The following is a 72089-nucleotide window of genomic DNA, read 5'->3' on the forward strand; positions in this document are numbered from 1 at the left end:
CGCGAAGTGCTCTATCACCTCGTAACCGGCTTCGCCACTTTTCAGGTTGTTTAGGAGCCTCTAAAGTCCCCAAAATTAAGTTTAAACATTTTATTGCACCCCTCCAAGACGAAAACTTTAATATCTTCAAAACTAGCTGTGACCTTGCGACGCAACTTTACCGGAATGCTTATCTAGCCAACCAGAAGCTTCAGGGAGAGTTTCGCACCATTTCGTGCTCAAATGAAAACTTACTATAAATAGTAACCTCACATAAATGCAAGGTTGAGACACCATTTTTCCCAACAAATCTCCCACTTGTCGAACACCTTGCATGAGCGGAAGGGAATGTCAACACAATGAATCAATTGCTAGGGGCCATAAGGCCCATAGACTCTGAACACCATCTGAACTTCTCTATGCTCACAGCCTTAGTTAAAGCATCTGCAACATTCATCAAAGTTTCCACCTTAACCAGCTTCACCCTACCATCTTCGACCATATCTCTAACAAAATGATACTGAACATCAATATGTTTGGTCCGGGCATGAAATGTCGGGTTCTTAGCTAGGCTAATTGCACTCTGACTGTCATAGTAAATTGTCACTGTACCTTGTTTTATTCCAATATCCGAACACAGTCTCTTAAGCCATATGGCCTTTTTACAAGCATGAGTAGCTGCCATATACTCTGCTTCAGTAGTGGATAAAGCAACCACAGCCTGTCGCTTACTCATCCAACGAATTGCACCACCAAACAAAGTAAACACATAAGCACTGGTGGATCTTCTGCTATCAATATCACCTGCCCAATCTGAATCCACATAACCATGGATATCAAGGGAAGTCATGTCTCCAACTCAATTACCATGATAACACAAAGAATACTCTGAAGTACCCTTCAAATATCTAAAGACTCTTTTGACTGCATCCCAATGAACTCTACCAGGATTAGACATATATCTAGAAAGTACTCCCACTGCTTGGGCAATATCTGGTCTAGTACAGACCATAGCATACATCAAGCTCCCAACCGCACTCTGGTAAGGCACTCTGCTCATGTCTTCCATCTCCAATGGGGATGTAGGACAATCTGAAATAGATAGTTTCATTCCAACTGTAAAAGGAACACTCAATGGTCTACAATTTTGCATGTTGAACTTCTGTAACACTGAATTCACATACTTACTCTGGCCTAGCTATAGCTTTCTGTTCACCCTATCTCTTCTAATTTCCATCCCAAGAATGTGCTTTGCTGCACCAAGATCTTTCATTTCAAATTTAGCAGCGAGCTGAGACTTCAGTTCTGAAATCATACCTTTCCCTTTACCAATGAATAACATATCATCAACATACAATGCAATGAATAAGAAATGATCACCATAAGATTTATAATAAAGACAGTGATCTGATTTAGAATGTTCAAATCCCAAACTCAACACATATGTATCAAATTTCTGGTACCACATCTTAGGACTTTGTTTGAGGCCATACAAAGATTTCTTCAATTTACAGACCAAATTACTTTTGCCTTTCACCACATAGTGCTCCGGTTGTGTCATATAAATATCTTCCTCCAAATCACCATGAAGGAAAGCAGTTTTCACATCCATTTTCTCAACCTCTAAATCATAAGCAGTAGCAATAGAAAGCAAAAATCTAATGGACGTCATTTTTGCAACAGGAGAAAATATCTCACCGTAATCAACACCCTCAACCTGAGAGTAGCCTTTTGCAACCAACCTTGTTTTATACTTCTCAATGCTTCCATCTGAACCAATCTTTTTCTTGAACACCCATTTACAACCAACAGGTTTCCGTCCTTCAGGCAATGGTACAAGATCTCATGTATCATTCTTTTTCAAAGCTGCCATTTCTTCCTCCATAGCAATCTTCCAGGATTCTGCATCATTCATACCTAATGCCTCTTCTACAGATTTCGGTTCATCCACACTAGTATTCAGAGCAAAAATACATCTCCAATCATTAGGTGAATACCTTTGAGGTGGTTGTCTATGTCTTGTAGACCTTCGAACAAGCTGATTTGGAGGTTCTTCCTCCTCTTCTGAAGATTCAGAGCTAGACGAGCTCTCCTCAAATTCTTGCCTAACTAGGGGTCTCGATTCAACTCTTTCAGGTGTAGAAGGAAGTTGAATCACATCTTCTTTTTTAGTCTGTTCTGCCTGCAATGTAATAGAAGGAGACTTAATTTCTCTAAAAATAACACTTCTACTGTGAATTACCTTTTGTGCAACAGGGTCCCAAAGCTTGTATCCTTTCACACATCCCAAAGATCTCAATCTATTAGCAGATCTTCCATCTTCAGCTTCCATATCTCAAAATTACTTCCGTTAAATTTTTCCACCTCTATTCTCCCTGACGAACTCGCCATCTGAATATTCCTGCAACAAGATCAAAAAATGTCTTCTGCACAAGCTCTCACTCAAATCTGGATTAGTTCAAAAAACCCAACTGCCCACAATTGAAACCAAAGGTGATCAGGCTATGATACCACTTGTAAGGAAGTTAAGTACCGGAAACAACTTCCTATGCTAACCTTGAGAGGAGGGTAATGCAAAACTTTTTCAGATCATTACAACAGTTACAGAAAATAGAAATAGATATAATAGCAATCATACCACAACACAGTGATTTACGTGGGGAAAACCCTTTCGGGAGAAAAACCCCACCCTCCAAAAGCAGCTCAATATTTTATTCAGCAATCAAAAATAGATTACAACATACTTGCAGAGCAAGCTCTTCGCAGGAGTAGCACTAATCAGAGATTCAGAGGCAACTCAATAGCCATGAGACTCTTACACACAACCTCTATCTCACACACCTCATAAATAGGAGATACAATACAAGAAACCGTCAAACGGTATTACAAAACCATGGGCTAAAACCACCCAATAAGGTGTAGCCGACCTTATCTCCCTTCTATGAGATGTTAAAGAACACATCAACATGTGTCGCTCCCTTTTTACAGCTCATTTATGTATTCGATACAAATTATTTTTCCTATTTCAAGAGTACAAACTTTCGGAGGCCATAACTTGAGAACCGGGTGTCCGATTGACGAACCGTTTGAAGCGCCGGAAAGCTCGCGAAGTGCTCTATCACCTCGTAACCGTCTTCGCCGGTTATGGCCACTTTTCAGGGCGTTTCGGAGCCTCTAAAGTCCCCAAAATTAAGTTTAAACATTTTATTGCACCCCTCCAAGATGAAAACTTTAATATCTTCAAAACTAGCTGTGACCTTGCGACGCAACTTTACCGGAATGCTTATCTAGCCAACCAGAAGCTTCAGGGAGAGTTTCGCACCATTTCGTGCTCAAATAAAAACTTACTATAAATAGTAACCTCGCATAAATGCAAGGTTGAGACACCATTTTTCCCAACAAATCTCCCACTTGTCGAACACCTTGCATGAGCGGAAGGGAATGTCAACACAATGAATCAATTGCTAGGGGCCATAAGGCCCATAGACTCTGAACACCATCTGAACTTCTCTGTGCTCACAGCCTTAGTTAAAGCATCTGCAACATTCATCAAAGTTTCCACCTTAACCAGCTTCACCCTACCATCTTCGACCATATCTCTAACAAAATGATACTGAACATCAATATGTTTGGTCCGGGCATGAAATGTCGGGTTCTTAGCTACGCTAATTGCACTCTGACTGTCACAGTAAATTGTCACTGTACCTTGTTTTATTCCAATATCCGAACACAGTCTCTTAAGCCAAATGGCCTCTTTACAAGCATGAGTAGCTGCCATATACTCTACTTCAGTAGTGGATAAAGCAACCACAGCCTGTCGCTTACTCATCCAACGAATTGCACCACCAAACAAAGTAAACACATAAGCACTGGTGGATCTTCTGCTATCAATATCACCTGCCTAATCTGAATCCACATAACCATGGATATAGACGGAAGTCATGTCTCCAACTGAATTAGCATGATAACACAAAGAATACTCTGAAGTACCCTTCAAATATCTAAAGACTCTTTTGACTGCATCCCAATGAACTCTACTAGGATTAGACATATATCTAGAAAGTACTCCCACTGCTGGGGCAATATCTGGTCTAGTACAGACCAAAGCATACATCAAGCTTCCAACCGCACTCTGGTAAGGCACTCTGCTCATGTCTTCCATCTCCAATGGGGATGTAGGACAATCTGAAACAGATAGTTTCATTCCAACTGTAAAAGAAACACTCAATGGTCTACAATTCTGCATGTTGAACCTCTGTAACACTGAATTCACATACTTACTCTAGCCTAGCTATAGCTTTCTGTTCACCCTATCTCTTCTAATTTCCATCCCAAGAATGTGTTTTGCTCGACCAAGATCTTTCATTTCAAATTTAGCAGCGAGCTGAGACTTCAGTTCTGAAATCATACCTTTCCCTTTACCAATGAATAACATATCATCAACATACAATGCAATGAATAAGAAATGATCACCATAAGATTTATAATAAAGACAGTGATCTGATTTAGAACGTTCGAATCCCAAACTCAACACATATGTATCAAATTTCTGGTACCACATCCTAGGACTTTGTTTGAGGCCATACAAAGATTTCTTCAATTTACAGACCAAATTACTTTTGCCTTTCACCACATAGTGCTCCGGCTGTGTCATATAAATATCTTCCTCCAAATCACCATGAAGGAAAGCAGTTTTCACATCCATTTCCTCAACCTCTAAATAATAAGCAGTAGCAATAGAAAACAAAAATCTAATGGACGTCATTTTTGCAACAGGAGAAAATATCTCACCGTAATCAACACCCTCAACTTGAGAGTAGCCTTTTGCAACCAACCTTGCTTTATACTTCTCAACGCTTCCATCTAAACCAATCTTTTTCTTGAACACCCATTTACAACCAACAGGTTTTTGTTCTTCAGGCAATGGTACAAGATCCCATGTATCATTCTTTTTCAAAGCTGCCATTTCTTCCTCCATAGCAATCTTTCAGGATTCTGCATCATTCATACCTAATGCCTCTTCTACAGATTTCGGTTCATCCACACTAGTATTCAGAGCAAAAATACATCTCCAATCATTAGGTGAATACCTTTCAGGTGGTTGTCTATGTCTTGTAGACCTTCGAACAAGCTGAGTTGGAGGTTCTTCCTCCTCTTCTGAAGATTCAGAGCTAGACGAGCTCTCCTCAAATTCTTGCTTACCTAGGGGTCTCGATTCAACTCTTTCAGGTGTAGAAGGAAGTTGAATCACAGCTTCTTTTTTAGTCTGTTCTGCCTGCAATGTAATAGAAGGAAACTTAATTTCTCTAAAAATAACACTTCTACTGTGAATTACCTTTTGTGCAACAGGGTCCCAAAGCTTGTATCCTTTCACACATCCCAAAGATCTCGATCTATTAGCAGATCTTCCATCTTCAGCTTCCACATCTTAAAATTACTTCCGTTAAATTTCTCCACCTCTATTCTCCCTGACGAACTCGCCATCTGAATATTCCTGCAACAAGATCAAAAAGTGTCTTCTGCACAAGCTCCCACTCAAATCTGGGTTAGTTCAAAAAACCCAACTGCCCAAAATTGAAACCAAAGGTGATCAGGCTCTGATACCACTTGTAAGGAAGTTAAGTAGCGGAAACAACTTCCTATGCTAACCTTGAGAGGAGGGTAATGCAAAACTTTTTCAGATCATTACAACAGTTACAGAAAATAGAAATAGATATAATAGCAATCATACCACAACACAGTGATTTACGTGGGGAAAACCCTTTCGGGAGAAAAACCCCACCCTCCAAAAGCAGCTCAATATTTTATTCAGCAATCAAAAACAGATTACAACATACTTGCAGAGCAAGCTCTTCGTAGGAGTAGCACTAATCAGAGATTCAGAGGCAACTCAATAGCCATGAGACTCTTACACACAACCTCTATCTCACACACCTCATAAATAGGAGATACAATACAAGAAACCGTCAAACGGTATTACAAAACCATGGGCTAAAACCACCCAATAAGGTGTAGCCGACCTTATCTCCCTTCTATGACATGTTAAAGCACACATCAACATCTGTCGCTCCCTTTTTAAAGCTCATTTATGTATTCGATACAAATTATTTTTCCTATTTCAAGAGTACAAACTTCCGGAGGCCATAACTTGAGAACCGGGTGTCCGATTGACGAACCGTTTGAAGCGCCGGAAAGCTCGCGAAGTGCTCTATCACCTCGTAACCGGCTTCGCCGGTTACGGCCACTTTTCAGGGCGTTTCGGAGCCTCTAAAGTCCCCAAAATTAAGTTTAAACATTTTATTGCACCCCTCCAAGACGAAAACTTTAATATCTTCAAAACTAGCTGTGACCTTGCGACGCAACTTTACCGGAATGCTTATCTAGCCAACCAGAAGCTTCAAGGAGAGTTTCGAACCATTTCGTGCTCAAATGAAAACTTACTATAAATAGTAACCTCGCATAAATGCAAGGTTGAGACACCATTTTTCCCAACAAATCTCCCACTTGTCGAACACCTTGCATGAGCGGAAGGGAATGTCAACACAATGAATCAATTACTAGGGGCCATAAGGCCCATAGACTCTGAACACCATCTGAACTTCTCTGTGCTCACAGCCTTAGTTAAAGCATCTAGAACATTCATCAAAGTTTCCACCTTAACCAGCTTCACCCTACCATCTTCGACCATATCTCTAACAAAATGATACTGAACATCAATATGTTTGGTCCGGGCATGAAATGTCGGGTTCTTAGCTAGGCTTATTGCACTCTGACTGTCACAGTAAATTGTCACTGTACCTTGTTTTATTCCAATATCCGAACACAGTCTCTTAAGCCATATGGCCTCTTTACAAGCATGAGTAGCTGCCATATACTCTGCTTCAGTAGTGGATAAAGCAACCACAGCCTGTCGCTTACTCATCCAACGAATTGCACCACCAAACAAAGTAAACACATAAGCACTGGTGGATCTTCTGCTATCAATATCACCTGCCCAATCTGAATCCACATAACCATGGATATCAAGGGAAGTCATGTCTCCAACTGAATTAGCATGATAACACAAAGAATACTCTGAAGTACCCTTCAAATATCTAAAGACTCTTTTGACTGCATCCCAATGAACTCTACCAGGATTAGACATATATCTAGAAAGTACTCCCACTGCTTGGGCAATATCTGGTCTAGTACAGACCATAGCATACATCAAGCTTCCAACCGCACTCTGGTAAGGCACTCTGCTCATGTCTTCCATCTCCAATGGGGATGTAGGACAATCTGAAACAGATAGTTTCATTCCAACTATAAAAGGAACACTCAATGGTCTACAATTCTGCATGTTGAACCTCTGTAACACTGAATTCACATACTTACTATGGCCTAGCTATAGCTTTCTGTTCACCCTATCTCTTCTAATTTCCATCCCAAGAATGTGTTTTGCTGCACCAAGATCTTTCATTTCAAATTTAGCAGCGAGCTGAGACTTCAGTTCTGAAATCATACCTTTCCCTTTACCAATGAATAACATATCATCAACATACAATGCAATGAATAAGAAATGATCACCATAAGATTTATAATAAAGACAGTGATCTGATTTAGAATGTTCAAATCCCAAACTCAACACATATGTATCAAATTTCTGGTACCACATCTTAGGACTTTTTTTGAGGCCATACAAAGATTTATTCAATTTACAGACCAAATTACTTTTGCCTTTTACCACATAGTGCTCCGGTTGTGTCATATAAATATCTTCCTCCAAATCACCATGAAGGAAAGCAGTTTTCACATCCATTTGCTCAACCTCTAAATCATAAGCAGTAGCAATAGAAAGCAAAAATCTAATGGACGTCATTTTTGCAACAGGATAAAATATCTCACCGTAATCAACACCCTCAACCTGAGAGTAGGCTTTTGCAACCAACCTTGCTTTATACTTCTCAATGCTTCCATCTGAACCAATCTTTTTCTTGAACACCCATTTACAACCAACAGGTTTCCGTCCTTCAGGCAATGGTACAAGATCTCATGTATCATTCTTTTTCAAAGCTGCCATTTCTTCCTCCATAGCAATCTTCCAGGATTCTGCATCATTCATACCTAATGCCTCTTCTACAGATTTCGGTTCATCCACACTAGTATTCAGAGCAAAAAATACATCTCCAATCATTAGGTGAATACCTTTCAGGTGGTTGTCTATGTCTTGTAAACCTTCGAACAAGCTGAGTTGGAGGTTCTTCCTCCTCTTCTGAAGATTCAGAGCTAGACGAGCTCTCCTCAAATTGTTGCCTACCTAGGGGTCTCGATTCAACTCTTTCAGGTTTAGAAGGAAGTTAAATCACATCTTCTTTTTTAGTCTGTTCTGGCTGCAATGTAATAGAAGGAGACTTAATTTCTCTAAAAATAACACTTCTACTGTGAATTACCTTTTGTGCAATAGGGTCCCAAAGCTTGTATCCTTTTACACATCCCAAAGATCTTGATCTATTAGCAGATCTTCCATCTTCAGCTTCCACATCTCAAAATTACTTCCGTTAAATTTCTCCACCTCTATTCTCCCTGACGAAGTCGCCATCTGAATATTCTTGCAACAAGATCAAAAAGTGTCTTCTGCACAAGCTCCCACTCAAATCTGGATTAGTTCAAAAAACCCCACTGCCCACAATTGAAACCAAAGGTGATCAGGCTCTGATACCACTTGTAAGGAAGTTAAGTAGCGGAAACAACTTCCTATGCTAACCTTGAGAGGAGGGTAATGCAAAAATTTTTCAGATCATTACAACAGTTATAGAAAATAGAAATAGATATAATAGCAATCATACCACAACACAGTGATTTACGTGGGGAAAACCCTTTCGGGAGAAAAACCCCACCCTCCAAAAGCAGCTCAATATTTTATTCAGCAATCAAAAACAGATTACAACATACTTGCAGAGCAAGCTCTTCGCAGGAGTAGCACTAATCAGAGATTCAGAGGCAACTCAATAGCCATGAGACTCTTACACACAACCTCTATCTCACACACCTCATAAATAGGAGATACAATACAAGAAACCGTCAAACGGTATTACAAAACCATGGGCTAAAACCACCCAATAAGGTGTAGCCGACCTTATCTCCCTTCTATGACATGTTAAAGCACACATCAACATGTGTCGCTCCCTTTTTACAGCTCATTTATGTATTCGATACAAATTATTTTTCCTATTTCAAGAGTACAAACTTTCGGAGGCCATAACTTGAGAACCGGGTGTCCGATTGACGAACCGTTTGAAGCGCCGGAAAGCTCGCGAAGTGCTCTATCACCTCGTAATCGGCTTCGCCGGTTACGGCCACTTTTCAGGGCGTTTCGGAGCCTCTAAAGTCCCCAAAATTAAGTTTAAACATTTTATTGCACCCCTCCAAGACGAAAACTTTAATATCTTCAAAACTAGCTGTGACCTTGCGACGCAACTTTACCGGAATGCTTATCTAGCCAACCAGAAGCTTCAGGGAGAGTTTCGCACCATTTCGTGCTCAAATGAAAACTTACTATAAATAGTAACCTCGCATAAATGCAAGGTTGAGACACCATTTTTCCCAACAAATCTCCCACTTGTCGAACACCTTGCATGAGCGGAAGGGAATGTCAACACAATGAATCAATTACTAGGGGCCATAAGGCCCATAAACTCTGAACACCATCTGAACTTCTCTGTGCTCACAGCCTTAGTTAAAGGATCTAGAACATTCATCAAAGTTTCCACCTTAACCAGCTTCACCCTACCATCTTCGACCATATCTCTAACAAAATGATACTGAACATCAATATGTTTGGTCCGGGCATGAAATGTCGGGTTCTTAGCTAGGCTTATTGCACTCTGACTGTCACAGTAAATTGTCACTGTACCTTGTTTTATTCCAATATCCGAACACAGTCTCTTAAGCCATATGGCCTCTTTACAAGCATGAGTAGCTGCCATATACTCTGCTTCAGTAGTGGATAAAGCAACCACAGCCTGTCGCTTACTCATCCAACGAATTGCACCACCAAACAAAGTAAACACATAAGCACTGGTGGATCTTCTGCTATCAATATCACCTGCCCAATCTGAATCCACATAACCATGGATATCAAGGGAAGTCATGTCTCCAACTCAATTACCATGATAACACAAAGAATACTCTGAAGTACCCTTCAAATATCTAAAGACTCTTTTGACTGCATCCCAATGAACTCTACCAGGATTAGACATATATCTAGAAAGTACTCCCACTGCTTGGGCAATATCTGGTCTAGTACAGACCATAGCATACATCAAGCTTCCAACCGCACTCTGGTAAGGCACTCTGCTCATGTCTTCCATCTCCAATGGGGATGTAGGACAATCTGAAACAGATAGTTTCATTCCAACTGTAAAAGGAACACTCAATGGTCTACAATTCTGCATGTTGAACCTCTGTAACACTGAATTCACATACTTACTATGGCCTAGCTATAGCTTTCTGTTCACCCTATCTCTTCTAATTTCCATCCCAAGAATGTGTTTTGCTGCACCAAGATCTTTCATTTCAAATTTAGCAGCGAGCTGAGACTTCAGTTCTGAAATCATACCTTTCCCTTTACCAATGAATAACATATCATCAACATACAATGCAATGAATAAGAAATGATCACCATAAGATTTATAATAAAGACAGTGATCTGATTTAGAACGTTCAAATCCCAAACTCAACACATATGTATCAAATTTCTGGTACCACATCTTAGGACTTTTTTTGAGGCCATACAAAGATTTCTTCAATTTACAGACCAAATTACTTTTGCCTTTCACCACATAGTGCTCCGGTTGTGTCATATAAATATCTTCCTCCAAATCACCATGAAGGAAAGCAGTTTTCACATCCATTTGCTCAACCTCTAAATCATAAGCAGTAGCAATAGAAAGCAAAAATCTAATGGACGTCATTTTTGCAACAGGAAAAAATATCTCACCGTAATCAACACCCTCAACCTGAGAGTAGCCTTTTGCAACCAACCTTGCTTTATACTTCTCAATGCTTCCATCTGAACCAATCTTTTTCTTGAACACCCATTTACAACCAACAGGTTTCCGTCCTTCAGGCAATGGTACAAGATCTCATGTATCATTCTTTTTCAAAGCTGCCATTTCTTCCTCCATAGCAATCTTCCAGGATTCTGCATCATTCATACCTAATGCCTCTTCTACAGATTTCGGTTCATCCACACTAGTATTCAGAGCAAAAATACATCTCCAATCATTAGGTGAATACCTTTCAGGTGGTTGTCTATGTCTTGTAGACCTTCGAACAAGCTGAGTTGGAGGTTCTTCCTCCTCTTCTGAAGATTCAGAGCTAGACGAGCTCTCCTCAAATTCTTGCCTACCTAGGGGTCTCGATTCAACTCTTTCAGGTGTAGAAGGAAGTTGAATCACATCTTCTTTTTTAGTCTGTTCTGGCTGCAATGTAATAGAAGGAGACTTAATTTCTCTAAAAATAACACTTCTATTGTGAATTACCTTTTGTGCAATAGGGTCCCAAAGCTTGTATCCTTTTACACATCCCAAAGATCTCGATCTATTAGCAGATCTTCCATCTTCAGCTTCCACATCTCAAAATTACTTCCGTTAAATTTCTCCACCTCTATTCTCCCTGATGAAATCGCCATCTGAATATTCCTGCAACAAGATCAAAAAGTGTCTTCTGCACAAGTGCTCTATCACCTCGTAACCGGCTTCGTCGGTTACGGCCACTTTTCAGGGCGTTTCGGAGCCTCTAAAGTCCCCAAAATTAAGTTTAAACATTTTATTGCACCCCTCCAAGACGAAAACTTTAATATCTTCAAAACTTGCTGTGACCTTGTGACGCAACTTTACCGGAATGCTTATCTAGCCAACCAGAAGCTTCAGGGAGAGTTTCGCACCATTTCGTGCTCAAATAAAAACTTACTATAAATAGTAACCTCGCATAAATGCAAGGTTGAGACACCATTTTTCCCAACAAATCTCCCACTTGTCGAATACCTTGCATGAGCGGAAGGGAATGTCAACACAATGAATCAATTGCTAGGGGCCATAAGGCCCATAGACTCTGAACACCATCTGAACTTCTCTGTGCTCACAGCCTTAGTTAAAGCATCTGTAACATTCATCAAAGTTTCCACCTTAACCAGCTTCACCCTACCATCTTCGACCATATCTCTAACAAAATGATACTGAACATCAATATGTTTGGTCTGGGCATGAAATGTCGGGTTCTTAGCTAGGCTTATTGCACTCTGACTGTCACAGTAAATTGTCACTGTACCTTGTTTTATTCCAATATTCGAACACAGTCTCTTAAGCCATATGGCCTCTTTACAAGCATGAGTAGCTGCCATATACTCTGCTTCAGTAGTGGATAAAGCAACCACAGCCTATCGCTTACTCATCCAACTAATTGCACCACCAAACAAAGTAAACACATAAGCACTGGTGGATCTTCTGCTATCAATATCACCTGCCCAATCTGAATCTACATAACCATGGATATCAAGGGAAGTCATGTCTCCAACTCAATTACCATGATAACACAAAGAATACTCTGAAGTACCCTTCAAATATCTAAAGACTCTTTTGACTGCATCCCAATGAACTCTACCAGGATTAGACATATATCTAGAAAGTACTCCCACTGCTTGGGCAATATCTGGTCTAGTACAGACCATAGCATACATCAAGCTTCCAACCGCACTTTGGTAAGGCACTCTGCTCATGTCTTCCATCTCCAATGGGGATGTAGGACAATCTGAAACAGATAGTTTCATTCCAACTGTAAAAGGAACACTCAATGGTCTACAATTCTGCATGTTGAACCTCTGTAACACTGAATTCACATACTTACTCTGGTTTAGCTATAGCTTTCTGTTCACCCTATCTCTTCTAATTTCCATCCCAAGAATGTGCTTTGCTGCACCAAGATCTTTCATTTCAAATTTAGCAGCGAGCTGAGACTTCAGTTCTGAAATCATACCTTTCCCTTTACCAATGAATAACATATCATCAACATACAATGCAATGAATAAGAAATGATCACCATAAGATTTATAATAAAGACAGTGATCTGATTTAGAACGTTCAAATCCCAAACTCAACACATATGTATCAAATTTCTGGTACCACATCCTAAGACTTTGTTTGAGGACATACAAAGATTTCTTCAATTTACAGACCAAATTACTTTTGCCTTTCACCACATAGTGCTCCAGCTGTGTCATATAAATATCTTCCTCCAAATCACGATGAAGGAAAGCAGTTTTCACATCCATTTGCTCAACCTCTAAATCATAAGCAGTAGCAATAGAAAGCAAAAATCTAATGGACGTCATTTTTGCAACAGGAGAAAATATCTCACCGTAATCAACACCCTCAATCTGAGAGTAGCCTTTTGCAACCAACCTTGCTTTATACTTCTCAATGCTTCCATCTGAACCAATCGTTTTCTTGAATACCCATTTACAACCAACAGGTTTTCGTCCTTCAGGCAATGGTACAAGATCCTATGTATCATTCTTTTTCAAAGCTGCCATTTCTTCCTCCATAGCAATCTTCCAGGATTCTGCATCATTCATACCTAATGCCTCTTCTACAGATTTCGGTTCATCCACACTAGTATTCAGAGCAAAAATACATCTCCAATCATTAGGTGAATACCTTTCAGGTGGTTGTCTATGTCTTGTAGACCTTCGAATAAGCTGAGTTGGAGGTTCTTCCTCCTCTTCTGAAGATTCAGAGCTAGACGAGCTCTCCTCAAATTCTTGCCTACCTAGGGGTCTCGATTCAACTCTTTCAGGTGTAGAAGGAAGTTGAATCACATCTTCTTTTTTAGTCTGTTCTGGCTGCAATGTAATAGAAGGAAACTTAATTTCTCTAAAAATAACACTTCAATTGTGAATTACCTTTTGTGCAACAGGGTCCCAAAGCTTGTATCCTTTCACACATCTCAAAGATCTCGATCTATTAGCAGATCTTCCATCTTCAGCTTCCACATCTTAAAATTACTTTCGTTAAATTTCTCCACCTCTATTCTCCCTTACGAACTTGCCATCTGAATATTCCTGCAACAAGATCAAAAAGTGTCTTCTGCACAAGCTCCCACTCAAATCTGGATTAGTTCAAAAAACCCAACTGCCCACAATTGAAACCAAAGGTGATCAGACTCTGATACCACTTGTAAGGAAGTTAAGTAGCGGAAACAACTTCCTATGCTAACCTTGAGAGGAGGGTAATGCAAAACTTTTTCAGATCATTACAATAGTTACAGAAAATAGAAATAGATATAATAGCAATCATACCACAACACAGTGATTTACGTGGGGAAAACCCTTTCGGGAGAAAAACCCCACCCTCCAAAAGCAGCTCAATATTTTATTCAGCAATCAAAAATAGATTACAACATACTTGCAGAGCAAGCTTTTCGCAGGAGTAGCACTAATCAGAGATTCAGAGGCAACTCAATAGCCATGAGACTCTTACACACAACCTCTATCTCACACACCTCATAAATAGGAGATACAATACAAGAAACCGTCAAACGGTATTACAAAACCATAGGCTAAAACCACCCAATAAGGTGTAGCCGACCTTATCTCCCTTCTATGACATGTTAATGCACACATCAACATGTGTCGCTCCCTTTTTACAGCTCATTTATGTATTCGATACAAATTATTTTTCCTATTTCAAGAGTACAAACTTCCGGAGGCCATAACTTGAGAACCGGGTGTCCGATTGACGAACCGTTTGAAGCGCCAGAAAGCTCGCGAAGTGCTCTATCACCTCATAACCGGCTTCGCCAGTTACGGCCACTTTTCAGGGCGTTTCGGAGCCTCTAAAGTCCCCAAAATTAAGTTTAAACATTTTATTGCACCCCTCCAAGACAAAAATTTTAATATCTTCAAAACTTGCTGTGACCTTGCGACGCAACTTTACCGGAATGCTTATCTAGCCAACCAGAAGCTTCAGGGAGAGTTTCGCACCATTTCGTGCTCAAATGAAAACTTACTATAAATAGTAACCTCGCATAAATGCAAGGTTGAGACACCATTTTTCCCAACAAATCTCCCACTTGTCGAACACCTTGCATGAGCGGAAGGGAATGTCAACACAATGAATCAATTGCTAGGGGCCATAAGGCCCATAGACTCTAAACACCATCTGAACTTTTCTGTGCTCACAGCCTTAGTTAAGGCATCTGCAATATTCACCAAAGTTTCCACCTTAACCAACTTCACCCTACAATCTTCGACCATATCTCTAACAAAATGATACTGAACATCAATATGTTTGGTCCGGGCATGAAATGTTGGGTTCTTAGCTAGGCTTATTGCACTCTGACTGTCACAGTAAATTATCACTATACCTTGTTTTATTCCAATATCCGAACACAGTCTCTTAAGCCAAATGGCCTCTTTACAAGCATGAGTAGCTGCCATATACTCTACTTCAGTAGTGGATAAAGCAACCACAGCCTGTCGCTTACTCATCCAACTAATTGCACCACCAAACAAAGTAAACACATAAGCACTGGTGGATCTTCTGCTATCAATATCACCTGCCCAATCGGAATCCACATAACCATGGATATCAAGGGAAGTCATGTCTCCAACTCAATTACCATGATAACACAAAGAATACTCTGAAGTACCCTTCAAATATCTAAAGACTCTTTTGACTGCATCCCAATGAACTCTACCAGGATTAGACATATATCTAGAAAGTACTCCCATTGCTTGGGCAATATCTGGTCTAGTACAGACCATAGCATACATCAAGCTTCCAACCACACTCTGGTAAGGCACTCTGCTCATGTCTTCCTTCTCCAATGGGGATGTAGGACAATCTGAAATAGATAGTTTCATTCCAACTGTAAAAGGAACACTCAATGGTCTACAATTCTGCATGTTGAACCTCTGTAACACTGAATTCACATACTTACTCTGGCCTAGCTATAGCTTTCTGTTCACCCTATCTCTTCTAATTTCCATCCCAAGAATGTGCTTTGCTGCACCAAGATCTTTCATTTCAAATTTAGCAGCGAGCTGAGACTTCAGTTCTGAAATCATACCTTTCCCTTTACCAATGAATAACATATCATCAACATACAATGCAATGAATAAGAAATGATCACCATAAGATTTATAATAAAGACAGTGATCTGATTTAGAACATTCAAATCCCAAACTCAACACATATGTATCAAATTTCTGGTACCACATCCTAGGACTTTGTTTGAGGCCATACAAAGATTTCTTCAATTTACAGACCAAATTACTTTTGCCTTTCACCACATAGTGCTCCGGCTGTGTCATATAAATATCTTCCTCCAAATCACCATGAAGGAAAACAGTTTTCACATCCATTTGCTCAACCTCTAAATCATAAGCAGTAGCAATAGAAAGCAAAAATCTAATGGACGTCATTTTTGCAACATGAGAAAATATCTCACCGTAATCAACACCCTCAATCTGAGAGTAGCCTTTTGCAACCAACCTTGCTTTATACTTCTCAATGCTTCCATCTGAACCAATCTTTTTCTTGAACACCCATTTACAACCAACAGGTTTTCATCCTTCAGGCAATGGTACAAGATCCCATGTATCATTCTTTTTCAAAGCTGCCATTTCTTCCTCCATAGCAATCTTCCAGGATTCTGCATCATTCATACCTAATTCCTCTTCTACAGATTTCGGTTCATCTACACTAGTATTCAGAGCAAAAATACATCTCCAATCATTAGGTGAATACCTTTCAGGTGGTTGTCTATGTCTTGTAGACCTTCGAACAAGCTGAGTTGGAGGTTCTTCCTCCTCTTCTGAAGATTTAGATCTAGACGAGCTCTCCTCAAATTCTTGCCTACCTAGGGGTCTCGATTCAACTCTTTGAGGTGTAGAAGGAAGTTGAATCACATCTTCTTTTTTAGTCTGTTCTGGCTGCAATGTAATAGAAGGAGACTTAATTTCTCTAAAAATAACACTTCTACTGTGAATTACCTTTTGTGCAATAGGGTCCCAAAGCTTGTATCCTTTCACACATCCCAAAGATCTCAATCTATTAGCAGATCTTCCATCTTTAGCTTCTACATCTCAAAATTACTTCCGTTAAATTTCTCCACCTCTATTCTCCCTGACGAACTCGCCATCTGAATATTCCTGCAACAAGATCAAAAAGTGTCTTCTGCACAAGCTCCCACTCAAATCTAGATTAGTTCAAAAAACCCAACTGCCCACAATTGAAACCAAAGGTGATCAAGCTCTGATACCACTTGTAAGGAAGTTAAGTAGCGGAAACAACTTCCTATGCTAACCTTGAGAGGAGGGTAATGCAAAACTTTTTCAGATCATTACAACAGTTACAGAAAATAGAAATAGATATAATAGCAATCATACCACAACACAGTGATTTACGTGGGGAAAACCCTTTCGAGAGAAAAACCCCACCCTCCAAAAGTAGCTCAATATTTTATTCAGCAATCAAAAATAGATTACAACATACTTGCAGAGCAAGCTCTTCGCAGGAGTAGCACTAATCAGAGATTCAGAGGCAACTCAATAGCCATGAGACTCTTACACACAACCTCTATCTCACACACCTCATAAATAGGAGATACAATACAAGAAACCGTCAAACAGTATTACAGAACCATGGGCTAAAACCACCCAATAAGGTGTAGCCGACCTTATCTCCCTTCCATGACATGTTAAAGCACACATCAACATGTGTCGCTCCCTTTTTACAGCTCATTTATGTATTCGATACAAATTATTTTTCTTATTTCAAGAGTACAAACTTCCGGAGGCCATAACTTGAGAACCGGGTGTCCGATTGACGAACCGTTTGAAGCGCCGGAAAGCTCGCGAAGTGCTCTATCACTTCGTAACCGGCTTCGCCGGTTACGACCACTTTTTAGGGCGTTTTGGAGCCTCCAAAGTCCCCAAAATTAAGTTTAAACATTTTATTGCACCCCTCCAAGACGAAAACTTTAATATCTTCAAAACTAGCTGTGACCTTGTAACGCAACTTTACCGGAATGCTTATCTAGCCAACCAGAAGCTTCAGGGAGAGTTTCGCACCATTTCGTGCTCAAATGAAAACTTACTATAAATAGTAACCTCGCATAAATGCAAGGTTGAGACACCATTTTTCCCAACAAAGATGATGAGATTAGTATGAATACTATCCTAGCATACTATATTTAGTCTATGATTGAACTAAAATGATAAAGAAAGTAATCTAAGCATGCATATTAGTCTAATTTATGATCTAAAAGAGGCTAAATGATGAGCATATATGAAATGAAATCTTGAAAGAATTTGAGCATAAGTGTGATGCTTCAAATTTGAAAGATGATTGTTTAGAATGGAGGAATGAGAGCTCTATTTATAACACAAACAGGGCAATGGATGGTCAAGATTGAAAGGTTTAATCAAGGGTTGAGTTTGAAAGTTGGGGATCCATGTACACAATTGGCACCCATGAAATGGTGACAAGTGTCAACATAGGATTGGGTTGAGAGAAGAGGTTGGAGGCATTAAAGGCCTGAGAAGACCTCATGGTTATCTAAAGGCTAAGGGTCAAGTCTAAATTAGGTTTATCCACTGGATTAAGAGTTAATCCAAGAATAAACCTTTGTGCAAATGATTAAGAAATAATCATGGTCAAAGCATTAATGGCCTGATGAAACATTTGGGTTGGGTAGAGGTTGAGTCAAAACAAATGTTTTAACCATGTGGGAGGGTTTGAATTAACCATTAATGGTTATTAGAGACTTTGGGGATTAAGTGGTTGAAGGTTGGAAGCCTTCAATGGTTTTCAAAGACTTTAAGGGTTTTGGTGGTTGAAGGTTGAAAACCTTTAATGGTTATCAAAGACTTTGGGCCATTTGAGAAGTGACTTCCCTTTGCTTAGGGATGTGACAAAGTTTAGAGGAGGGTTAGGTTAATTAGAAGCGATTAGAAGATTCTAGAAGGGATTAGGAAGGGGTTTGGGATTTTGTAAGTGGATGGGGGGATAATAGGATTTAATTGAAATAATTTAATTCATTCAATTTGGTTGTAATTAAATAAATTTGATTTATTCAATTTAGGATAACTATTTAATTAAATTTGAATTTAATTAAAAGTGGATAGGGGGGATTTAATTGAATAAAATGATTTATTCATTAAATGGTATAGTGAATTTTATTTAAATAAATTGAGTAATTTACTTAATAAAATAGAAGAATGTGGATAATTTAATTAAATTGGATTTAATTAAAAAGGGGAATGAACATAAAATATTCATTTAGGAATATGGTCATTTTTATACGTCTACATTTTGCCCCTCTTTGAAGTGACGTGTGTGCACATGTTATTTCAAAGAAAATGATGCCTTATCATGATTTATGATCAAATGCAATTTTTGTGTCGTTCTTTTGATTTTCCAGTCGTGCCCCAGATTTGATGTGATGCCCTAGATTCGATATTTGATGGTGATGCCCCCTCGGGAGATGAATCAATTTTTTTTTTGGAAAATTGTTGATTTAAATTGATGAAGTTCATATGATGTGTATGATTTCATGCATGTAAAAAATGTGCAGATTGATTCATCTCTCGATAAGTTACAACTGTTTTGGTATAGGGGAGACCGCGACCATATTACAGGTCCATACGGCTAACCCTAATTTCATTTTCTTCCTATAAAAGGGGAAAGGGGCTTGATTTAAAGTCATTTGTGCTTTGTTGACTTTGAAGAAAAAGAATTTGTTCTGGAGAGAAAATGTCAATTCCCTATCACAGACACCATTTTGAGCGCATTCGGAGGTACCGGAGACCAGTAGCATGTGGACCACCAGTAAGTCAACGTTTTTGACCCCTTTTTGATTTTTTGTTTTGTCGTTTTTAGTCACTTTTAGAATTTCAAAGTTCGGGTGTTTCATTTTAGTGCGTCTAGGGTCAACAGTAGTGCATACGAAGTGTGAAGTAGCGCATCAAGTTTAAATTTAGGGGTTGCGTCCGAAAAATGTAGGCTAGCGCATTAAACTTTTATGTTAGCGCATGCATAGGAAATAGTGCATATAAAGTGTTGGGTAGCGCATCGCATCAACAGGGTAGCACGTAGGTGTGACCTAGCGCATAGGGGTCGTCGGGGTTCGCATAGGGAAGGGGGTTTAGCGCGTAGGACTAATCTAGTGCATAGGGCTAAAAGGGTAGCGCTTTGGGTGAAAATTTTAGCACGTAGAATGGATCAGCGCATAGGTTAGATAGAATAGCGCGTAGGAGAGGTAGCCTAGCGCGTGGGGGTGATTTAGCGCATTGAAGATCTGTTTTAGTGCATTTGAAAAATTTTGCAGTTTTGGCCGAGTTGAAAATTTGTTTTGTTTGTCTGTCGTGTTTTGATGAATTTATCCAAGATGAGTATTTGTATAACTTGTTTTGATGTGCAATTTTCCAAGTTATGTATAGATATCAATCTGTTGTTTTGATTAGAATATGATGTATTTGCGTGGTCTATTTTAAGTTCAATGTGTATGAAAGCCTGAGTTGTTTTACAAGCCGATATGGGTTGGAAACTTGAGTTGTTTTACAAGCTGATATGGGTGGGAAACTTGAGTTGTTTTACAAGTTTATGTGATTTTAGTACTTGAGTTGTTTTACAAGTTTATGTGATTTTGGTACTTGAGTTGTTTTACAAGTTTTGATATGGTTTTTGAAAACTTGAGTTGTTTTACAAGTTGATATGAAATGATAGGATTTGGAACTTTGATTGTAGATGAGCAAATTGTTTCATATTGTTGATGTAAGTTTGATTTTGATATCTTTGTGTTGATGTGGAAACTGATATTGGATATGTTTGGTTTGTTGATAAGAGCGATTGGGTGTTGTTCAGTCGAGGGAGAGATTCCCGAGACCGTGGATGTTGATACCGAGATTGTCACAGGCAGATTTGGACATTATAGAGAGATGTGGATTGACCTCTCTTCTAGATATGCCTCTGTTCACTGTGAACCGGGGGCTTTTGACAGCGTTGGCAGAGAGGTGGCATAGCGACACGAACAGCTTTCATTTTGCCATTGAAGAGATGACAGTGACACCAGAGGATTGCTACTGGATTTTGCGGATTCCTGTGGTAGGGGCACTACTACCATACGAGCAGTCAGAGGAGGGTGGCACAGAGGCACTGCGCCACATTTTTCATGATGATACTGTCTGTGGCTATGAGATCCCCTGGCAGGAGTTTTTGGATCTAGACTACGCACCACTACCTTCTGTACTAGCAGGATTTATTGGGGGATTTCTTTGTCCTGATCGCAGGTCAAAGGGATTTTCAGTGGGATGGGGGTTGGTTTTGGAGCAGATGGTGATGCAAGGGCGGAGATTTTCATGGGGGTCAGCTATGTTGGCTCATTTATACAGGAGTCTTCATGAGGTAGTATACCTCGGGTATGATAGTTTGTCAGCTGGCGTGACCCTATTACAGGTATGGTGTTGAGAGCACATTCCAGCAGTGAGGCCACTGGTAGATAGAGACAGACCTGTAGGTGCTGCATACGCCTATGGATATGGAGGTCTAGTTGTCTAGCGTAAGCTGGGCAAACTAGAGCATTGGAGGAGGGTTTTTGATGATATTGATACGGTCACCTGGAGACCGTATATAGGCTGTGAGGTATGGGCGGATGATGGGCTAGAGATGCCCTTTGTATTTATGATGAGGTATCTGATTGGGAGGACTCCATTCGTCATTGAGCGGTTTGTGGTGACCCGAGTTTTGCGGCAATTCGGGCGCCAGCAGGGGATTCCTCAGGGAGCATGTTTGTATGCATGGCGGCAGTAGGATGTGGTTGATTGGGGGCTGACTATTGATAGTGCCATGGCTATAGAAGAGTTTACAGGGTTGGCGGGACAGATCTGGGACTATGCCCCAGAGATTCAGGACGCAGGAATGACAGATGAGTTCGCCCATTTGTTTGCTGCGCGGGCAATGGCGAGGATCTCAGATTCGAAGGGCCAGTGTTTGACTCGGATGGGGAGGAGGGAGACGAGGGAGATGATGGAGATGATGGGGAGGATGGAGGAGGTAGAGGAACCAGAGGGAGACGGGGAGGTAGAGGTGTGGAGAGAGAAGTATGGCAGGGGAGGATTGGCTATCAGAGCCGGGAGAGAGGGGAGAGTGACGGAGGTGCTAGCTGCAGTGGGGGGTGAGGAGGAGCTAAGTAGACCAACACAGAGGAGGAGGGTAGATATACTCCCACCTCCAGTACCGAGGATAGGGCAAGTGGGAGGGGTGGCTCCAGCATAGGTACCACTGTGGGTTTGAGTGCCAGGTCATGTGGAGGATGCACAGATCCGGACCTTGCAGATTACCGTTTAGCAGCTGCAGGCACAGATTTTGACCTATCAGTGGCAGATTTCTCAGTTGACCACTGAGAGAGATACTAAGATAGAGCGGCGAGGACGAGCAGAGGAGGCGTTGGCGAGTGTGCAGAGAGTAGCGGTGGGTGGTCCATTGAGAGACACGCTTAGAGAGCTGATGCGGAGAGTGCAGGAGGTAGAGTATTATAGGCGGCATTATGAGGCTGCAGTACCCAGAGATCGGCGAGTGGAGAACTTTGCATAGTTGAGATTGAGTCGATCTCAAACCACTGGGACACGAGAGCCGAGGTATGACGGGGCCGGCGAGACAGGACCCTCCTGGAGATCCAGGGGCGAGTGTATCTGGAGCGAGACAGGACCCTCCTGGAGATCCAGGGGCAGGCGCATCTGGAGCGAGACCATCTCCATCAGGGGATAGTCATACTTGAGAGACATGGTCTTTGTTGTATTTTTGAGCATTGTATGCATTTTACTGGACACAGTTTTGACATATTTTGTACATTTGGATCATTTTTGAGATATATATATGTATGGCACCATTTTTGATCATGTGATGTGTATATGGATGCATGTTTATGTGAGCTACTTCCTTTCTTTATGATGATGTAATGTTTACCTAGATGATGTAATGTGTGATGCAGGATGTATGCTTTTATATGCTGTGAGATGTATCTTGAAAATGAGATGTATGATTATGATATGCAACTAATTGTAATATGATATGATGTAAAATGATGTAATAATGATGCAAAATGATATATAATGAATGATGTAAGAATGATATGCAACTAATTGTAAAATGATATGCAACTAATTATTTTTGGAGTATCTCTCATTCTGTATTTGCCATCCGATATAACCATTTGTTTTCTTTCTTTGTGAATATCATCATGGAGCATTTATTGATTTTAGGATATGTTGAAAATTTATACAAGCATAATGGTATAATTGAACCATAATGACCTGAGTAAAATTTACATGATATTTGATTTTGCAAGATAACACAAGCATCAAGGTATAATTGAACCAGGATGACCTGAGTGCATATTGCGTAAACAGACAAGAGTAGATCATTTATATGCATGAAATGGAATCAAGCCTTCAGTGATATATAATGTATCACGTCTCGAGGCAAATATTCACACAGTACAAGTGATCGCCTCCCAGATAGAAGACTAATAAAAATATTGGAGTTTCCTCATGATCTCTAGCTTTGAAGCATTTTATGAGATAAGGAGAAAATTCTAACAATTTTAAAAAGTTCAAAATGCAAAATAGTCAAGAATTTTATGCGATAATGCAACATTTAGTACTTTAGAAAATCATCCATCCTTGAGATTCTTGTGTATTGTTTTTGTTTTGGTTGTTGCGATGAAGCGTAGTTATGTTTGTTGGATGTCATGTTTTTGATTTGTGCGATTTTGTGATGTTGGGAATGTTTGCAAAGTTTTGAACCAATTAATGCCCCTAGTTGAGTGTGCCTCTTGATATGATTATGTACAATGATTTCCAAACCATGGTGGAATGCGGTAAGAGAATAGATACAGATGGATAACCCAGGATAGTGACTACGCTAAGTATGTCCTGAATGGATATATGCTAAGTGTCGGGTGATGGCCGATAGTGTTTTGATGGATAAAATGGCATGGATATAGATAAAGGAGCCGTTCTTTCACAAGGGCGCCTGTTTACCAGGTTTTCACCATTTGTTTTTATTGTACTTTGTATTTTTTCTTTTTCTGGATTTTTTTTTATTTTTTTGTTTGTTTTTGGCTTTTTCCGTGCACTAGGCTACCTTAAGTATAGTACTTCTTCAGATGAATGCTGTTAGTTGGATCATCGAGCATATCTCCCTCAGAATTTGTTAGCTGATAGGCACCTGATCCATAAACTGATATGATGACATAGGGACCCAACCAGTTTGGTTCAAATTTCCCTTTCTTTTCTCTATCTTGCTGATTTCTTGGATTTTCTTTGAGGACTAGATCACCAACCTTGAAGTTGCGGGGAATGACCTTGTGATTGTAGCTCCTGCACATGCGTTGCTGATATGCTTTGAGATGAGTATAAGCATGTTGGCATCTTTCATCTAATAGTTCCAGTTCTTGCAGTCGGTTAACTCGATACTCTTCATCGGGGATTAAACCTTTCAAAGAGACTCTAAGAGATGAAATTTCTACTCCAAGGGTAAAATGGCCTCTGATCCATATACCAATAAATATGGTCTTTCTCCTGCAGGTGTGTGGATGCTGGTCCTGTATGCCCAAAGTGCTGGATTGAGTTGTACGTGCCAATCTTTGCCTGCATCATTCACTATTTTCTTGAGGATTTTTAGGATTGTCTTGTTAGATGCTTCTGCTTGACCATTTCCCTGTGGGTAGTATGGTGTAGAAAACCGATGTTGGATTTTGAATTTTTCACATAGTTCCTGTACATATTGGTTTTTGAAAGGTCGTCCATTATCTATGACGATTGAACTTGGAATACCATATCTGCAAATCAGATAATTTAGGATAAACGAGGCAATTTGTTTCCCGGTCATTGTGGTCATGGGAACTGCTTCTATCCATTTGGTAAAGTACTCGGTTGCTGCTATAATGAACTTGTGTCCATTTGAAGATGAAGGATGAATTTTGCCAACTAGATCCAGTCCCCACTGACAAAAGGGCCAGGATGTTGTGAATGGTTACAGTTCCTGTGCTAGAGCGTGTATCAAATTGCCATGGATCTGGCATTTAGGACATTTCTTGGCAAAATGATATGAGTCTTTCTCCATTGTAGGCCAGTAGTATCCCATTCATAGAAGCTTTTTAGCAAGAGTAGTGCCACTTGAATGTGTGCTCTAACAAGCTTGGTGTTATTCAAATCCTCTAACCAAGTGATCCATTACCTTGGATTTAAAATCTTCTACCGAGGTTACTCCTCATAGGGTATTGCTTCTAACAAGGCATTATTGCCAATCCCTTAACCGGGTGGTCCCTAACATGATTTGTTCTTAACAAGACTTTGTTAAAGCTTTAACAGGCTTGGCTCCTAGTAGGGCAAACTTCAGAAGAGTTCAGATAGTTATCTTGTGAGTCTCATCTCACCGTGGTTTTTCCCATTTGGGTTTCCATGTCAAAAATATTGTGTCAAGTGGTGAATGTTTTTGTGGTTATGTTTTTATTGTTTATTTTCTTAACTACTTAATCCACTTTGATAAGTCGTGATAACTGGTAGCAATATGAAATGAATTTTTACTTATGTCAGTAAAAGTATTTGTATGTTTATGAGTTTCAAGATGTTTACTGTTAATCTATTGTAATAGTCAACCGGTTTATCTTGAGGGTTTTTATCTTGACAGTGATATCACATTGAAAGTTCTAAGTTTACTTTGAGAGATTGATTATGAGATTGGTGAAGTTAGTATTAGTTTTTCTATCTACTGATTCACCCCCCCTCTTAGTAGTTGATTGGATTCTTATTCTTTCATCATACCATCATATTTGATAGCATATTTTTCCATTTTAGGCCAATAGTAGTCAACCCTAAGTAGTTTCCGAGATAATGTTAGATCATTTGAATGAGATCCACAAATATCATTATGAACTTCAGACAATGCCTATTGAGACTCTTCCTATTCTAAACACCTAAGCAATGTACCATCTAATCCTCATCTAAATAGATCATTAGCAATTATGACATATCAGGAGGCATTATGGATTAGATTTTTATTTTCATTATAGGTAAGATGATCTGGGATAATTTGGTCACACAGATAAGAGTAGATGTGGCTATAGTGAGATGAGTCATGTCCAATAATAGAACATACCATCAAGGGGTCAGGGTAGTCGTAAGTGGGATGGCGAAGCTTTTCCACCAGAAATTCATAGCGGAACTTTTTTTCTATTCTAACACTGCCACAATGTGGTTTTCGCCATCAAAACTCTTATTTTTCTTATTTTTATTTTTGTGACTAAGATACTTGATATATGTTTTAGTCATGTCCTCACTATGATTACTGATGAAGGATCTCACAGTTTCAATTGCATTGAGATAATTCCTAAGGTATGGTCATTAGAAAAGACAAGAAGGTTCATGGGTTGATTTTGTACAGTAACGTCAATTAGCTCTAGATGGACAAGTGATAAAGATTCAGCTAGTTCAAGGGAGTTTATAGTAATGCCATCACCACTTTCAAATTTTGAGTTGAGGTCTAGAAGACTACATTGCATTAGAGTGGTTAGAACAAGAAGAATAAGAACAATATTACCTAAGTTCACATTAGTGTTTAAAGAATCTAATCCAGATGACCTATCACTAGACACGGCTCCTACCTCAGACTGGACGTCAGATATAGTTTCAACAACTTCTTCAGATAGAACTTCAATATTCATGACAAAATAGTCATAATTTGGTGTTGAATAGGTAATGTCATAGATTGAGCTTATTTCAGTTTGATCTAAGTCAGAAGATGAAGCATTTGACTCATCTTCAAGTGAGCCAATATCTGATGTTTGCCTTTCAAAAGCATGTATAGTATCAATGTGTACATCCTTTATGCTACATGTGCAACGTTCCTTCTTGGTTTTTTTAGTGATAACTATAGTTGACACACCTTTTCACATAGTCTTGATGACTGTTAGTTTTTGTCTTCTTTCCCATTCAACTTCTTCTGGACTGATGACCAGTCCTACCTGACTAGTCTCTAGTTCTTCAATTGTGTTTCCATATCTGAGTTGTTTTGACTCTTTTATCAGTTATTGTTCATAGGCCTCTTGTCTTTTCAGTCTAACTTTCTCAATTTCTCATTGTAGATTCACTTGTACTTTATCTATGATATCATTAGGTTCTTCAGGAATGTCTTTGGTAGGTGCATCTGATAGAGGCTCTAGACCCCATTCATACTCATTTGAGTTCATTTCTGAATTCTCTTCTTGCATTCTTCTGATATATAAGAAATGAATACTTAATGATGTAAAAATTTCTTTAATTCCTTCCACCTCTTCTCTTATTTCTTCTGGAATTTCTACTTCTTGCATTGTTGTTGCTGATACCTTTGGAACTTGATTACAAGCTACTTCTTCTCTTTTGATTTCTAGTTCTTCTTGTTGTTTGTTTACTTCTTCTGATGCTTGATGGAGTGTTTCTTACCATAGGTTATCCTTGGATAGTACCTTTTTCCTCCACTTGGGTTGTTGACAAGAGTGCATTTTCTGAGTTGATGATGTATCTTGACTACACCCAAGTCCAGTTTTATCATTTTTAGTTCTAGTTTGTAGCTAAATTGGTTCTATAATACCCTCTTGATGTGTTCCCAAAGGACCTCTGCCTGCATATCCCATACATTGGATTATCTTATATCCTTTTCCATATTGCTTAGGGGAAATCTCACAATGCTAAACTTCTCTATCCTTATTATCTTCTCTATAGAGCCATTCAAGAACTGTTGTCTCTTCAATATCACTTGCTAGGGAAGTAGATGATTGTACAAAAGTTCCATCATAGATTTGTTTCATAGGTGCAGTTGATGGTTTGAGATCATCAAATGGTTTTCCATATTGCTTAGGCGATGGGGGAAGAGACATTAATGAAAGTATAGGCTCTATTTTGTATCTACCTAGGCTATCATTGTTGGCAATATTACAAGGATATTGAGAAGGTTGTTGATGATTATGGACATAACTGATTAAAGATGTTTTACTGTCTTGATATTATTATTTTGTCATTGATGTCAAGAAATTGATTTTCTAATTCAGTATGATGTTGCCATATCTTAAGAAATATGATATGAAGATTATAAAGAAGTTGGTAAAGACACAGGAAAGAATATGATGAATAAAGGGATAAGTTATTCAATGGGCAACTCTACCAAGTCAGACAATGATGAGATCTTGATGTTTTAGATTGTTCTAACATCATACATATGTTGTAAAATGTAAAGGTTAATACTATACTATGTTATCAAGCAAAGAACCTAGTCGGTAAACCCTAAGGTTATCGCAGTCGATTAATAAAGACAGAATGTCTACCGAGTAAAGTTTAGTATTCACTGAGTTATAACCAAGCTATAATAGAATGCATTAAATGTTTACATGTGATATTTAATGAAAGATGCTGATGAGCTGGAGTAGATCAATGATTGCAAGCCATAGAAAAAGTTTGTTAATGAATCTAAGGCAATGGAAAGTCGGCAAGAAGATCTACAACTCAGATTGAACCGCATTACCCTAACACAAGTTCCAAGATGAATGTGCAAGTTCCGAGGTGGGGTAAAATGTTTTCAGATCGAAAGATACAATGAACCTAGACAAGATTGAAGATCTGATGGCTATGATGATCATGGGAAATGTGATCAAGGAGATTAAGCGGTTAGAAGATTGTTTATAAACAAGGAACTGTTAATAAACAATGTATGTAGGCAAGTGTATGCACAGGGATGCTACATAGTGATTACTGAGCACAGAAGCTTGAAGACATGTTAGAATAACAGAGTATTGATGCCTAGCAGATAGACAAGACTAGTTCTATGTCTAGATTATATTGAACAAATAGGAATCTGTTTTAGCATTTTAGATGTGAAGTTGCAGACAGATTGTATTACTGTTATTTTGTGAAAGTGATAGAAAATCTCTTAACCAAGTGGACTTAATAGTCTTATATGTAAATCCTCTAACAAGGTGACATTCTAAATGAGTGTTTGAAATCCTTTGACAAGGTCACTTCTAACAAAGTGAAGATCCTAACAGATCTAAGGGAAATCCCTTAACCGGGTCACATCTAGCAATGTGTTTTGTAATCTTTAACAGGATTGGCTTTTAACCGAGCATACTCTATAAGAGTATATTTCTTAGTGGGTCTGAAATCCCATAGTGGTTTTTCCCTATTTGGGTTTCCACGTTAAATCTAGTGTTATGAGGTTTATATTGTTCATATGCTTTTGAGTTTGCATGTTTGACAGTTTTATTATATGACTGATATATGTTATCGAGGTTGAATCTGATGTTTTTATGGATGAATAAGTTTGTATGATTCACCCCCCCCTCTCATCTTGTTGGCTATTGGATTTGTACTTATATTAAGTATCAGAACTATCAATCATCTATGATTTTTTATTTTTTCTCTAAATATTTCCTTACATTGTCTGAACTCCCAGCTATAGATGTTTCTCTTTTATGAGTTACAAGAATATCAGCTGATTGTTTTAGCATGTTTTAGCCAAGGTTGATATCTGCAGGAATACTGACCTCAGAGCCATTATACAGAAATTTTAAACATTGATGATATGTTGATGGTATTGCTTTCATGTCATGGATCCAGGGTCTACCCAGTAAAATGTTGTAAGACAATGGGAGATCCATCACCTAGCACAACACATCCCTTTCCATTGGTCCTACTCTGATAGGTAATAGCACCAACCCTTTAGAATTTCTTTCTTCCTGATCATAAGCTTTGATTGTGATCTTTTTCCTTGGATCAATGACATTTTTAGAATATCCTAGTTGATTGATCAGATGATAAGTACAAATATTCAATCCAATGCCCCCATCTATCAAGACACGCTTGACTTGTTGTTTGTGTATCATGACTTTGATATGTAAGAGGTGGTTGTGAGGATCGTTCACAGAATTGTCATCTTCTTTGGAGAAGGATAAGTAGTGAGGTGAGGTCAAGTGGCCCACCATAGACTGAAATCAATCAATATATAAATCTTTTGGGACATTTATAGAAAGAAAATCTTGTTTGAGAATCTCTCTATGAGCAGGAGAGATCTTAAGCAGTCCCAAAATAGAAATTTGAGCATTGGTTCTTTTTAACTATTCAATGACACTATAGCCGAAAGGAGTCAATGAAACTAATTGTTTTGATGTTGAGGATGTTAGGTCCCAGAGACAACTAAGAGTGGGGGGGAGTGAATCAGTTGTCTAAAAATATTAAACCAAAACAACTTTATCAAATTACTGCTTAATACTGGTGAAACTGTCTGTTATACTGGTGGATAGATTTAACAAATAAATGTAGCAACGATAAAGATTAATGCATGAAACTAAAAGACAAAATCATCCACAACACATAACACCAATGTTTGTACATGGAAACCCTGTAAGGGGAAAAACTGTTAGGAATCCCATAGATATTGAGAGGGGGGGTGAATCAGTGTCTAATTGGTACTGGTATCCAAGAAATAATGCAATAAATAGAATTAAGAATATCCACATGAAAAGCACACCATAACACAAGGTTTTAACGAGGAAACCCAGTGTGGGAAAAGCCTCGGTGGGATTTGTGACCCACAATATTCACTCACTAGCCAATAAGAGAATATTACTTACAATAGGGGCCTGCACATGCAGGAAGGCCAACTGCCTAGAGCTCACTGCTCAATGGGAAGTCTCACTAACTTATAATGAGGATTATACAAATCCAATATCTTGTACTTCTTTACAATAGCATCTATAATGCTTGATCCAGTACCGGTTGCTGCTTTGCTTCTTACATAAACCCTTTATCCTATATTTCGCATAATAGGTCTGCCTAATATTTTTCCTTATTTCTTTCATCTCACTTTTTAAATGTCTACAATGATCTCTTTTATATATAAGAATCATTTTACAATTTGCCAAGTTGGCTTACAAATTTTTTACAATAATAAACAAAATATAATATAACAAAATCCTGTCGGTCTCTATGCCGGTATACTTCCTTTCTTTGTGCCGGTGACAGTGTCCTAAGTGCAGGTGTAGAGTGTGATCTGCTGATGCTAGTATAATGCCTTTACCAGTGCCATAGGATTGCAAGGTTTCCATCACTGACAAAACCTTCAATCACATACAATGTCTCATTCGAGTGTGCATATGCCAACAATCTCCCCCTTTGGCATTGATGGCAACACTCATGAGAAATTTCAAAAGTGTATCAAAAATGTGAAGTCCAAAAAAAAGTTACCAAAAATGTGTGTGCTCCCCCTGAGAATATGATTCCTATGATATTGAATTTTCTCATCCCACTACTCCCCCTTTGGCATCAATGAAAAAGGTTGTCAAGATGTCAGTAGAGTTTGTAGTTTTAACCTTGTAACTGGAAAGTTACAATTTGAAATAGATCCGCCAAAATCAAGTTTATACTCTCCATAAAATTTTTACTATCTCTTATTGTTGTCTCTATTCTCTTAACTATACCAGTGAGATGCTGCAAATGCTCTGCCAGTGTTTTATGTCCCTGTATTAGTGCCTCAGATACTTCCTTTCGCAGTGATGCTAGATAGTCCAATCTTGGACTTAGTTTTAATCTCAAATGCTTTTCCTTATTCAATATTCTTTCTTTCTCTCTTTCCAATTTAAGTAAATCTTCTTCAAAATTTGTTATCTTCTCCTCAAAAACTGATAGTGTATCAGGTGAGTTAACAAAATTATCTGCAAGTTTATTGATCTCATCCTGTACCTTGCTCATCTTCTTGTCTATATCTACAGTCAAAAGGTTTGTCTTACAAGTATCTTTGTACAAATTTTTGTACTCTTTCAATAAATTACACAATTCCGGTAGAAGTGTGTCAAAATCTCTGTTACACTTCTTTATTTGCTCATCAAAGAATTTCTGCTTTTCAATTTCTATTTTATCCTTCAATGTCTCTTCCTTTATTTTCTCAATGTTTTATGTGATATATTTACATAGTGTATCAAGTTGTCCTAAAGAATCTTTATTGTCTATATTACAATTAGGAGCAATTACCTTCAAAATTGGTATGGTATCATCAATTGCCTTATAAGCTTGTGAGTTGCAGTCTATTATCTTTTTGATTGAATCTAATAGTACCTCAGTCACATTAGTTGATTTGTAGCCTGATGATGAACCAACATTCTGAGTACCACCAGTGGAAGTAACCAAGCTTGTATTGACCTCTGGTAGGTCTGTTTTTGTCTGCATTTCCTTAAGCAATGGTTTTTCTACTTCTCTAGTTGCCAGTGGCACTGTCTCCTTATGTCCCTGTTCCTGTTGCTATTGTGGTTCCTGTTTCTGTTGTTGTTCCTGTTCCGGAGCCTTTTGGTCTGTTTGTTTTTCTATTTGTTGCATTGTCTCAGTCTGAGTCTGAGTCTCTACCTTTTTCTCTTTGTTATCTGTCGGTTTCTCTTGTGTGTTTTTAGTTTGCTTAGCTACCAGAGGTTCACTAGTCATTTCAGTTTTATCAACTGTATCTTTGTCTACCACAATGTTGATCTTTTGAGTATCAACATCCACAGTATATAAGACTTCAGGATTAGGATTACCATTCTCTACATCCATACTCTCAACTGTCGGTTGATCTTTTGTAGCTGTTGTTTTTACCGGTGGAGTAATCAAAGGAGGTGGGGGTAAGTTATCTTTAACCTTGATACTAGATGGTCCACCAACTTTACCTTTACCCTTGTCTCTATCTTTCTGATAAACTTTTATAGGTTTGGGGTTCCTGTATTCTTCTTGTTTTTCTTTTTCAACTAGGAATATATCCCATCCATTTTCTATCTCCTCAGTCACCTCATTAACTCTCCCAACCATTAAAGCAATGTGTCAGTGTGTAGTAGAAAATATTGACCAGTTGGCTTGAGCAATTAGGTCATCGATTTCTTTGGGTGAATTTACCAGATATACAACAAGTAGCTACTCAATCTTTATTTTCTTGTCTAGTTCTATTACTGCTTGTCTTCTTGCTTCCAGTCTCTTAAATAGTTCATCTGAAATTTCATTTACTACTTCCATCAAAAATTTCTTATACATATCCATATGTAATATAACACTATTTTCAACTTGTTCTTTTTCATCAGCTGTTAAAGTGTCATATATTTTCTCTATATTCTTCAATTTACCTTCCTTTGTAATTTCATTCAACAGTATATCAAGAGGGGCCAAGTCTTTGTTTGTCCTCTTCTTCTTTTTGGGTGTCAGTTTCTTCTTCTTTGGTGTAGCCTTTCATACTAGAGATCTCACTGCTTGTTGTTTTTGTCTTGTCCTCCTGGGTGAGGGTGTGGTTGTCGGTGAGGGATCTCTTTTCCTTACAACTCTTTTGAAAGTTGCAAGCATATCACTCTTCGAAGAGGTACCTGCCGGTGATAGGTGAGTTTCAGGTTGTGGAGCTACTAACTTCACCTCTGTTATATTGGTTTTCTTTAACACATCTTCTTTGATGGCCTTTGCTTGTCTGGAACCTTTCCTTACAATTGCCTCAACCTTTTTTACTCTTTTCTTTGATTGTATTTGGCTTTCAATAGTTTCTGCACTACCAAATATTTCTTCCTTAGGTTCTCTGGGGGCTTCCAGAAGTGCTTTAGCATATGTTTCAATTATATGATCATCTGTTTCATAGCCCATCTCGGTTACCCAAACTATCCTAGGGATGATTGCTTCCATCCCGATTTCATCCTTCTTGATTACAAAGCATATTTCATCTTTGTATTTGTCGACAATTTTTTGTGATAACCTGATTCTTTACTTCATTTTGGCCTTTAGTGCTTGAAAGAAACCATGAATATTGTTTTCCTTGTCTTCTCCCATGTTATTGAATAGTTCTGTTAACTGTTTGCCTACCAGTATATCATATCCAAGTTCTTTGTAGCCTTTACTGGGAACCTGTTTGGTTATATGTAGCATCAGACATACTAATAGATTTCCAAACCCGAAATTTCCTTTCTTGTCCTTCTTAATCTTTCCAAGGTTGTCAATTAATTCATCCTTTAACCACTCACATATATCAATCTTTGCATTATCTGTGACCATATCATAAGCACTCTTAATGCATAAACTTGAAACTGAATTGAGTCTATTTGCATGAGTAGCTTTATATCCTAATATCATGTTGATAAATCTCACATTAATGTCTGTTACATCATTAACTCTTAGGGACCTTTTGTCGAATGTTGCACCAGTTAGGTTTGTAACTAGGTCATTGGATACCTTCTTGGTTTTATCTAGCCTTTTACCGATGGTCGGTAACCCTGTGACAGCTTTCACAACATCCTTAGTGATTTTGTGGATTGCATCTAACTAGAAAAATTCACCATGTACCCTGCTTAAGACTATCCTAATCACATCCTTGGGGAATTCAGGAATGCTAAGGATCTCTGTGAATCCTAGGGTCTCAATGATCTTGTGTTCATCTTTTATATTGCCAGATTCATCACATATCATAGTTTTAAACATGGTTTTAATCTCTTCATCTCCTAGTTCCTCAATGTTGCAGTGGATGTAAATTCTGGGGTCTTCAACATAAACAACTCCCTTAGGAATTTGAGAAAAAGCACCTAAGGTATCATCTTTCTTTGCTACCTCAGGAACTAATTGAAATATGGGCCTAGGTCTTTTTATAACTTCAACAATAGTAGGGCTTGCTATATATTCAATTGTAGAGGTGGATGCCATGATAAAATACCTTTTACTATTTTTAGGATGGATGATTGCTTGGAGTGTTCTTGCCTCTTGCTCAAAATGCCTTTGCTCAGAATCTTCGTGCTCTTCATAGGTTTGAAATCTCAGTGAAATGGAATGGAGCCAAAACCTCAATTTTATAGTGTCTTTTTGCCACCTATCACATTAAATGCATGTCGGTTAAGTATTCACTTAACATTGTTTTTCGGTAAAAAGTAATTTCTAACTTCTTATCTCTAACCAAGGGAATAATAGCACGTGTCATTAGATTGCCAAACCCTCAAGGAAACTTTCTTCAATTAGATGAAGAACTTCCTGCCGGTGGAGCACTGCTCTATCCTGCTGGTGAAGTAGCACTTTGTCCTACCGGTGAAGCATTGATTTGTTCTACCGATGGAGGAGTATTCCCAATATTTAGATCAGCTTTTCTAATCCATTGTTTTGAGAATTCTTGCTTAACCTCTTCAACTTTTTCTTTACCTTTCAAGCTAGAAATTTTGTTGTCTACCAGTGTTCCTTTACTTCTATAGAATTTAACAATATGCCAAATCTTGTTGCATGCATAACAAGTTACATTATTCTTCTGAATAGCTTTCCCATAACCTATGCCAGTTTTTGTTCTGCATTGATTAGATAAATATCCAAATCTTCCACAAACATAACATCTCACATTCATTCTATAGTTTTCAGAGTTGTGACCAACTTTGTTGCATTTAGAACATTGACCGGTGGGTGTGTTGATATTCTAATAATTTCTAGATCTACATTCATTTTCTCTATGACCATACTTATTACAGTTAAAGCATTTTCCATTGAATTTATAAGCATTAGGTTGTCTTACCGGTTTGCTGTGATCCTAAGTATTTGCAGTACCAGAGCTTTCACCAACTTCAAAGCCAATTCTAGAAGTGTCACCTTTAGGTTTTTGATTCTTCAGCAAGGTGCCAAGTTCCTCTGAGGTTTTCTTGAATTTTTCTTTATGTTGATTTGCAGTTTCTAGTTCTCTTTCTAAGACATTTTTTTGTCTCATTAGTTCATTTGAGTCATTCAAAGTATGCATCAGATCTGTCTTCAACATGTCATTTTCATAGTGAAGTCTTGTATTCTCATTTGCTTCATCACTTAGTCTTCTGGTCAATTCTTCTTCATTCTTCTTCCTATCTTGAATCTCTTCGCAAAATCTCATAGTCATATCCTGCATCTCATTCTTTGTTGTCATGTTCTCTTGTTTCAACTTGCTTATCATATCATTAAGTGATTCCTTTTCATCATTCTCATTTTGCAATTTTTCACAAAGTTCTCTTCTCTTATTTCTTGCAACAGTAAAATTCTCCTGAAGGGCCTGAATGGTATCTTGAGCTGCCCTTAAATCATCTTCTAGTTTGATATTTTTCAATTTCTCTGCATCATAGTCTGAAAGAGCTCCTTCAAGTTGCTTCATCAGATTTTCCATCTTTATCGGTGTCAAGATCTTCCTCAAGTTGTTAGGCTTCTAAAAATAAAGGACCAGGATCTGATACCAATTGTTAGGAATCCCACAGATACTAAGAGGGGGGGGTGAATCAGTATCTAACTGGTGATTAGAATTTCTTGACTTAAAACATGCAAAACATATTATAATAGTGTATCGATATGCAAGAAATAATGCAATAAATAGAATTAAGAACATCCACATGAAAAGCACACCATAACACAAGGTTTTAACGAGGAAACCCAGTGTGGGAAAAATCTTAGTGGGATTTGTGACCCACAATACTCACTCACCGTCCAATAAGAGAATATTACTTACAATAGGGGCCTGTACATGCAAGAAGGCCAACTACCTAGAGCTCACTGCTCAATGGGAAGTCTCACTGACTTACAATGAGGATTATACAAATCCAATATCTTGTACTACTTTACAATAGCATCTATAATGCCTGATCCAGTACCAGTTGCTGCTCTGCTTCTTACATAAAACCTTTAGCCTATATTTCACATAATAGGTTTGCCTAATATTTTTCTTTATTGCTTTCATCTCACTTTTTAAATGTCTACAATGATCTATTTTATATATAAGAGTCATTTTACAATTTGCCAAGTCGGCTTACAAAGTTTTTACAATAATAAACAAAATATAATATAACAAAATTCTGTTGGCCTCTATGCCGATATACTTCCTTTCTTTGTGCCAGTGCCAGTGTCCTAAGTGCCGGTGTAGAGTGTAATCTGCTGACGCCAATATAATGCCTTTTCTGGTGCCATAGGATTGCAAGGTTTCAATCAATGACAAAACCTTCAATCACATACAATGTCTCATTAGAGTGTGCATATGCCAACAAAAATGACGGTGGGAAACCTTACCCACAATCAGATGATACTACTGCAGATAGTAAGTGTACATAAATGGGGTCTGTACATGCAGAAAGGCCAAGTGCCTAGAGCTCAATGCTCAAACATAAATGTGAGTCACACTGACTACAGTTGGATGGTTAAATCCAATAAAATTGTACTGCTCAAAATAGCATCTTCATATGCTGGATTCAATACTGGTGTAGTTCTGATATGCTTTCACAAAAACCTAGCTTCACCTTCAAATGATGTCTATGTGTATAGCTCTGCTTAATCTCACATATACCTTCACACAAATCCTTATTCACATTCCTCCATCGATCTTACAATTAAGACCTTACATTTATACCATAACCTAAGACCAATTTTAGTAGGTCGGCTCTACAAGATATTACAATAAAATCATTTTAAAAATAATACAATATCCAATGCAATAACTAATTGAACATGTCATATTAATGCATTTAAAATAATAATTTATCATCTCCATAACGTGCCATGCTTATCTAGAAAAGATAAACCTGTTAGTGTAACCCTGGACCTATTTGCCGGTAACAACAAATATGCAATTACGAATATGCCAATAAGCAATTCTCCAAAATAAGATGTCCAAACAATGTCTTTGACATTTCCAAGTGTTTTCCATGCTATTCCAAGTGCCGATGATCATTATATCCTCTTGGTGTATCATATACCGGTGACTGTGCAAAAGTCACTTGCTTACCGGTGAATGTTGCTAGATCTCCAAAGTGCTAGAGTTTTAGTAGGTGTTGACATCAATGACAAAACCATACCAAAATACCAAAAGAGGATTTAGCGGTAGTTGCAATTGGTTGTTTGTTTGTAGGTGTAGGTTCTTCTGACAATGATGGTTGGTCTAAAGACGACGAATCTACTCCTTTGAAGGTAACTTTTCCTTGAGCGCAGGTAACAACATTCATATTTTTTGATTTGTTTTGGTCTTCCTTGATTACGATCACATTGCAATTTTCTGATTGTGAAGATTCAATCATGTTTATGATATTGTTGGTGTTGGTATAAGCATACTTAACTTTGGCACCTCCTTTTGATTTTGAGGAATCTCCTTGCTCATAGCTAGGCAAGGGGTCTTTGAATACAATATGATCGGCATTGGTTGTCTTATTCCCAACAACAATTTTGCCACCATCAATCAAGTCTTGAATCTCATGTTTAAGTTTTAAGAAATTTTTTATTGTGTGACCCTTGTTGCCGTGAAATTCACAATATTCATTCTCTCTCCACTATTTGGGGTTTACCTCAGAATCATATGGTTTTAAGTTATCCGGTAGTGTGAGTAGATTGTTTGTCAATAACATTTTGAGAGTTGCCTCATATGGTTTTCCAAGAGGATCAAAATTATGGGGTAAGTGCAAGAAGTTGTGTCCACTTTTTGGCCAAAAAGTGGAATTTTTTCCCTTTTTTTTGATTTTGTCCCATTTGACCTAAATATTTGAGGCACTTAAAGAGTGAATCTTGAAAAAATTCACTACTAGAAAATGTAGTGCTCGAAGTATACTTTCCAAATATGTAATTTATTTTAATACCCAGATCTTAAAAATGAAGTTTGAATAGGTATTACTAAAACCTATAGTTTAAAAGTCACTTTTCAAGACCATACCATGCTCGTGTACGACAAGCATAATTTGACCTAAATGAAATTTTTTTTATAAATCCTTTTGGGAAAAGATCTATAACTCACTCACCTTTGATGAGAATATTTTTTTGTAATTTTTTTCTGCATATTTTGTTTTTGTTAATTTTTTATTGGGTATAATCATTGTTTTGAAAAATTCTTGTGTACGGCAAGCATAATTTGATCTAAACTGAACATTTTTTGGTTTTTTTTTTTTTAATTGTATAGAATTGTCTCTAGTTTGATGCCATATAATTTTTTTTTCAAAAAACTTAAAAATAAAAAAGTTATTAAAAAACAAAAAACCAATGTTATTTCGAGTTTATAGACCTCTTTCATTAGTAATTATTTTAAAAATAAAAATATTGATCCATTTTTAAAAAAAATTACATATTTAGAATCTAGATAGTCTCTACTATAATGGGTTTTCTTAAAAAAATTCTGAAAATTTGGTGTTCAGATATATTTTTGAAGTCATTATTTTATATGAAGATTTGATTTGAACTTCAAGTTGCAGGTCAAACTAGGTCCAAGCCTAAGGGTCAGCTCTCCAAGCCATTTCCCAAGCCAAAACAGAAGCTACAACCGAACCAAAGTTGAAATTTTTAGAAACAGGATCTCGTTTACAAAACGGGATCCCGTTTCACTTTTTAAAATAATTAAAAAAAGTTTAGCAAACGGGATCCCGTTTCAAAAACAAAACGGGATCCCGTTTCCTTTTTAAAAAAAAAAAATTTCTAAATTTTTTTTTAATTTAAAAAAAAAACAAAAACAAACAAACTATATATACATGAAATATTAAATTTAAGTTTAAGTCAGATTTCCCTTTGTCTTTTTCCTTTCTTATACTTTAAGTTATATTTTATGTATATATTAGCAAGATGTTTGAGAATGGTTTCAGATCTCTAAGAGTTATTATATACAAATTCTAGATTTTAGAAGATCTTATAAATTGTGACGTAATAGGACCTATAATGTCATAATACAACCTATTATGTCATAATAAGTCTCATTGGTACATAATAGGTCCTAATGTGTCATAATAGGTCATATTGTGTCATAATAGGTCCTATTGTGACATAATAAGACCTATTATGTCATAATAGGTCCTATTATGTCATAAGATCCCTCAAAAGGACCTATTATGACATTATACCTCTTAATAGGAACTATTATGACTTAAGGCCCCTTAGTAAAACCTATTATGACATAATAGGTCCTATAATGTCATAAGACCCCTTCAGAGGATAAGTCATGTCATAATAGGTCCTATTATGTCATAAGACCCCTTAAGAGGATGTATTATTATATTATACCCCTTAGTAGGACCTATTTAAGGGTATTATGTCATAATAGGACTGATTATGACATAATAGGACCTATGATGACATAATAGGTCATATTATGTCATCATAGGTCCTATTATGACATCATAGGTCATATTATGTCATAAAATCCCTTAAGAGGAACTATTATGAATTTATACCCCTTAGTAGGACTTGTTAAGAGGTATTATGTCATAACAAGACCTATTGTGACATAATAAGACATATAATGTCATAATATGACCTATTATGTCATAATAGGTGCTTTTGTGACATAATAGGTCCTTTTGTGTCATAATACCCCTTAAGAGGACCTATTATAACATAAGACCCCTTAGTAGGACCTATTATGACATAATATGATCGATTATCATATAATAGGACCTATTATGTCATATAGGTCCTATAATGTCATAAGACCCCTTAAGAGAACCTATTATGTCATAATTGGTCCTATTATGTTAGAAGACCCCTTAAGAGGACCTATTATAACATTATGCCCCTCAGTAGGACCTATTAAATGGTATTATGTCATAAAAAGACCAATTATGACATAATATGATCTATGATGATGTAATAGGTCCTATTATGTCATTGTAGGTCCTATTATGACATCATAGGTCATATTATGTCATAAAACCCTTTAAGAGGACCTATTATGACTTTATACCCCTTACTAGGACATGTTAAGGGGTATTATGTCATAATAGGACCTATTGCGATATAATAGGACCTATAATGTCATAATACAACCTATTATGTCATAATAGGTCTCATTGTGACATAATAGGTCCTATTATGACATAATACGACTTATTATGTCATAATACGACCTATTATGTCATAATACGACCTATTATATCATAAGACCCCTTAAGAGGACTTATTATGACATAAGACCCTTTAGTAGGACCTATTATGACATATCTAGAGAAAGATAAGTTGGTTGGAAGAGAGAGATGGTATGTTTAGATTCTAGTTGAGGGGTATTATGTCACAACAGGACCTATTGTGACATAATAGGACCTATAATGTCATAATATGACCTATTGTGACATAATAGGTCCTATTGTGACATAATACAACCTATTATGTCATAATAGGTCATATTATGTCATAAGACCCCTTAAGAAGACCTATTATGACATTATACCTCTTACTAGGACCTATTATGACATAAGAGCCCTTAGTAGAACCTATTATGACATAATATGATAGATTATCACATAATAGGACCTATTATGTCATAAGACCCCTTAAGAGGACCTATTATGACATTATACCTCTTACTAGGACCTATTATGACATAAGACGGATCTTAGTAGGACCTATTATGACATAATAAGGTTTATTATCACATAATATGACCTATTATGACATAATAGGTTCTATAATGTCATAAGACCCCTTAAGAGGACCTGTCATGTCATAATAGGTCCTATTATGTCATAAGACCCCTTAAGGGGGCCTATTATGACATTATACCCCTTACTAGGACCCGTTAAAGGGTATTATGTCATAATAGGACTAATAATGACATAATAGGATCTATGATGATATAATAGGTCCTATTATGACATCATAGGTCATATTATGTCATAAAACCCCTTAAGAGGACCTATTACGACTTTATACCCCTTACTAGGACTTGTTAATGGGTATTATGTCATAATAGGACCTATAATGTCATAATATGACCTATTATGTCATAATAGGTCCTATTGTGATATAATAGGTCCTATTATGACATAATACGACCTATTATGTCATAATACGACCTATTATATCACAAGACCCCTTAAGAGGACCTATTATGACATTATACCTCTTACTAGGACCTATTATGACATAAGACCCCTTAGTAGGACCTATTATGACATATGTAGAGAAAGATAAGTTGGTTGAGAGAGAGAGATGGTACTTTTAGAGAGTTAAGGGGTATTATGTCATAATAGGACCTATTGTGACATAATATGACCTATAATGTCATAATACAACATGTTATGTCGTAATAGGTCACATTGTGACATAATAGGACCTATAATGTCATAATAGGACCTATAATGTCATAATATGACTTATTATGTCATAATAGATCACATTGTGACATAATAGGAACTATTGTGACATAATAGGTCCAATTGTGACATAATACGACCTATTATGTCATAATAGTGTCCTATTATGTCATAATAGTGTCCTATTATGTCATAATAGTGTCCTATTATGTCATAAGACCCCTTAACAGGACCTATTATGACATAAGACCCCTTAGTAGGATCTATTATGACATAATAAGATCGATTATCACATATTAGGACCTATTATGTCATAATAGGTCCTATAAAGTCATAAGACCCCTTGAGAGGACTTAACATTATACTCCTTTGTAGGACCTGTTAAAGGGTATTATATCATAATAAGACTAATAATGACATAATAAGACCTATGATGATGTAATAGGTCCTATTATGTCATCATAGGTCTTATTATGACATCATAGGTCATATTATATCATAAAACCCCTTAAGAAGACTTATTATGACTTTATACCCATTCCTATGACTTGTTAAGGGGTATTATGTCATAATAGGACCTATTGTGACATAATAGGACCTATGTTATCTAGGTAGGGGGTAAGGGGAGGAGCATAGAGATAGCAAAGATAAAGAGTAAAGAGTTAAGGATGTGAGAGAGAGGTAGAGACATAGTTTTAGATTTTGGGAGAGGGGACAAAGTGAGATAGAAAGGAAAAAAAAAGATAAAGAGAAATGTGACTTATATATAAATTTTATATTTCATGTATATATAGCTTGCAAAAAAAAATAAAAAAATAAAAAAAAACGGGATCCCGTTTTTTAGATCTAGGCTTGGGATCCCATTTTGTTTTTGAAATGGGATCCCATTTTTTAGATCTAGGCTCAGGATCCCGAAGCTAAATGAGATCCCGTTTCAAATTTTGGCTCAGGATCCCAATGGGAAACGGGATCCCATTTCATTTCTCATGCATTCTGTGAGATTTGCCTTTTTTTTCTAAGTGTAAAACTTCCACACTGAGTGGACACAACTTTGTGCACTTACCCTATGCTTAGGCTTGATCCAAGGTATATATTTCGATAACTTAGGCATGCTTTCCGTAGTTTTTTCAGCTTCTTTGAGGGCTTGTGTCCCACTAGTTAGATTACACACATTTGGTTTTGTTTTTGGTTTAACGTTGTCAACCACTCCATCATTAACCACATTTTTGTTGTGATCTTTCCCATATTTCAACCATTTACTTCTTTCTCTTGAGCTAGAGCCATGTTGTGTTTCTTTATGAAGTAAAATGTCTCCTTTCTTGACGAGCACATCTTCTATCTTTTGAGCTATGTCTACCATTTTATAAAACAAGGGAGGCCCTTGCATTTGAATGCTATATTGCAATTCAAGACTTTAGGTTATTAACAAAAATGTCCATTTTCTCTGAGTCAGGAATTTGTCTTGGATATCTAGAGAATATTTTTCTCCAACCTCGAAGAAAAGTGAGAAAAGACTCCCCTGTTCCTTTCTTTGTATTGCATAAATCAATCATAGTGATTGGATGATGTGTGTTATAAGAGTATTGTTGAAGGAACAATTTAACCAGTTCCTCAAAATATTTCATTCCTATTGGTAGTTTTGAGAGCCATTCCATAGAAAGTCTTCCTAGACTTTGTGGGAATAAACACATAAGGTATGTGTCTTCATGCATAAACTCCATGCATAAAGCACAAAATTCTTGAACATGGTCCTATGGATCTGAACTGCCATTGTATTTATCAAATTTTGGGACATCCACTCTAGATGGAAATTAAGGCATATAGAGATTTTTGTCAAATGGGAAGGGAACAATCACATTGAAAGAGTATTGCATTGTAGATTTGTCCTTACTCTTCATCTCTTTGATTTCATTTTGCAAATCCTATAGTTGTTTGGTAACTAATGAGAATGGTGTTTCTTCCTCCTTGGTAATAATGTTTTCAATGTTGTAATTGGCAAGAGGTTTGGATCATTGTTTTGCTAATTCCAGAAAGTGATCTTCCTTTTCCCTGGCCAAGATGATTTTCATCATTCTCCTGAAGTCTTTGTCATTTTGAGCATCTATGATTTATTTTTCCTTAGATTCCGAGTCACTAGACGAGTCATCACTATCAGTTGCTAATTTTTGTCTTTATTCTGAAAGTCTTGGTAAAATCCATTTCTTTCCTTCTCTTGTCTTTCTTCTGACATTGTGTTGTCTTGGTTTAGAGAGAAACATTGATCAAAATTAGGTTGTCTTGAAGATGTTGGTGTTTTAAGTTTGATTGATCTTCAAATAACTGGTTTGTGTTTAGTAGAACAGACCATTTGAGGCAGCTCCTGGTATGAACATGCATTTATAGTTGATAGGACCAATAACAAAATGTGTTACAGATGTCAAGTTGAGATCAAAGCTAGTTGTTCATTGAGGCAAGAGGTTGATGTTCACACTTATGCGGGTGAGATACATTGACTCCAATCTTGATTCAAGGCCAAGTACCCTAAGTGATACTCAACAGTGAAGTTTGGACAACAATTTGGTTGAGTTAATTAGGTTGATTGAGCTAGCTAGGAGGTAACCGACAAAATCATGCAGCACAGCTATAGAAGGTACACTACCAAGGTGTCTTTATGCTCAAGTTCAAAAGACTATGGATAAGCTTCACTGTTTATGTTTCGGGACTGATTAGACTAGATTGACAGAAACCTTATTTTTAGCAAATTTTGACAGATTTCCAAGTAGTGAGTCATATGACAATTCAAAGGTTCCCAAATGACAAAGGCAGATGCTCATACGAGTTGCTGCCTATACTTGAATGACCATATAATGCTCTTCAAATGATAAACTATTAAGGATGATGTTGACTCATACGACAATGTTTTAGGTACTAGACGACAAACTGTGAAGGATAATTATGATTCGTAGGACTATTAAAAAGATAGAGGATGACAATTCTCAGGGGTGATACAATAGAACAAAGAGATCATATGACACAAGATTAGACAAAGGATGAGTTTCTAACCAGGACATAGTATTTGCCACTGAGTTTTTGATGTTTTTTTATCGATTTCCAATTTTGATATTTTCAATTTCTATTTTTCAGGATGAAGACACAAAAAACATAGGGGATGTAAAGCAATTTCAAATGTATCACCCTAGTCCTAAGAAGGTTGGCTGAGAAAGAAATTTTTTTCTTGCAAGCTTAGGTACACACCCAATAGGTAATTAGAATACGGCCATTGAGTTTCACACAATGAATTCCCAATGCCATATTAGCCAACTTTAAACGCTAATGGGGGCACAATATGGCAAGTGTCTTGGGAGAGTTACTATCTCTCTTGCACAAAGATTATCCTTCTTTTGGAGGTAGATAAGGTAGCTTCATCTTAAGGTTTTTAGTTATGATTTTCATTCAAAATTACCCCTTGAAGTCACGCAAGCACGACTGAGGCCTATAGTCAGACAAGGTACCGAAACAAGATATAGTCATGCAAGCGTGATTGAGACTGTGAGGCCCTACAAAAAGCTTGATATGAGAGATCTCAAAGAGAAAACTCAAATAATCAGGTCCTTTGAGACTTTAATCCCAAGAGGCCTATTTATTAGAGTGAGTTGGAATGCTCAAGTCTAGCTGTACTCACTTAAGTCATTCTCACAAGGTGATTACTTTTTCCCACTGTGACAGGCTCTCTAAAAGGTAAACAAATCTCAAACCTAGAAAAGATTTTAGGGTCTAGTTTTCTGATTGTCTATAAAGACAAGAGCATACTCTCCTACCTTTCAGACTCTTCTCAAGCACAACAATCAATTTTGTTCATCAACCATATAGAAATTTAAGTGCCTAAGAAAACATTAAATGAATACACAATGTTTAGTTGATCGCCTTAGGCAACCTGCAAGAACAACACATTAATAGTCATTTTTCTTTTTGATTCTTTGACAGGCGTATGTTTGGTTGATAGATTCTTTGGCAAGCATTCTATGAGAAAATTGATTAGGATATAAAAATATCAAGCAGACAGAAGACAACTTAGGGTTAGTGTTAGCAAAAATCAACCTTCAATTCATAGAAAACCCTAAACATTCTACTGTTTCCGAAACAAGAAAAAAAATATCATACGATAATTTATACCTAATAGGATGAGAATTTTCATAGACCTAGATGAAAAAACATAGAAGCTAACGACTAGAGTAGAAACTTGTATGACTATTCCCATAGAACCAGCCACTGAAACATATAACTTGTATGATATTATGCGAATACTAATATGATAGTTTGCAGAAATTGTACGTACCAAACCTGCAAAGTAAAAAAATGCAATGTGCCAAGCTGAACAATTAAATTTTTGGGCCCCATGGTGGGCACCAAAAATGTGTGTGTGAAAAGTGAAATTGTATCTATATCTAGAATACACAAAACTTCAATAATTCATTAGATGCATGGTTAGTAAAATTAAATAATCAATGAATAATAAACCATTACAAAGCGACATATTGCCTTCTAGTAGATGCGAGTATAAATTTTCTCTCAGATTTGCTATGCAATACCAATGACTAGACAACATCTAAACAAAGGATTTAATCTATATGCAAGCTAGATTAAACTATATGATTCAAGAAAACATGAAATCAAACATGATTGAAACAATAATAAACATGATTAAAAGCTAGATGCAAAATATGAAATAGTCTTCAATAGTCTCCAATGCACAATTCCTCAATGTGACTCTAAAGAAAAACCTACATAATAACAATAATAAATCTCTAGGTGTTTTGTGAGGTGAGAAGGCCTGAATTTATAGAAAACTCAGAAAAAGACCAATGGTCAAGATTGATTAGTGATGAGCAGATGAGATTCTCCAAGAGGAACTACAATCCAGGTGAATTGAAATGATTGGGTTGCTTTTCTCAAATTAAGAGGAGATTAAATCATTAAAACTTAGATTAAAGCATGTTTCCTTTGTTCTCAAGATCAAAAAAAGCTTGATTTAATAAAAATAAGAGAAAACTGATTTATTTCATATTTTATTCAATTTTAAGATTTAACTGCTTTTCTCAGATCTCAAGTTGATTTCTTTTTCAAATTAATTCCTTTTTTAAATTAATTCCTTTTTTTCATGATTTAATGGAAAATTGATTTATTAATTAAATATGCTAGGATATTTAATTAAATAAATAAGATTATTGATTAAAAATATTTTTCTTGGGATGATTAATTAATTAAATAAGTATTCAATTAAGAATGCTCTATTTGCCATGTAAAATTGATGACTTAGGAATTAATTAATTAGGTTCTCAAGATTGATTTTAATTGCCTTTCATTGGAACCCTGGTGATGTCAAGATTTAGGGGGTCCCATGGTTTAGGTTGACCATTTTTAGGGTATTACAAGAGCTAACTGATTTGCCTCCCAAACAAGAAAGTTATTGGGGTTAAATTGGTCTATTAGACCAAGTGTAATGTTGAAGGAATAATAGAGCAACGTAAGACAAGACTAGTTGTCAAGGGGTACAAATAGTAGTTTGGAAGAGATTATGATGAGATGTATGCCCTTGTTGCAAGGATGGAAACCATGTGGGTAGTCATACCGATTACAACCTAGCATAAATGGAAGGTATCTCAAATGGACTTGAAGTTCACCTTCTTGATTGGAGTGTTGAAAGGGGAAGTTTATGTTGAGAAACCACCTAGTTATGAAGTTTCAAGCCATTAAAGAAAAGGTATATAGGCTGAAGAAGGATTTTTATGGGTTGAACCGAGCTCCACGGGCATGGTACAATAGGATTGACTCATAGTTGTTGAGCAATGGCTTAGCAAAAGTGATGGTGAGCCCACTCTTTAGATCAAGGTATCTAATGGTAAGATTTTAATTATTGTCTTGTATGTAGGTGATTTAGTTTTCACTGGGGATGAGGATTTTCTCATTTTTTATTTCAAAGAGGCTATGAAAATAGAGTTTGAGATGACAGATCTTGGTCTCTTGAGGTATTTTCTAGGCATAAAAGTAAAACAAATGCCTGATGGTATATTTATCTCTCAAAAAAAGGTATGCAAATGAGGTCTTGAAGAGATTTAGAATGCAAGGTAGCAAATTCACACCAACACTAACAATTGTAGCTCTTAAGTTGAGCAAGGAATATTAAAGTAGCAATGTCAGTCTGACCATGTACAATAGTTCGGTTGGAAATTTGATGTATATGCTAGAAACTAGGCCTTACATAATTCTTTCAATGAGTCTAATTTCTAAATTTATATAGACTCGAAAGGAATCCCATTGGTAAGAAGGTAAAATAATCCTAAGGTGCGTGAATGGCACCAAGGGATATTTCTTTTGGAATAATGTTGGAAATTATTTTAGGCTGGTTGGTTACATAGATAGTGATTGAGGAGGAAGTGGAGGATAGGAAGAGCACATTGGGCTATTTGTTTCATTTGGGTTTGAGTTTAATCTCATGGGCTTCTAAGAAGCAACCCATTATTTCCCTATCTACAACTAAATCTAAGTATATAGCAGGAAATGCAATAGCCTATCGATCTATTTGGCTAAGAAGAATCTTGGTATATTTTAAGGAAAAATACAAGGATGGAATGACAATTTATTATGATAATGTTTCATCAATAACTTTGACAAAAAATCTTGTGTTTCATGGAAGAAGAAAGCATATTGAAATTAGGTATCATTTAATTAGGAATTAGTTGAAAATGGTGAAATTAAAATGAAGCTTTGTAAGTCTGAGTAGAAGTTAGCAGTCACTTTCACCAATCCATTGAATAGGGATAGTGATTAGAGCCTAAGAAGAAATTTGGGCATAGTTAATTTGGATTAGGTATGATCTTGTTTGTCAACTTGAGACAAAGTGGAACTTTGGGAAAACTTATTTCTCCTGAGCCTCCATTCACACCTACTTAGGAGTTGTTTGTAGGAATTTATTTATCTATAGATTTTAGGATCTTCATCCCCAACTTTCTCTTGACATGTTTCTCTAGGCTACATCAAATTTATGGTGGTAGGTTAATTTAAATTTTGAATTTGAAGGGAATTTTTTTGTGTTGACAACCCCAAGAGAAAAGAGGAGAATGTTCTCCAAATTAGTAAGTAGCTCAACATAGAAGTGTGAAGTGTGTGCAATGGTAGCAGAGGAATATTTTTGTTCTCTAAGTGATTGCATTTGCCACAATATCCCCTCCTAGAGAGTGAGGGAGTGCATTGAAAGTAATTAGCATGTTCGTGTTTGCATCAAATCTTTTAGCAGAGACACTCATCCATGTATTAATCCCTAAAGATAAGTCCTCTCGAGGGATAGGGATGACACCTAAAGAGCCATTTTTAGAGTGCACAATTTTCTAAAAAACCCCTAAAATTGTGTTAGGAGGGGGAGAGGCAATAGATTTATTTGGTTCTTTTGAAGAGGGGTTAACCTCTTTTTGTGGATCAAGAAGTGACTTCAACTTGGAAAATAAAAAAGAATATATTATAATGTTTGACTTTGTACACGAAAATGCATCTTTAACCAATTCTTGGTGCCATAAGGGTAGGTGTACAAAGATTGGGGACCAAAAAGGGGTCTTAAGATGCCACTTTTTATTTGGAATCAACAAAGTCTAAACTTCAATGAGAAATTGAAGATAGGTACACTCAAAATTTGAAGATGCAACAAGAACAAGAGTTGAAATGCTCTGAATCTACTTTCTAAAATATTGATTTGTTTTGAAAATGATGGAGATTAAGGGTTTGAAAAGGGGCACCAAATTTATTGGTCTTATTTTTATTAGAAAAACATAACATATTACCAAATATGGTGTCCCTAAAATGTTAACTTTTTTTTAAGAATTTTACAGATTGCTCCACTAAGAAACTATCTAACACATTGAAGTTTATGCTGGATTTTTTTATTAGTATTTTAATTTTTACAAATTTTTGAACTGGACACATCATGAAAAAAATGTTTGAGCGCGCTCTCGTCTAACATTTGTGAAAACTAAATAAAAAAAATTTAAAAAACAAAAAAAATTGTGTAGAATGGAGAATAGTTTCTAAAAATCTAATTTGTTTCAAAATTTGATAAATGAGTAAAAATGCATGCCAAAAATACGACATGTTGGTTTTTGACCAAAAATAAACACACTAACAAAATAAATTAGACATGAAGACCTTAACATAATCCAAATTTGAAAAGAATTATATGGATGGATAGCTAAGAGAGAGATTAATGATCCTATGTTATTTATTTTTGTTTGCAATGGACACGTGAAAACCTAACTAAGAGCATGAATACAAATGTAGAAAATTTTGCATATTTGCTGGAAAACATGTCTCAAGCCTAAGAAGAATGTCCAAGCCTTTTTGTTGGATTGCCAAGGCAAATCCACACCTAAGGCTTGGTTTTTTCCAAGACAAACAATTTGACACATGCCAAATATGGTGCATGCCAAATTTGGCATGTGCCAAATATAAAAATGAAATAAATGTGATTGATGTGCACCTGATTTGGCATTCACCAAACATGGTGCATACCAAATAAGGTGCATGCCAAATGCTCAATATATAAAAAATTCAATCCTTCTCTCTCTCTCTTTGTATTCAACATTGAAATATGTACATAAAATATAACATTTATAATTTAATTTATATTTTATGTATATATTGGCAAGATGTTTGAGAGTGGTTTTAGATATTTAGGAGTTATAATGTAGATTCTTATTTTTAAAATATTCATATAAATTTTAGACAGTCAAATTTCAATAATCAACATGCTCATATCAATATTTTCTCTTTGGTCTCTCCCTCTTTTTCTCTCCATTTATCTCTCTCTCAAGTCTCTCCCTCTCTTGCATTTGGGATCTCTCTCTCTCCCTCTCTCTCTCTCTCTCTTGTCTCTCCCTCAACCTTCACCTTCTTCCCCCAAATTTCTCTCTCTCAACCCCCCTTCATCCCTCTCTCTAGTTTAGACTCTCTCTCTCTTTGGTATCTTACTCTCTTTCAATCCCTTCTTCCCTCTCACTTGGACTCTCTCTCTCTCTCTCTCTCTCTCACACACACACACACACACACACACACACACACACACAACCTTTCCCTTCCTCCACCCCCCTCTCTCACATTGGATCTCTTCCTCTGCCCCCCTCTCTCACATTGGATCTCTTGTAACACCCATATCATTTGTTTCCCTACTTTTCTCATTGTTAGTATGCTTTTGGTTAGGATGTGTCACAAGTGGGTGTTCAAATGTGGATCTTGTTTGATTATTCCTTGTTTATTTGTGACATTTGTGTTTGATTTCTTCCTTTGATGCATTTATGTGATGGTAATGGTCTACTAATGTATGTTGGGAAAATAGTGTCCCAACCTTGCATTTACATGAGGTTACTATTTATAGTAATTTTTTATTTAAGCATGGAATGTTGTGAAATTCTCCCAGAAGTTTCTAGTGGCCTAGATAACCATGTCGGTATAGTTTTGTCACAAGATCATAGATAGTTTTCAAGATATTAAAGTTTTCATTTTGGAGGCCCACGATTAAAGGTTTACACTTAATTTTGGGGACTTTAGACCCTCTAAAATATCCTAAAAAGTGGGCATAAATAACATAGAAGTTTACAAGGCGATAAAGAGTTTTGCAAGCTTTTTGATGCTTCAAATAGTTCATCAATCGGACACACGGTTCGCAAGTTATGACCTCCAGAAGTTTGTACCCCTCAAATAGGAAATATAATTTGTATTAGACACATAAATGAGTTGTAAAAGGGAGGGTCGGGTGTTGATGTGTGTCTTAACATGTCTTAGGGAATCTAAATTGGATATAAGGTTAGCTATACTTTATTGGGTGGTTTTAGCCCATGGTTTTGTAATACCGTTTGACAGTTTCTTGTATTGTATCTCCTATATATGAGGTGTTTGAGATAGAGGTTGCGTGTAAGAGTCTTATGCTATTGAGCTATCTCGGAATCTTTGATTAGTGGTACTCCCGCAAAGAGCTTTCTATAGAAGTATACTATAATTTTTTTTCATTGTTGAATAATATTTCAAGGGTGGCTTTTGGAGTGTGGGGTTTTTCTCGCGAAAGGATTTTCCCCACATAAATCACTATATTATGGTTTGAATGTTATTATGTCTATTTCTATTTTTTATAATTGTTGTGATGATGTATAAAATTTTTTGCATTACCCTTCTCTCAAGGTTAGTGTAGGAAGTTGTTTGGCTACTTAACTTCCTTATAAGTGGTATTAGAGCCTAATCACCTTTGGTTTTAGTTGTGTGTTGTTGGGTTTTTTAACTAATCCAGATGTGAGTGGGAGCTTGTGCAGAAGATACTTTTTGATCTTGTTGCAGTAATTTTTAGATGGCAAGTTTATCAGGGAGAATAAAGGTGGAGAAATTTAATGGATCAAATTTTGAGATGTGGAAGTTGAAGATGGAAGATATGCTAATAGATCAAGATCTATGGGATTTTGTTGATGTGAATGTTGAAAGACCCTCAAATCCTACTATGATGACTCAGTATGATGTTATGGACTGAAAATCCAAGGGTCTAATCATATTGTGCCTGACAGACTCTGTTCTAATCAATATCCATGAAGAAAACTTTGCAAAGAAGCTATGGACTAAGCTTGGTGAAATGTATCAAGAGAACTTTTTATTAAATCAAATTTTCATAAGAAAGAAATTGTATTCCTTGAAGATGGAAAAGGGTGAAAGAATTGTAGACCACCTGGAAGAATTCAATATCTTGGTGGCTCAATTGGTATCTATTAGTGTTAATATGGATGAAGAGGAGAAACACCAAATCTTGCTTTGTTCTTTTCCCGATTCGCAAGATTCTCTTGTTATGGCTATCGGTAGTACTTTTGTTGTTTTGAAATATAAAGATGTGGTGGGTTCACTACTTGGTGAGAAGATGCAGAGGAAGGTATCCATTAGTTTAAAGGAAGCCCTAACTATTCGTGGAAGACCTAAGGAGAAAGGAAACAAGAATGAGAAGCACAATAAGTCCAAATCCAGAGGGAGATCAAAATGTCCTAGAAAGTCCAAAGTCATTTGTTGGAATTGTAGTAAACTAGGTTAGATCCATAAGGAATGCAAAGAAGAAAAGAAGAACAAAAAGAAGAACAAAAAGAAAAAGTTTGATTTTGGTTTTGAGTCTGAGAAGGAAGATGGTGACGCATTCATTGCAGCTTTAGAGACTCATGTAGGTAATGATGCCTGGTTAATTGACTCAGGTGCATCTTTTCATATGACTTATAATAGATATTGGTTTTTTGAATATGAAGAATTTAATGGAAATAAGGTGTACTTGGGTGATGATTCACATTTACACATTGCTGGTCAAGGTAAAGTTAAAATCAGGTTTTCTGATGCTAGAATAAAAAGTATTAATGGTGTGCAAGTAGTCTTTTTTGAAGTAGGATATAAGATGATTAAGGGTGCTTTGGCAATTTCTAGAGGTGTTAGGTTTGGCACTTTGTATAAGCTAGACACATATATTGTTGAGTGTAATAGCACTTCTATAAAAAGTAAATCTATGGATACTTCATCGAATGATTTGATGGTTTCACCTTCAGTAGATGGAAATGGTTTTTGGGTACCTAAGGGTGCTCTTTCTTCTGAAGCAAAGTTACCTACAAAGAAGACTATGTTATGGCACCATAGGCTTCGCCACATTAGAGAAAAGGGTCTAAGGACCTTGAAAAATAAAAACCTTGTTGAAAGTTTGAATGATTGTAATCTTGACTTTGATTTCTGTGAGCATCGAATTTATGGAAATAAAAACCGCATTCATTTTTACTCGAGTTCTCATAAAACTTGTGGTGTTTTGGATCTTATTCATTCTGATGTGTTTGGTCTTGTAGATGTTCCTTCGATTGGAAAATCTACATATTACGTTTCATTTGTTGATAATTTTAGTAGAAGGACATGGGTATATTTTCTAAAGAGTAAATCTGAATTTTACAGTCAATTTAAAGAATTTAAAGAAATGGTTGAATTGTAGACAAGAAATAAAAATAATGTTTGAGAACTAATAATGGCGGTGAATTTTTCTCTAATGATTTTGATAGATTTTGTAAAGACTATGGCATTAACAGATAGAAGACAACTCCCTATTCTCCACAAAATAATGGAGTTGCAGAAAGAATGAATAAGATACTAATGGAGAAGGCTAGGATTATGCTGAGTGGTGCTAGTCTAGAAAAAATTGTTTGGGCTGAAGTTGTTGCCACTACTTGCTACCTGATTAAAAGGTCTCCTACATCAACTCTTGTTGATAAAATGCCTATATAAGCATGGTTGGCTCACAATACTTCATTGAGACATCTTAGAGTTTTTAGTTGTGAGGCATATGCACATGTTGTTAGCATTTTTGATGTTTATGTTGTGATTGTCATTGATGGACACACAGTCGCATTAAGATCCTCTTTATATGTATGAGTTAGAGCACAACCGATATTTGTTCCAACCGGTATGTTGTATTATAGTCTTTAGACTATTGGTGTTTTGCAGAATGTGTTTCCCGGTCTAAAGCGACATGTTGACCCCAAGCAGTTCGTGGATACCAAGCGGTATGAGGGACTAAAGTGGCATAACACATTTTTACCAGTCTTCATTTTTTGTCAAACCGGCAACCGGCATTTTGTATGAACCGGTAATACTCTGTGATGAGTTATCAACCGACATTTTGTGATGAGTTACCATCCACCGATTGTTTGACAGTGCCAACACATTAACGGTGCTTTTTGTGTCGTGGTACTAAGTATGTCCAGGTTCATTGAACCTAGGAAATTGTTATGTAATCCTATTGGACAGACATGAAATCAAATTCCTTTATAAGGACATCATGTCTAGGGTTTTAGGTAGTTGATGTCGATATAGTGAAAGTTTATGTTGTTGCAAGGGTTTAAGGTGATTGAGGAGTTGGAGAGAATATGAATGTGTATAAGACTAAAGTAATGCTGAAGTGCATTAAGAATGAGCTACCAAGGATCTAACCAAGCAGTCTGTGCTACTAGCTAGATCAAACACTTGTTGATTACTCACATCTTTGACAAGTCTGTAGCCCTTAACTAGGTAGGCCCAAAAGCCTTTTGTAAATCCTCTAACAAGGTGGTTCACATATGTGGATCTAAAATCCTCTAGCAAGGTAGTCTTTAATTGGACTTATCTCCTAACAGAGATTGAGATTCCTGACAGGATCTGTTCTGGTAAAGAACATTGTAAGACCTTAACCGGTCTGGTTCCTATTCTATAGATAGTTACTGGTAATATCGAAGACATTGTGTGGACACTTTGTTTTGAAGAATTAATCATTGGTATAATCATATTTGCATATTTTATTTTACCGGCAAATAGGTCCAGGGTTACACCAACAGGTTTATCTTTTCTAGATCAGCATGGCACGCTATGAAGATGATTAATTATTGTTGTAAATGCTTTAAGCTGACATGTTTAATTGGTTATTACATCGAATATTATATTGTTTGTAAAATGTTTTTATTGTAATATCTTGTAGAGCCGACCTACTAAAATTGGTCTTAGGTTATAGTATAAATGTAATATCTTATTTGTAAGATTGAATGTGGAATGTGAAAAAGAAGTGTGAGAAGGTATATGCGAGATTAACTAGAGCTATACACGAAGACATCATTTGAAGATGAAGCTAGGTTTTTGTGAAAGCATATCAGCATTACATCGGTACTGAATCCAGCATATGAAGATACTATTTTGTGCAGTACATTCTTATTGGATTTAACCATCCAACTGTAGTTAGTGTGACTCCCTTTTTGTGATTGAGCAGTGAGCTCTAGGCTGTTGGCCTTTCTACATGTGCAGACCCCATTTATGTACACTTACTATCTACAGTAGTATCATCTAATTGTGGGTAAGGTTTCCCATTGTGGTTTTTCCCCTTACAAGGTTTCCATGTACAAATATTGGTGTTATGTGTTGTGGATGACTTTGTGTTTATGTTTCATGCATTAATCTTTACCGATATAGCAATTAACTGTTAACACTGTCTATTGGTATACTTAACTGGTTTATCGGTATTAAACATTAAGTGGGCTAAGTTGTCTTTGGTTTGAATTTATTTGACAACTAATTCACCCCCCCCCCCTCTCAGTTGTCTCCAGGACCTAACAAAGATCTAGTGAGAGAAAGAGATCATGAGATCTCTAAGCTGAAACAAGAGATCACTGCCCTAGCTGCTCAAATCCATGCAATTAAAGTAGAAAAGGAAGACATGCAAGGAGAACTGAACATTGCTATCTCTGAGAATGAAAACTTGTTGGAAACAAATCCTGTTATTTCCAAAGAACTCTCTGAGTCAAAGGAAATACTTGCTAAGTTCAATAAGAGCATTGTCAAGCTAGAGCAAAAGCTTGAATCTGCCAAACCGGTCAAGAATACCAATGGACTTGGTTATTCTGGTCATGAGGAAGGTGAGACCTCTGGTACAAATGCTGGAACATCAAAGAAACAACCAGCATCAAAGGATAAAGGTAAGCAAAAATTTAAACCTGTTTTCTTTAACTGTCTTAAAGAAGGACACACTGCAAATGTGTGTAGGAGTAAGGCTTACAACAATTTTCCTTATTTCTTAAATGATAAGCCTAGATCCTATAGATTTGATGGTAACTGTTATGCATGCAACAAGTATGGGCATAGAGCATCTAAATGCAGGTCTGTTATGAATAACACTGGAAGATATCCTCAGAGGACCCAAGGAGTTGGTACTGAACCTTATGTGAACCAGAATCACAACCGGTTTAATGCCTTCAATCATCAACAAAGAAGCGGTGGCTATCAAGGAGCAACTGGATGGAGAGCAAACTATATGGTATGTCATGGTCATGGTCACACTGCTGCAACATGCAGAAGGAAGAATGGAAACATGAACAATGGACTTTGGAGAGCACCTAGATTGGTTTGCTATCACTGCAACAAACTGGGTCACATTGCCAGATTCTATAGATCAAAAAAGGATATATCTGATGATATACCGGTCACTCTAGAAGGAAACATTGATGTTGACACAGTTCAAACGAACATGAACAAAACCTAGAAGAAGAAACAAGCAATGTTGGAATAGGAACTGGTTTCTACACTGAGTGTGGAAAACAGGGAACCAACAAACTAAGCTTCAGAAAAGCTTAGGGGGAGCAAATGGCGAAATGTTTCGAACCCCCAGTTTACACTGGTAAAAGACCTTAACTATTATGTGATACCTGTCATCTGGCAGAAGACTGGAAATAGTAAAAAGGCAAATTAGGGTTTACGCCCTAATTGAGGAGCATTAATTGTGGTAGGTGAGAAATATGATTAAAAGGAATTTTCAAATCATTTCTCACTATCAGTTTTCAAGCGAAGAAAAGTTTTTCAAAGAGCAGAGCGATGAAAAGGCGATTTAAGCTGAGATTTTGAGAAATTGAGAAACCGCAAAGGAGATTCAAATTCAAACTGCAAATGGTCAAGTGGAGAACACAAAGCGGTGATTCAGCAACGGACGGAGTGTGAAGTAAAGGAGAATTGGCTAGCCCTAAATTCATGTGTTTTAAAACATATTTCTTGAGTTCCTGAAATTTCTATCATGGCTTCCGCATCTCATACCAGTTCTAGTGCATCTGTTGAGTCTGCAAGTTTTATTCAATGAAAGTCTAAGTATAATGCCCTATCACAAGTACTGACTGGTGTGATAGTAGAAGAGGGAATTTCTGATTACATAGATTGCAAGATTGAAGACCTAGGGTCTCTAGCTATCCACTCCCAGTTAGGTTTATTTTGTGGAAAGGATAAGAAGATCAAACTGGAGTATAATATTTTGGAGAAGAAGAAGCTCCACAATGCTGTCTACTTCCTGGAGGATTTCACAAAGGATCATTCTGAGCAGAGTCCATGGTGACAAGATGTACCTAGAGAGAACACATGATATCATGCCGCAGGCAATTCATATAGTCATCGATTTCTGCAATACAGGGGAAGTGCCAGCCCTAAGGACAGTAAGCAAAACTGAAATGTCCAAGCTCATTGGTTCAGTGAGTGACTCACGGGGCATGATAGTCAATTCAATCAAGGATGATCTGGTGAAGTATGCATGTATGGTGATTGGATACCGGGCATTCTCAGCCAGTAGAGTTAACTCTGTATTTGCTGCAGCGGTAAATGTTGCTTACCAGATGATTAAGGAGGACGCATCATTTGACCTGTGCACCAGTATGCAGAGGCAACTCCTGTTGAATCTAAAGTCGATCAAATAGGATAATGCACTAAGGTTCAAGTTTGGGCAACTATTGGTTAGGTTGTTCTTCTATTTTCAAGGCTACTTTCTAGGAGTAGGAGATGTCCAGTGGTCTACTGACCAACCAGTGACCAAGCAAATAAAGGAAAGCATTGAAGCAATTAGAACTGGTTACCCTGATGTTTTGAACAAGTATTTTGATGAGTTCAGATAGAAAATGAGCCAAAGAATGAGAATATCTGGTGACATCATCAAGAAATATGAGGATGATATCTGTTTCACCATCAAGGTGGACCAATGCATAATGGAAGCTATTGAGCCTAGAATGGAAGAAGAGCCAATGGGCTATGAGGTGATGTACGATATGCTGGGAGGGTATGCCTCTACCCTTATTGCCTCACCTCTTGATCCTATGGCTAAAATGACCGGAACCTATCTGGAAAGGGTTACACCAGTTGAGGAACCCTCTACCAAGAAAGGAAAATAATCTGCAGTCAAGAAGGCAAAGGTAGTGCCTGCAGCATCGGCACTGATTACTACTGCAACTCCAAAAGTGACCAAGCGGTCACCAGCCAAAAAGAAACCAGAAGTGGCATCGACTAAAGTCTTTGAAAGGAAAAGGAAGACAAAGAGAAATTCACTGGACTCAGAAGAAACTGTGTCTGAGGAGTAGCCAAAGAAGGTGAGACAGACAAGAAAGAAGACAAAGAATGAAGCGGCAGTGTCTGCACTAGTAAATATAGATATCTCCTCCTATAAACCTTTGACACATTATCAAAGAACAGTCAAAAATATTAGGAGAAAGGTATTACATGATTTGATAGACTATTTTGATGACTTTAGTGATGAAGAAAAAGAAGAAGTAGAACATGAGATTATCAAATACTTGTGTACCTATGACCGATCATCCTCAAAGATAAAATCTTAGACACCAGATTCTTTATATAAGTTATTAGATAATAAATGGCATATTGTCATAGAAAAAGAATAGGAGATTAGGGAGAAAGTTTTTGCTTGGTACTTTCCCGACCTATCAAATTCTGAATTATTTGATGTTATTGACCAGAATAAAGGACTCTTCTTCACTAGAAGAAGAAGACTCTGGCTGTTAGAAGGAAGAGTTGATGTTGTTGAAAAAGACAGTCATCAATATATGGCTACTATTGTCCAGTCTCACAAAGTGCATATAGCCAACCGGCAAGCTGAGAAAGAACCAGTTATATCCCAACTAGATGAAGTATTTGATGATGAAGGAAATCCAATTGTTGAATCGGTCAACACTATTGATGTTGATGCTCTAGACGTAGAGGATGTTACTCAAGAAACACCATCTGAGGCAACATGACAGGAGCAACAAGCTGAACAGGGTGATAAGCAAGCCGAGGACAGACAAGAAGCGGTATAGGAAGAGGCCAAGCAGAGGAAGAAGGATGAAGAAGAGAAGAGGAAAAAGGAAGAAGAAGAGAAGAAGAAAAAGGAAGAAGAAGAGAAGAAGAAAAAGGAAGAAGAAGAGAAGAAGAAGGATGAAGAAGAGAAAAAGAAGCAAGAAGAAGAAAAGAAGAAGAAGGAAGAGGAAGATAAGGAACAGGAAAAGAAGAAGAAAGAAGAGAAGAAAAAGGTAGAGAAGGATAAGGAAGTGGAGAAGAGGAGAGAAGTGGAGAAGTAGAAAGCTGAAGCAGACAAGGAAGGAGAAGCAGCAAAGAGCACCCAGATGGGGACTCTGAAGGCAACCGGGAGTCAAGCCAAACCAGCTGACCTCTCCAGTTCTATCAACCTCCAGTTTGCAAGTGAAATGGAGGTGATGCAGAGCATCAAAGTTTCCCAAGAAAGGCTTGAAAACATATGGAGGAAGAAGGAGGAGGATGTAATTTAAGCAGCTGTTGACACTCTTACCAATTTGATACCCAATACCAGCATTCGGAGCACTGATTCATCACTAGCTAAACTTAAGCTCCTATGCACAGTAGTGGATGATCAAGTGCAAAGCCTAGAAGAGGCAGCAGAGGCAACTATGAAGAAGGAGCATCAAAAGGCTCTTGATATAGCTCTGGTGAAGAAGTTGAATGAGCTCCGATCTAAACTGGAGGAAGAAAAAAAGGATATAAGGAATGCTCTGGATAAGGGGAATCTGCTACTCAGCAAGATCTGCCATCCCCATCTATTCTAAGATGATGTGCTAGCTCAGAAGCAAAAGTTCCAAATAAACTTGTAGTCCTACATGAGCACATTCAAGCCACCTTATGATTCCTTTACAACTTATGGGAAAAGCATTCACCAGTTTCATATCTAGTTAGCGAAAGTGGAGCAAGAGATCAGCACCAGTCTCGAGATTTACAGGGGCTACAACTGGTTCTACTCCCACGACTACAAATTCTTTAGAGGTGCTATCTGAACCTGGATGCCCTAACAGTTACATAGGAGATGAGCACAATTGATGCCATGGAAGAACAGGTCTCCCATATGCAAACAGAAAAAGAAGTAGCCACCTCCCTACTTGAGTCTTGGTCTTTGTCGATGAAACAATTCTTGCAGGATTTTAAATCTGTTTTTGACAAGTATCATTCCTTATTGTCATAAACTTTTATTATTCTAATATCAAATGGAAACAGGGTTGTACTTTGTCATTGTTGGCAAAGGGGGAGAAGAATTCTATTTGGGAGAAGTATCTAGTAATCAAAATTTTGATTATGCTTTTGATTATATGCTCTGAATATCTCAATGTTTATGCTCTATATGCAAAATTGTTATACATTGTATTGTCAAAAGGATAGTGTATATGCTTAGGGGGAGCAATTATGCAAATGGCATGATTTTGTTGTAAAACACTTAGATGTCAAAATTTTATTTTCCTAAGTGTTGCCATCAATGCCAAAGGGGGAGATTGTTGGAATTTTTTATGTTTATGTTGTGATTGTCATTGATGGACACACACTCACATTAAGATCCTCTTTATATGTATGAGTTAGAGCACAATCGGTATTTGTTCCAACCGGTATGTTTTATTACAGTCTTTAGACTATTGGTGTTTTGTAGAATGTGTTTCCCAGTCTGAAGTGGCATGTTGACCCCAAGCAGTTCGTGGATACCAAGCGGTACGAGGGACTAAAGCAGCATAACACATTTTTACCAATCTTCATTTTTTGTCAAACCGACAACCTACATTTTGTATGAACCAATAATACTTTGTGATGAGCTATCAAACGACATTCTGTGACGAGTTACCATCCACCGATTGTTTGACGGTGCCAACACATTAACGGTGCTTCTTGTGTCATGGTACCAAGTATGTCTAGGTTCATTGAACCTAGGAAATTGTTATGTAATCCTATTGGACCGACATGAAATCAGATTCCTTTTTAAGGACATCATGTCTAGGGTTTTAGGTAGTTGATGTGGATATAGCAAAAGTTTATGTTGTTGCTAGGGTTTAAGGTGATTGAGGAGTTGGAGAGAATATGAATGTGTAGAAGACTGAAGTAGTGCTGAAGTGCATTAGGAAAAAGCTACATAGGATCTAACCAAGTAGTCTGTGCTACTAGCTAGATCAAACACTTGTTGATTACTCACATCTTTGAGAAGTCTATAGCCCTTAATCGAGTAGGCCCAAAAGCCTTTTGTAAATCTTCTAACAAGGTGGTTCACATCTGTGGATCTAAAATCCTCTAGCAAGGTAGTCTTTAATCAGACTTATCTCCTAATAGAGATTGAGATTTCTAACACGATCTATTCTAGTAAAGAACATTGTAAGACCTTAACCAGTCTGACCTTAATCGGTCTAGTTCCTATTCCGCAGATAGTTACTTGTGAGTTCCATCTCACCATGGTTTTTCCCATTTGGGTTTCCACGTCAAAATCTCTTGTGTTATGGTGCTTGTTCTTTTATGGGTGAATGCATTATTAGCTATTTGGTTTGCATGTTTGTTAACTGGTTTGTCTAATAAATTGTTTTACCAGTTTACTGTTAGTCTTGCAAAGTGTTTAAGTGCAAAGATTTTTGGCATACTAATTCACCCCCCCCTCTTAGTATTCATCACATGTACCAAAGGAGAAGAAAACAAAGCTGGAGAACAAGGTTGTGAAATGTATCTTCATCAAGTACAATTATTGTGTGAAAGGATACAAGATTTGGGACCCTGTTGCACAAAAGGTAATTCATAGTAGAAGTGTTATTTTTAGAGAAATCAAGTTTCCTTCTCTTCAATTGCAACCATAATGGAATAAAAAGGAAGATGTGATTCAATTCCCTTCTACACCTGAAAGAGTTGAATCCAAAACCCTAGATACACAAGAAGCTGAGGAGATCTCAAATAGATTTGGATCTTCAGAAGAGGAGGAAGAACCTCCAACTCAGCTTGTTTGAAGGTCTACAAGAAATAGACAACCACCTGAAACATATTCACCTGATGATTAGAGATGTATTTTTTCTTTGAATACTAATATGGATGAACCAAAATCAATAGAAGAGGCATTAGGTATGAATGATGCAGAATCCTAGAAGATTGCTATGGAAGAAGAATTGGCAGTTTTGAAAAAGAATGATACATGGGATCTTGTACCATTTCTTGAAGGATGGAAACCTATTGGTTGTAAATGGGTGTTCGCGAAAAAGATTGGTTCAAATGGAGGCTTTGAGAAGTATAAAAAGAGGTTGGTTGCAAAAGGCTACTCTTAGGTTGAGGGTGTTGATTATGGTGAGATATTTCTCCTATTGAAAAAATGACATCCAATAGATTTTTTCTTTCTATTACTGCTACTTATGATTTAGAGGTTGAGCAAATGGATGTGAAAACTGCTTTGCTTCATGGTTATTTGGAGGAGGATATTTATATGACACAACCATAGCACTATGTAGTGAAAGGTAAAAGTAATTTGGTCTATAAATTAAAGAAATCTTTGTATGACCTCAAACAGAGTCCTAGGATGTGGTACTAGAAGTTTGATACATATGTGTTGAGTTTGAGATTTGAATGTTCTAAATCAAATCACTATGTTTGTTATCAATCTGACAGTGATCATTTCTTGTACATTGCATTGTATTTTGATGATATGTTATTCATTGGTAAAGGTAAATGTATAATTTCATAACTGAAGTCTCAGCTCACTGCTAAATTTGAAATGAAAGATCTTGGTGTAGAAAAGAACATTCTTGGGATGGAAATTAAAAGAGATAGAGTGAACATAAAGCTATGGCTAGGCTAGAGTAAGTAATTCAGTGTTATAGAGATTCAACATGCAGGATTGTACATCATTGTGTGTTCCTTTTATAGTTGGAATGAAACTATTTGTTGCAAACTGTCCTACATCCCCATTAGAGATGGAAGAAATGAGTAGAGTTCCTTACCAAAGTGTAGTTGGGAGTTTGACGTATGCTATGGTCTGTACTAGATGAGACATTGCCCAAGTAGAGGGAGCTCTATCTAGATATATGTCTAATCCTGGTAGAGTTCATTGGGATGCAGTCAAAAGAGTCTTTAGATATTTGAAGGGTACCTCAGAGTATTTTTTGTGTTATCATGGTAATTTAGCTAAAGACGTGATTTCCCTTGATATTCATGGTTATGTGGATTCAGACTAGGTAGGTGATATTGATAGCAGAAGATCCACTAGTGCTTATGTGTTTACTTTATTTGGTGTTGCAATTCATTGGATGAGTAAGCGATAGGATGTGCTTGCTTTGTCCACTACTCAAGAAGAGTATATGGAAGCTACTCATGCTTTTAAAGAGACCATTTGGCTTAAGAGACTATGTTCATAAATTGGAATAAAACAAGGAGCAGTGAGAGTATATTGTGAAAGTTAGAGTGCGACCTGCCTAGCTAAGAACCTGAATTTCATGCCTAGACCAAGCACATTGATGTTCAGTATCATTTTGTCACAGATATTGTGGAAGATAGAAGGGTGACGCTAGTTAAGGTAGAAACTATAAACAATGTTGTAGATTCTTTCACTAAGGCTATGAACACAGAGAAGTTTAGATGGTATTCGAAGTCTATGGTCCTCATGGCCCCTAGAAATTGATTCATTGTGTTGATAATCCCTTTTCTCTTACAAGGTGTTCGACAAGTGGGATAATTTTGGGAAAATGTTGTCTCAACCTCACATTTACATGAGTTTACTATTTATATTAAGTTTTCATTTAAGAATGAAATGTTGCAAAATTATCCTAGAAACATGAGGTTGGTTTGATAAGCATGCTAATAAATTTTCATCACAAGATCACAACTAGTTTTGAAAATATTAAAGTTTCCATTTAGGAGGGGTGCGATTAAAGGCTTGAAATTAATTTTGGGGACTTTAGACCCTCCAAAACACCATGAAAAATGTGCATAAATGACATAGAATGTTAGAAGGTGATAAAGCACTTCGTGAGCTTTCTAGCGCTTCAAATGATTCATCAATCAGACACACAGTTCGCAAATTATGGCCTCTAGAAGTTTGTACTCCTGAAATAGGAAATATAATTTTTATTAGAAACATAAATGAGATATAAAAGAGAGGGACATGTGTTGATGTGTGTTTTAACATGTCTTAGGGCATCTAGATTAGAGATAAGGTTGGCTTTACTTTATTGGGTAGTTTCAACCCATGGTTTTCTAATACAATTTGATAATTTCTTCTATTGTATATCTTATATATGAGGTGCATGAGATAAAAGTTGTGTGTAAGAGTCTTATGGCTATTGAGTTACCTCAAAATCTTTGATTAGTAGTACTCCTGCAAAGAGCTTACTCTACAAGTATATGGTAATTTGTTTTTGATTACTGAATAATATATTGGGTGGCTTTTGGAGTGTGGGGTTTTTCTCTTGAAAGGATTTTCCCCATGTAAACCATCGTGTTATGGTTTGAATGTTATTATATCTATTTTTGTTTTGTTTTAACTGTTGTGATGATCTATAAATTTTTTTGCATTACCCTCCTCTCAAGGTTAGTGTAGGAAGTTGTTCTGCTACTTAACTTCCTTAAAATGTAATGGATTCTTTGCAATTGTTTATTGTTGCCTTGATATGAGTGCTTACTATTGTGTACACCTAGTTTTGGAATCATTGTGATGTTGTTTTTTCATGCTTGCTTGATGGTTAGATCAAATGATAAACTATATTCATGTTATTTTATTCATTAAAGATATCAAGTGGTAATTTCTATTAATAATGTTATAGATGCAATAGTTGTAAATGATGTATTGAATTGATGAGAATATCATGTTACTAGTTCCTCATGTTTCAGGATTAGATGTGTTCATCATCACACTCGATTCATACTTAAATGATACTTGATGATATTAGGGTTTATTGTCTATGTTGGATATATGCTTGACATTTTTATGTGTAAGATACTTTATGGTGTGTGTGTGGACATATAAATATTGTTTTTCTTTATGATGGACTACCCATGATGATTTAATATTTAGGACTTGTTGATCATGTTAGAAATTATTGACTATTGATATTATGATTTCCTAACAACTTTGAGACGATGATCCATATTTGAGGATCCATTGATGGAATTAGTTTACGGTGTTATTTTTATTAGTGTTATTACCATGATGAATTATGATGTACTAACCTATGCTGTAGGTGACACTATTCGATATGGTAGATGGTTACTAATGTTATTTAATGAATATGGATTTGATGAGTAGAATAGATCTTTATTGCACTATTGTTTGGTTATTAGGGTGAAAGGAATGATATCACATTACTCATTCCTGAGAGCCATGCAATGTCATGATTTACTTTCACTATATTTGAATTAATTTATATGCATATATATATGTTTGGAAAGATGTTTTGTGCTATGTAGGATGCAGGTACTAGACATCAACTCCACCTAGCTTCATAGGTCAGAGCATGTCTTTATTCCCAGTGGAGATTTTGGAGATAGCATTAAAGGCCCAAAATTATTCCTAGCCTTAGATGATTGTGGAGATATCATTAAATGGGGGTTGGGGTCTGATGTTAGTAGACAAATAGACTACCAGGGTAAACCATGTTTAGGCTATACGATGACACTCTTCCCTTCATGTACTCTAGGATCCTATCCTATTTGGTTGTTAGTCTCTGGAGTGTCCTTGTTGTTGTATTCTTGTCCTATTTCATGTCTTGTGTTCCCTCTGATGTGGATTTGTGTGTTTGTGATCAATTTTATTTTCCCCAACCTTCTTTCTTGTGTGTTTGGGGCCTTGTGTCTATCTCTTAGCACATGGGTGGAATTATAGGTTCCACATAGTCAAGTGGTGTTGTTTTTTCACCCATTGGGAATATTTTAGTGGACTTTCTCATGTGCGACTAGATGGATCTTTACCATCTGCTTTTCAGTGTCTTCATATTCCAGTTATGAGGGTCTACCACTATGTTGTTATTTATTATGTATCTTCTAGAAGAAAATGTATTCAGAAATGTAAATGTAAACATAATTGTAATTATACTTGATATTGTATTTAAAACACTCCTTAAGGAGGTGATTCTATTATAACTATTATATTTGATTAACTTGTAATGATGAAATAGCATTTAGGTGAATGATATAATTTGATGTTTAAAGTGAGCTTATTTCATTTTGAAAGATTATCTTATAATATTTAATTTGGTGTTTAAAATGAATATTGTGATGAATATTTAATGTTAGGCCATAGGAGGTAATGAAAGGATGTTCATTTATTTTGGTAATAAGAATGTAGCTAGTTATAGATTAATAATGTTGGTGATGCAATGAAATCAAATGGTAGTATCTTAATTGAATTATCCTAATGTTATTTAGTTCATGATTAGAAGTGTTGCTAGTAGAAAAGTTAGGGAACCCATAGTGGAATATGTATGGGTAGTGTTTATAAGTGTTCCACTAAACAATATAATAGTTTATCATTGTGTTGCATTGATATTAATATTTCATGTGTTGAATTGTTAAAATGTATTATGTTCTTGAAAAAAATATTTTCCATATTATTCTAGTGTTTAGTTGTAATTCCTTTAAGTTCCTTGGTGGGGTGTTACATCTCTCTCTCTCAATCTCTCCCTCCCTCCCTCTCACATGGACTCTCTCTCTGGTCTCTTTCTTTGCATCAACCTCCCTCTCACATGGACTCTCTCTCTGGTCTCTTTCTTTGCATCAACCTCTCTCTCTCTAGTCTCTCCCTCTCTTTCCATCAACCTCTCTCTCCTAGGTCTCTACCCGTCTTTCTATCAACTCATACATTCCTCTCTCCATATCTCTTACTTTGTCTCTCTCTCTTCCTCAACCCTTCCCTTCCTCCCTCCCTCTCCCTCACTTGGTCTCTCTCCCTCTAATATCATCCTCTCTTTCCATCCCTCCCTCTCTCTCTCTCTCTCTCTCAGGATATTCTCTCTCTAGTTTATCCATCTCCATTCCATCCTCCCTCTCACTCAAGATCTCTCTCTTAGGTCTCTCTCTCTCTCCCTCCGTCTCTCACACTTGGGAACTCTCTTTCTCCCAACCATTTCATAGAGAGGGAGATACTTGTGATAATTCCCAAGATGGAGAGAGGGAGGGAGGGAAATAGAGAGATCTAAGAGAGAGAAAGAGAAGGGAGAAATGTAGGGATTAAGGAAAAGAGACGGAAAGAACTTAGAGAGAGAGACCTGAGAGAGATAGAGAGATATGGAAAAATATTAAGAGACTAGAGAGAGCCCAAATGAGAGAGAGGGAGGGAGGAAGGGAAGGGTTAGGAGAGAGAGAGGTTCATATAAAGAGAGGAAGAGACTAGAGATAGAGAGATCCCATGTGAGAGAGAGGGAGGAAATAAGAGAGGGGTTGAGAGAGAGAGAGCCCAATTGATAGAGAGGGAGGGAGGAAGGGAGGGGTTGAGAGAGAGAGAGATCTCGAATGGAAGAGAGGGAGGGGGAAAGGTGGGGATATCTCTCTCAATTCTACCCCTCTTTTTGTCAACCCCTACCTTCCCCACTCTCTCATTCTCTCCCCCTCTCTCACTTAGGCTCTCTCTTTAGGCTCTCTTCCTAGTATATCCCTCTCTTTCTATCAAGCCCTCTCTTCCTCCCTACATCTCTCTCACTTGATCTCTCTCTCTAATGTCTCTCCCTTTCTTTCTTCACTACCCCTCCCTCCCTCCCTCACTCTCACTTCAACCCCTCCTCTCTCTCTATCAGGTCTCTCCCTCTCTTTCACACACCCCCTACCTTCCTCCATCCCTCTCTCACTTGGGATATCTCTCTCTCAACCCCTCCCTTCCTCCTCCCACTCTCTCACTTGGTCTCACTCTCAATCCCTTCTCCCTCTCTCTCAAATGGGCTTTCTCTCTAGGGCCTCCCTCTATTTGCATCAACCTCTCTTTGGTCTCTCCCTCTCTTTCCATCAACCTCTCTCTCTCTCTCTCTACCTCAACCCCTTCCTACCTCTCTCTCTCACACTTGGTCTCTCTACCTTTGGTCTCTTACTCTCTTTCCATCCCTTCTTTCATTTGTCTTGAACTTTTCTCTCTTTAGTCTCTCTCTCTCTTTTTGTACATTCCTCCCTCTCACTAAGGATCTCTCTCTCTTAGGTTCCCAAGATAGAGAGACCTAAGAGAAAGAAAGAGGGAGGAAATAATGTAGGGGTTGAGGAAAAGGAATGGATAAATGTAAGAGAGAGAAAGAAGAGGGAGAGGGAGAGAAAGAGTGAAACCTGAGAGAGATAGGGTGGTGGAAAAAGAGTAAGAGACCAAAGAGAGAAAGCCCAAATGAGAGTGGCAAAGGCGGGAAGAGAAGGGTTGAGAGAGAGTGAGATTAATTGAAAGAGAAGAAGAGACTAGAGATAGAGAGAGCCCATGTGAGAGAGAAGGAGGGAGGAAGGGAGAGGTCAAGAGAAAGAAAGACCAGTTGAGAGAGAGGAAGGATAATAGAGAGATATAAGAGAGAGAAAGATGGATGAAGGAATGTAGGGATTGAGGAAAAGAGATGGAGAGACCTAAGAGAGTGAGGGGGGAAGGGAGAGAAAGAGAGAGAGAGAGAGAGAGAGAGAGAGAGAGGGGGGGGGGGATAGAAAAAGAGTAAGAGATCATAGAAAGAAATCCCAAATGAGAGGGAGGTAAGGAGGAAAGGAAGGGTTGAGAGAGAGAGAGGTTGATGGAAAGAGTGGAAGAGACTAGAGATAGAGACAACACATGTGAGAGAGGGAGGGATTTAGAGAGAGAGCCCATGTGAGAGAGAGAGAGGGGGAGGAAGGTATGTCTCTCTCTTCCTCAATTATATCCCTCTTTTCCTTAACCCCTACCTTCCCCTCTCTCTCTATCTCACTCTCTCCCACCTTCTCTCACTTAGGCTCTCTCTCAAGGATCTCACCCTATTATATCTATCTCTTTCCATCAACCCCTCCCTTCCTCCCTCCATCTTTCTCACTTGATGTCTCTCTCTCTGAGGTCTCTCACCCTCTTTCTGTCAACCCTTACCTCTCTCTCTTTGAATCCCTTATCCCTCTTTCTAACATGGGCTCTCTCTCAATCCTTTCTCCCTCTCTCTCACCCAAGCTCTCTCTCAATCCCTTCTCCCTCTCTCTCACATGCTCTCTCTCTGGTATCTCCCTCTCTTTGCATCAACCTCTCTCTGGTCTCTCCCTCTCTTTGCATCAACCTCTCTATCTGGTCTCTCCCTCTCTTTGCATGAAACTCTCTCTCTTGTCTTTCCCTCTCTTTGCATCAACCTTTCTATCTCTCTTATGTCTCTCCCTCTCTTTCCATCAACTCCTACCTTCCTCTATCCATCTCTCTCATTTTGGCTCTCCTTCTGCCTCAACCCCTCCCTCTCTCTCACTTGTTCTCACTCTCCCTCTCTTTCCATGCCTTCCTCCCTCTCTCTTGAGCTCTTCTCTTTATAGTCCCTCTTACTCAGGAATTCTCTCTATTAGGTCCCTCTCTCTCTTTCCTTCCCTCCCTCTCTCCCTTGCAAACTTCCTATCCTAGCCCCTTCATAAGATAGGGAGAGATTTTAGAGAGATAGTGCCAAAGATAGAGAAAGGGAGGGATAAAAAGAGAGATACCTAAGAGTGAGAAAGAAAGAGGGAGGAAAGTAGGAATTGGGGAAAAGAGAGGGAGAGACTTAAGAGATGGAGAGAAAAAAAGAGGGAGGGAGGAAGGGAAAGATAGATAGAGGAGGGGATTGAAAATGAGTAAGATAGAAAAGAGAGAGAGCCCAAGTGAGATAGAGGGAGGGAGAAAGGGAAGGGTTGAGAGAGAGAGTTTTATGGATAGAAAGGAAGAGAATAAAGATAGAGAGAACCCATGTGTGAGAGAGAGAAAGAGGGAAAGGGAGGGGTTGAGAGAGAGAGAGATCTGAAGTGAGAGAGAGGGAGGGGTTAAGGGAGAGGATGGAGGAAGGTAGGGATATCTCACTCTCAAGTTTCTTCCTCTCTTTTCCTTAACCCCTAAATTCCCCTCTTTCTCTCTCTCCCTCTCTCACTTAGTCTTTCTCTCAAGGCTCTCTTCCTGGTATATATCCCTCTCTTTCCATCAACCCCTCCCTTGCTCTCTCCATCTCTCTTACTTCATCTATCTCAGGTCTCTCCCTCTATTTCTCACCCCTCTCTCTCTCCACCTCAACCCATTCCTCACTGTCTCTCAATCCCTACCTTCATCCCTCTCTCTCTCACTTGCGATATCTCATTAATATCTCCTTCTCTCTCACTTATGATCTCTTTTTGGTCTCCCGCTCCGTTTTCATGAAGACCCCTTCCTTTCTCTCTCTCTCTCTCCCCCCCTCTCTCTCTCTCCCCCTCAGGTCTCTCCCTCTCTTTTCCTTAACCCCCAACCCCCCTCTCTCTCAGGAATCTCTCCCTCTTTCCCTCTTTCTCTCTCTCTCTCACTTGGGATCTTTTTTTCTAGAGATGATAGACCTAGAGCCTAGGGAGAGATGGGTGAGAGACTTACGAGGTGAGAGAGATAGAGGTGGGTAATGAGATAGGGAGGGAGAAGTATATAAAGGTATAGGGATGGAGAGACATAGGGATGAGGAGAGATAGAGGAAAAGGGAAGAGAGAGGAAGAGGCATGACTAGAGATGGGGGTAGGGAGGAAAGGCAAGGTAGAGGAGGGATGGTAAGAGAGACCTAGAGAGGGGAGATGTCGAAAAGGAGAGATATGGAGAGGGAGCTAAATAAATAGAGAGTGAAGAGACCTTGAGCCTAGGGAGAGAGGGGTAGGAGACATAGGGGTAAGATAGAGGTGAGACATATAGATGGGCTTGATAGAGGTGGGTAATGAGATAGGGATGGAGAGGTAGAGAGGTAAAGATAGAGGAAAGGAGAGACCTAGGGATGGGGAGAGATACAATGTGGGAGGAAGAAGTAATGATCAAGAGAATAAAGAGAGGGGAGAGAAACAATAAGAGATGGAGAGAAAAGAAGAGAGGGTGAGGGAGGAAGAGATAGAGATGGGGGTGAGGAATCAAGGTGAGGTACTAAGGGAGATAAGGTTGGATAAACCTAGAGAAATGAAGGTAGTGAGGGGAAGGTGTATATATATATATATATATATATATATATATATATATATATATATATATATAGAGAGAGAGAGAGAGAGAGAGAGAGAGAGAGAGAGAGAGAGAGAGATCATATAATAGAGTAAAGGGTAGGAAGGATAGGTAAAGAGATAATGTTAGATCATAGGGTTGAGAGGAGAGAGTGGGATAGAGAGAGGTCTAAATGATATAGAGGAAGAGTGATAAAGAGAGATCTATAGGTTTAGAGAGATAAAGATAGTGGCATAGAGAGAGTCAGAGAACGTTGATAGAAGCATGCTAATTACTCAAATTTGACTATTTGAAA

The sequence above is a fragment of the Cryptomeria japonica genome, chromosome 4 (assembly GCF_030272615.1).
Source record: "Cryptomeria japonica chromosome 4, Sugi_1.0, whole genome shotgun sequence".
Classification (NCBI taxonomy): domain Eukaryota; kingdom Viridiplantae; phylum Streptophyta; class Pinopsida; order Cupressales; family Cupressaceae; genus Cryptomeria; species Cryptomeria japonica.